Genomic DNA, 72,089 nt, shown 5'->3' on the forward strand with positions numbered 1-72,089 from the left:
GCAGAGAAAGTGAACAGATGCTTATGGTGAAAAGATAATTGCTCAGGTGTTTAAAGTTTTTTTAGAGAGGATTTTCTCCACTTACAACTTGTGACTATTAGTCTTTTTCCAAATTCACCGAATGTTTCACCATCACTTTAAAAAGCTTCAGTACAGCTGGCACTAAATCTCTGCAGTGTCATTGAATTTCTCACTGGTGAAGTTTGCAAGCATTTTCAAATTAGGAGTAGAGTATCATACCAATAACAGTCACAGCAGCAGCTATTAGTGGTAGTAATAAATACACCAGTACTATTTTACTGCAGCTATATGAGGAACTGAAACAGTGATATAGGAGGTTAAAAGTTTTTGTTTTCATTTTTACACAAATCACAATGATCTTTTGACCTCTGCAATTAGAATTCTTCATGTTGCTTTTTAAACACCAACTACTTTTGTTAGTTATGACATGAGTTTTTTAGTTATGACAAGCTGAATAACCTTCAAATGTATACAGAAGAGACGAAGTTGTTTTTATTTGGATGGGGGGTTTACGATATGGTTAGTGGTGTTCCTTGGCAAAAGGATATAGAAATTATATAATTGATACAGTTTTGTGTGCCTTGATATGAATGCCTGTTTTTTTTTTTCTGTATTTTTTTTTCCAGAAGCTATTCTCAAATGGAAAGATTTATCATAAGCACAGTTCCTGTTTCTATAGGTAGAATCCCATGAATGTGTTTGATTAGATGACTGTGGAAAGAACTTAAATATCTAGAGGGTGATTCAGACATCTAAACATAGACATTAATAAGACATTAGACGCCTTTCAGTATTCCACTTAGATCCCAGGTACAAATTTAGGATACACATATCTCACAAGACACCTACTGTCTGTGTGCAGATGCCTGCAAAAGCCTAGAATATTTTCTACTGTACTAATTGCTCAGATAACTACATGAGCTGTTTCTTAGCATTTGACAAAATATGAAGTGGTTTATAGATGAAGTAGTGACATGAAATACATATACTAAACACTTTGCTGAGCCAGTGAACAAGTATTATTTCACAAGTCACTGATGACTTGTTTTCAAATAGTCAACCTAAAAGTAAAGGCAACAACCAAAAAAGCAAATCTCTCAGAATAGCTTCTTGACTTGTCTGCAAGTCAATTAAGAGAAGTCTGTAGAAACTTTAAAATGGCTTTTTCTGAGGGGTAGGTAACGTATTTTTCTAATTACTTCAGACACAAAATGAAATTCAGTTCTTAGCCACAGAAGGGTTAATAGGCCAATAAAAGAGATGAGTCTAAAAATAGATTTTTGCATTTCAAACTCAAGTAACTATTTTTGAATTTGTGGATTTCTGGTTGATTAATAATCAATGCCTGCATAGATGTTATGAGGTAATAATAGAGAAATCTGAGATAAAAAAACAAATTGAGTTAAATAGGTGGAAGTAGTCATAAATAAAAAAATATACATAAATAAATAAGATCACTAATCCTATTTATGTAAGACGTAATTCTGAATATTTATAAAAAGAGCATTAAATAAATATTTTCCATGCTGACTGTTAAGATCGTAGGACATAGCTTTGCTGAGCAGACACATTCTGCTTTTAAAAAACACCTAAACCTGACACATGGACAATCCATGTGACTTTACATTTGTTCAGAAAAAAGAACTACACATGGCAGCTGGTTTCCCAGGCAACTCTGAATCTCTGGGAAAATATCCTAAAGAATGATTATTCTCAAAGTCTGTGTCAGAAGCAAACTATTGTTATGTAATGGTAAATTACAGAATACATTTCCATTTGAGCTGTTAGATAATTTCTGCAGTCTCTTCCCAAATGCTTCCCAGGCACCCCCAAACAAATGAGGTGTGAATGAATTCCTTATGTGTTTCACAGATTCTTCTGCCTTTTCCAAAAATTTTTACTAGGTTTTAAAATCAACTTGTCTATTTTTTTTTAGGATAGGATTGTCCCCTCCCATCCTTTTTCACCTTTGTATTTATGATTGGAAAAGACAGTTTTCTAGTTTTTTTCCTTCCTCATAAAACACATCTTGCAGAAAGTCTCTGATGGTGGTCACACTGAGTTAGTCATACTTCTGTTAGAGTCTGGTTTAGAACATCCTCTGAGAATATTTGTCTTACAGCTCCAAAAAGGAAAAATGAGAATAAACACTGATAAATATATATATATATTTTAAAAATCACTGAGAAATAGTCATCTCTGGTTAAGAACAGGGAGAAAGGTTCTCTGACAGATGAAAAAATGTCCTTTTTGAGTTTGCTTTTCTTTGTAAAAGTTTATTTGAAGGCTCTCCTCTTGCTGACAAACAGCAATGGCTAATTAAGCCAATTATTGTTGAAAACTTAAGGCAAGGGTAGAGATGTACATACACATGCACACATCCACACCCCCCCCACACACACTACACTTACTATGTAATTCATGTACAGTGAATCTGACTTGTCCCCAGAAGACCTGATCAGCAATCTCCCAATCTTCTCTGATCTGTCTGGTATATCTGGGAACCCTCCTTCTAGAGAAGAATTTAAGTGGAAATAGAGTCTGAGTTATTCATTCATTTAGAAGAAAAAGTGTCTGATCAAAACACTGTATAAATTGTTGCTGAATAGAAAGCATGTTTAAGTGGGGGAAAAAAAAAAAAAAAAAAAAAAGCATGTATCTCACTGCCAGGATGTCTGTACATATAGAGTAAGGAGAACTATTCTCCATCTTAGCAGTTCATAAACTGAATTTTTTTGTTCACAGGTGCATGTCCATTACTGAAAATTGTTCTTAATTTTGATATTGCTCCAATCAAAGGCACAGCAGTAAATAAAATAGTTAAAAATAATAACTTTGAATAGTTACAATTAACGCTGGAAAGCTAACAATGAGACAATAATTTCTCTCATGAGCCATTTGTAGAAACATTTATAAGAATTCACACATTTGAAAATTGAATCCAGACTGATTACTCCATAAAGATCATGTTTGCAAAGATTGAGTCATGGCTACTTGCACTCCCATATATCTGACCTGATAATACACTGAATCAATGTTTTCCTTTATATGGAAGAGTTTAAAATTTGCTATGTCAACAAAGATGTATCTGAATAGTAGGTACCTACATTTTTTCTTCAATAAAATGTATTTTTGAAGTACCTCTATAAATTATATATATATATATTTTGCCTTTTTTTTTTTTTTCCCCCATAAAATGTTCAGTTGTCATTAAAATGGCAATTCTTCCATCTAGGTTACTATCTGTTGTGAGCATAAAACTGTTTAAAGGCCCAGAAATTAAATATGGCAGAAGTAAATGGACCTAGATCTTCCCTGGCACTCATCTAACTGTGCAGAAGAATTATAATATAAAGGTAAAGTGGATTATTGTGTTACAGTCCCATATATTTCTCACCAGTTTTCTTCTGATGGTCGTAGCTGAGACTGAGATGAGACTCACATGGTTGATCCGTGTCAAGTCTAGTTCGCTCAGCTTAATCTAGATTTTCTATGAAGATTGTTTTGGATAAACTGGTTTAGTTTGCACTGTAGAAAATGTGAATTACTCTCATAATGCACAGTGTAGGTTTATTTCTTGGGAATAGTACCTCCAAAAGAGGGACTGAAGCAAAGAGGTGAATGATGCTTAATATCTCAGACTGACACTGATCTTTATACTGCAGTTGTCTGATGATGCTATTTCATTCCTCTTACTCATGACCAGTGAGTTCAAGACGCAGAGATTATGTCTCGATCCACACCAAAGAAACAAGGTTGCAGTATTCACTGAGGAGATGTGTCAAGACTAAATTACATCCCTTGGAAGGTCAGGGGAAAACGTTGCCCCATTGAGTTCCTGCAAGCTGCGAAAGACAAAGGGGTCATCCTTGAAATCCCTTCCCTTCCCTTCCCTTCCCTTCCCTTCCCTTCCCTTCCCTTCCCTTCCCTTCCCTTCCCTTCCCTTCCCTTCCCTTCCCTTCCCTTCCCTTCCCTTCCCTTCCCTTCCCTTCCCTTCCCTTCCCTTCCCTTCCCTTCCCTTCCCTTCCCTTCCCTTCCCTTCCCTTCCCTTCCCTTCCCTTCCCTTCCCTTCCCTTCCCTTCCCTTCCCTTCCCTTCCCTTCCCTTCCCTTCCCTTCCCTTCCCTTCCCTTCCCTTCCCTTCCCTTCCCTTCCCTTCCCTTCCCTTCCCTTCCCTTCCCTTCCCTTCCCTTCCCCCTTCCCTTCCCTTCCCTTCCCTTCCCTTCCCTTCCCTTCCCTTCCCTTCCCTTCCCTTCCCTTCCCTTCCCTTCCCTTCCCTTCCCTTCCCTCCCCCCTACTATCTTTAAAGTTTTTACTTTTAATGGAAAAAAAAAAGAAAAGAAAAAAAAAAGAGTGAGAGAATAAAGCACAAATGTTCTCAGGAATAAGAAGAAATTATTCAGTTTTTTTTAAAGAAAAAAAAAAAAAGAAAGAAAAAGTATTATGCAGCATCCCATTTCCTAATAGATCTTCCTTACATTTCCCAAGGAGAACTGGATTTGTATTTTGTATTTGATCTCTTATGGAGAATAGCAGTAAATTTATTTTCATTTATAAAGAGATTTTTTCAAGTCCTTATTCATATTCATTGATCTAATTTTCAAGACAGTTGACTTTTTTTTTTTTTTCATTTACCATGAAGTAAAATTTGTCTTTAATTTACCATTAACATTTTTGTTCAAGTCCTTTCACTTCTCTTCATTTTTACAAGGAGACACAGATGCAGGCTGGGAAGAGGCACACTGGTGATTACAAACAGCCTTGCCATGTTATCTCAGCTGTAAAATACATCAGTTCTGTTTTAATAACTAGTGAGGTTCTCCTTTGATCAGAGGAATATTTGAAAATCTTTCAACTTTAATCTTTACCTATTTCCTTTTAATTTCGAGTATAAAATAATCTATAGACAGAATAAGCTCAGAATAATAGGAAGATGAAGAAGGTCACTTGTTTCTTAAATATAATGACTAGATTGCAGAGTCAAACATCAAACAAATCATTGTATGGTTGTATGACATGTTTGGTTGCAGCATTTATCATCATCTGTTGTCACAAGTCTTCTCTGCTCAGGCAATGAATGTTGCTAATGCTGATCTATTGAAACCATCTAACTAGAAAGTTTTAAAACACTATGATTTATTTATTTATTTAATAGATTTTGATATCCCTGTTTCCCTCCTTTGAGGAAGACAAAGAAGCAGGTCATCATACAGATGACTCATTTGTTGAAATAACTAGGAAATAGATAAGAATAAGCTCCTTCCTAACTTTTTCAAGAAAGGGTAATCCAGTACGTTTCTCCATGCTCGGAGATAATTCCAGTCTTTTAGACAACCCTCATGATGGTAGAAGTTGAAAAGGTTGATAAAGATGCTGATATAACAGAGCTCAGTTAAACAAACATACTATAGTACAATATCAGTTTTATGAAAGGTACCATGCTGTGTCCCTTTAAATCTAAGGTAGATTTAAAACTACCTTATGCTTTTCTCCTCACCAAAATATCTGTGTGCATATCAATGATTTCTGAACAGATCAGCAGATCAGTCTGTCTGCTTAAATCAGGTGTGGATTTTCAATAGACTCCCAATCATGTAGAAGTTCTCCAAACCAAACCAAAATACAAACAGATGTAGCATGAAAAAAATGAATATTCTCCCACTAGGAGATTGGTGAGACATTCAATTTTGTTTTCATAAAAAATAATATATTTAAAAAATTACTATTTTTTTCCATATGGAAAGAATCTGGCTCAACATGTCAATATAGTTGTCACTGGACAAGTTAGTTGAATACTTTTGTTTGTTTGTTTTTGAAAGAAAAATATTCTCAATCAATTTTAAAATTTAAACATGAATACTGCAATAAGTAGTCAAACCATCTGCATGTATCGGAAGCTCATTTCAAAATCTTCTGATAAAAATGTCATTCCATATTCAGACTTTGATATTGCTGATTTTTCTGACTATACATCTTTGCAGTTGAGGATACTTCTTCCAAAACCAAAACATCACCAAAGGAATTTTTTGTCTTTTGCTGTTTAATTACATTGAAATTAATACAGAGAAACTGGATATTGCATGAATGATAATAGCAATCAGAGTAGGATGCTATTAGGAAGTTTCTCAGTGCTATTTATCCTGCTTCAAGCCATCTGGAGGCATCTGAATGTGCCATTGGAATAATTAAGAAATATCAAGAACAAAATGGCTTTAAATGAATTTTAATGACAAAACTAATTAGGGGACCTTTCCCATAACACACAATAGTCACTGTATGTTACTAATGTGTCACAAGTGAGATCACTTTTGAAGGCTAAATGGTGTATTTTGAAAATTCATCTCTCAGCAGTGTCTTTCTGGATTTTTTAAAATTATTTTTGATTCTAAAAAGTATTGCCTGTGATTAGTGTGCCTGAAATGAATGTTATATTTGTTTTGACAGTAGCTGTTCAATATTTTTAAAACAAAAAAGTTAAACCTCATTCTCTTCCAGTGGTGGCGGTGAGGGTATAGTCTAAGTATTTCCTTTATTTAATTTTGGAATTTAGTAAGGTTGTGAAGTCATACATCTTTTAAATTGAACCATTTCAGCATTTCTATCATGCATTCCTTTACATGCAGCCAATGACACCAGTGTTATGGATAGTTTTAAACCAGTCCTGGTTCCAGTTAACAGAGGAAAATATTTTCAAAAGATGCAGTATTCTTACACTAGTGCAAGCAGTAAACAAGAATGTTGATATTTTCTCCAGAAGGACGTTGATATGCATAAAGAAAGCTGAGTGGTTGACTTTCATTGCTTGAGATCATATATATAAGTCTATGATGTGACTTTCATTTTTTTTTTGAGCTTAACCTCAAACCTTTTTGAGCTTAACCATGCTTAGATAAAATAATAATAATATTAATAAATTATGTATGTTTCTTTCTTCTTATGCTTATTCTTTACATGAAGAAAAAAAACACTATTGCAGAGGTAGCATGCAGTTAGTTTTCCTAACTGTATTAGTTAGCTTTAGTTAGTTTTGCTTTATAATTTCATAGTTAAATTAACAATCATTTTATCTTTCTTGGATACAGGCTCAAAGATAGCAGCTCTTTCTGCAGAGCTTTATGCCAACTGTCTGATTGCTACAGCCTTAATTCTGATTTACTTGTTACATGACCATAGTCCAGAGGATGACTCTCTCAGACTATATGAAATTTTATTTTTAGGGATTATTAAAGGACTCTACTCTTGATAGGAAGTTTGTTGTGTGACTAGAGAAGCTGGCATAGCCAGAGCAACAACAGAGTTATGGCTGCACTAATTGACTTTGCCTCAGCTTAAACGATGTCACTGGAAACAGAACTAAAAACTTAATAAAAGGCAGAGGTATCATGCTTAATGAAGACTATCTGACACATTTGTGTTTATTATGTTTATAATTATTTTTATTTACATATTGAAAGAAGAAACCAAGCAGGACCTAGACCTATTGCCACCTTGTATATCTGTTTCTATATGAAAAGCTGATAACATTGCAACATCACTGTAAAGCAGCAGAGAACTGAAGAGATACAAACTACTTAAGCAAAAAAATTTAAAATACTATGCTTTTAGGTAGTTACCTCAGAACATGGTTGTTTTGTTTTGTTTTGTTTTGTTTTGTTTCCTAATAATCATATACATGCCCTATTTACTAAGAATATATGTAACCTGAGTTCATCAATATCAATCTGATATTGCATTCAGGTGATTTACATAACTAAAATGGAAATAGAATGATGTACATCAGCAGTTTACTGAACACTTGAAAAGCTATCTTATGAAGTTGTTCATAACTAATAACTTTTTATAACCAGTGTTACAAGGATTTTACACAGAATACATATACTCATTAACATTACTATAACTTGAAATTTTGCTGTGGTTTGAAAGCCATGTTTAAGATCCATATTTAAGATCAACTTAGAGGTCTTTTCAAATCTAATAATGAACTGCTTATTAAAATAGTTTTGGACAATTTCTTACACATTAGTAATATATTTAGAAATACATGATGGATGTGAAATCACTTTACAATTATTCATTTACTGTCAAATTCAGTTTGTGTTAAAGTTCATTGATAATTTGCATTTCATGAAAACATATTTGTTCATTAGTAAATTTATGTTTGCTTTATACACGATTAAACCTTATAACGATTTATTTATTTTAATGTGATCCTTCATTTTTTCATCTCAGATCCATCTACTAAACATTGCTTCTCCTTTTAAGTAGCTAGACAAATATAGTATATATATCTATAGAAAGCACAGTATATATCTAATGTCTATCCCCAAGGACAGCCGAAATACGAAAAATGTCTGCCAAGAAGGTTTTTATAGTCCTGAAAGAAAGAATGAGAACCATTTTATTTACAATGGAAACTGAAAATGATATATTTTTTTTTTTATTTTCATATATCAGACTAGTGGGGCATATAATTTGTAATACAGTTCTGTAATCTATTGCATTTAACATTTTGAAGTTTGTCTTCTTGTGTGCTCCTCTGAGAATGCCAAAATAAAACAAATAAATAAAACACCACCAACCCACCATAATTTTTTATTCAAATGTCATTGTAATCTCTCTAATATTATCTACCACAGTTGTGTAGTAAATTAAACATTCAAAGTTAAGCTATTTTATACAACCACCTCCTCTTCTTAGAGTACAATATTAAGAAGAACAGAAAAATGTTACCGTAACAAGTCCTTAAATGAAATACAGTGCCCTCTGCTATCACTGAAATTCAGAAAAGGTGAATCCAAATTTGATTAGATTCTGACTATGGCAGTGATATGACAAATGGAAAAAACTATTCTGCAAGAAGAATTTAAAGTTACCAGTGTGGTGGCAATAAATGTACTGCTGAATTTTCCAAGTTGGTTGAAATTCCAGGGGTCAGCCCATAGAGAATGTCTTAACATTTACCAGTTTATGCTCAAATCCAGGTTTGTCTAATAGGGCTGCACTAAAGCACGGAATTATTAACTCTGATATAGTGCTGTGCAGACAGAGAGACACAGCCTCCAGAACTGATCTGGCTGGTGTCCATGTGGCTCTCTGGAGATGTTGCTACCCACATATTCAGTTTCAGGCTTTATTATAAACGCAGCACACACTGGTGTACATATGCCCTGAAATAAAAGTTGGATTTATTTTGGGTAACACAATTAAAGCTGTCATTTATTCTAAAAAGATCGGGAAGGCAAATGCTACAATGACACCATTTAAGATGAAAGAGAACTTCTATAACAAAAAATGGGTATTAAACTGTCTATAGATTATTTTATACTCGAAATTAAAAGGAAATAGGTAAAGATTAAAGTTGAAAGATTTTCAAATATTCCTCTGATCAAAGGAGAACCTCACTAGTTATTAAAACAGAACTGATGTATTTTACACCTGAGATGACATGGCAAGGCTGTTTGTAATCACCAGTGTGCCTCTTCCCAGCCTGCATCTGTGTCTCCTTGTAAAAATGAAGAGAAGTGAAAGGACTTGAACAAAAATGTTAATGGTAAATTAAAGACAAATTTTACTTCATGGTAAATGAAAAAAAAAAAAAGTCAACTGTCTTGAAAATTAGATCAATGAATATGAATAAGGAATTGAAAAAATCTCTTTATAAATGAAAATAAATTTACTGCTATTCTCCATAAGAGATCAAATACAAAATACAAATCCAGTTCTCCTTGGGAAATGTAAGAAAGATCTATTAGGAAATGGGATGCTGCATAATACTTTTTCTTTCTTTTTTTTTTTTCTTTAAAAAAAAACGAATAATTTCTTCTTATTCCTGAGAACATTTGTGCTTTATTCTCTCACTCTTTTTTTTTTCCTTTTCTTTTTTTTTCCATTAAAAGTAAAAACTTTAAAGATAGTAGGGGGGAGGGAAGGGAAGGGAAGGGAAGGGAAGGGAAGGGAAGGGAAGGGAAGGGAAGGGAAGGGAAGGGAAGGGAAGGGAAGGGAAGGGAAGGGAAGGGAAGGGAAGGGAAGGGAAGGGAAGGGAAGGGAAGGGAAGGGAAGGGAAGGGAAGGGAAGGGAAGGGAAGGGAAGGGAAGGGAAGGGAAGGGGGAAGGGAAGGGAAGGGAAGGGAAGGGAAGGGAAGGGAAGGGAAGGGAAGGGAAGGGAAGGGAAGGGAAGGGAAGGGAAGGGAAGGGGGAAGGGAAGGGAAGGGAAGGGAAGGGAAGGGAAGGGAAGGGAAGGGAAGGGAAGGGAAGGGAAGGGAAGGGAAGGGGGAAGGGAAGGGGAAGGGAAGGGAAGGGAAGGGAAGGGAAGGGAAGGGAAGGGAAGGGAAGGGAAGGGAAGGGAAGGGAAGGGAAGGGAAGGGAAGGGAAGGGAAGGGAAGGGAAGAAGGGAAGGGAAGGGAAGGGAAGGGGAAAATTATGGTTCTGAATTGTTCTCTTTTTTATGAAACTGCAATTTGTTTGCAGTCTATGAGGCCAGAGACGCGTTTTCAGAATTTCAAATTTATAGTAACATCTGTTTCAGCTTAGAGAAAAGAAGAGAAAAATTAATCAATAGTGGAAGACACAGAATATAGTGCATATACTGTTAAGACCTATCTCATTGCCTACATATTAGAGGTCAATCCGACTCTCTAAAACCAAAGCAGAATCATGCTGTGTTCTTCTGCAGTGGGTCAGGAAACCCCAGAGGAATCTGCAGGCAAAGAGCTTTCTTTTCTCTATTCTCTGCTTCAGAAAATTCAGCAATTCATCTGAGACCTGCCAGATAGATAGGGAGAGAGGGATTAAGTCAAAGCATGAACCAGTGGTAGGCCATATTCCCCTAAGTTTTAGATAGTGACTTTTCATAGATAGCTTTAGAATAAAATGACTGGATACTTCAAAGTGTTTTTTGTTTTTATTAGTTGACCTACAGGCTTCAGGATGCGATGTCTTTGCTACTGTACAAAGCATGGAATTTATACAGAATCCTAAATCTCTAATACACGTTTACTTATTCCACTAACTGAACTGGATAATTTTTTATTTAACAAAGAATATTGAAATTCTTATTTTCAGCAAGAGCTACTGAGACACAAACATTTCCTCAGGATTAATGGTGAGTTAGAAGAAGGACATGAATTCTGGAGCACTTTATGTCTTACAAGATATTGATGTCAGCAAAGCAACACTGACAAATTTGTTCCGTTTAAGTATAATTTAACTTTCTGCTAGCCTTTCTGCTGCCATATATAGTCACAATAAACAGAAGATTTACTGGGACAGTGGGGGGATAAAAAATGGCCCTTCACCTCTCTGAAACAGAACATTACACCTGGGATAGAAGGTCAGCAGGGTAACAGGCACTTAAACCAAACACACTGCAACCCATTCAACCTTTTCAAAACTTAGCATCTTTTCTCAGAGAGCCACTGTCAGCCTCCTGACTTCCAAATATATCAAGTCTGTTGCAAAGCAGAAGAGGTAGAATGAGCTGAAAAGTCTGGAAATTTGTAAAAGGGTTAGATTACAATTTCTTAGAATAAATGAAAAAGTGCATAGAAAAATATAAAACATTTGGGCTTTTTTTTTTCTTCTTCTTCTTTTTATTCTCTTCTTTTTAACTAAAAATGTTGCCTGAATCTAATTTTTTTCATGAAGGATTCTGGTTTAGGTGATAAGGCAACCTACTAAAAGAGAATTAATGAGGCTTAGTTAACCAACGAAACCACGCCAATCATTCTCCAGTTTCTAAAATATTCAGTGTAAACAAGAACTATGTAAAAGGACACCTAATTGCCAAAGACAATTCTGACAGTCAGTTGCTAATGTAACTATGCAGCTCAAGGTCTGTTAACCAGTTTGTCCAATGAAAATATATCATGCCAGTAAAGGAAAACAGAAAGGACAGGGACCTTTGTTTTTTTATGTCCCAGGAGTTATTTTAAACTTGTAAATACTAAGGATTTCAAAAGCTCCACTTACACAGTCTTGGTATGGAGAGGATCACAAACAAAACAACAGTAAGCTCAGGGTTATTTTTAAGGCAGCTTTTGGAAACCATTACTTTGTGTTTGCAGCTCTGACATGTGTTTCCATGGAAGCGGGACTAGACATGGACACAGCCACTAGCAGATGAGGCAATTTCAGCTGCCAGTTTCTGGTTCTCGGCTGTTTCCATGACAACTAGTGCTGGAGCTCTGCAAAGGAGGCGAGGTATTTAAAACACTACAGTACTCTTAATAAATATCTGCTTGCTATGCATACATACTGTGCTGACCCCCATCTCCAATCACAAAAAAAAAAAAAAAAAAAAAAAAAAGCTGCTGAAAGTAACAGTGAAAATCCATCTTGGTATCAGCTGCTACTAACTCCCAGGGCAGGTTTCAAGGAGCAAGAATGAATTGTTTCTAAAAGCTGGTTTCATGCAAACATCTGAGAGGGGGAGGGAGGCTTGCACTCTTCCTCCAAAATTAAGATGGGGATAGACAAAAATACTGTGCTAAATTTATGTTATTGTTTCTCAGGGAAAACATAATATTTTATCTATATTTGGTGTCATTTTTTATTTAAAAATGTTCCAAAATCTACTTGAAAGTATGTCAGCATAGCATACAAGTCTGTCACTGATGGCAGACAGGATACTGAATGCCTAAAGAAGACAACACTCTGGACTCACAGAAATATTGGGACAGCCTCTGCCATTTTCCTGGGGTAAATCTCTCCTACTTTTTGACAATCTGTATATATATTTGGGGCTGTGAATAGATAGGGGTAAGTAAGGCCCATCTTCCTCCATCTTCAGGCTTTGGAAGAAGGGTACAGAGGCACCACTTCCCACAGCAGCAGGTACATGGAAGCTATAGACCAGTAATCAGCTCATTCTGATCCAGCCTGCATTATGAGTCTGTTCCCCTTCCTTATACAAAGCACTCGAGCTAGACAAAATCCAAAAAGGAGGGGGGGAAAGACAAATGTGTTTATCTCATTAAGAGGGGAAGCTTTAATAGGACACCCTCTGGGAATAAGGGGAGGTGGATTTGTGTGCTATATGAAAGCATTAATACATGCTGTGCAGAGGTTGAGCTGTCCTGTCTCAGAAAACTGAAACCCCGAAGGATATATACCATGGTGCGACTTGCTGGAAAGGGAAAAAGAAGGACTGACATGTAGAATAATTGTCACCAAGCATACAATAGTGTAGAAACAACCTGATCTCTGATATATACTGCATAGAGAAAATACTAGAGGTTGGTATTTCCTCCCAAAGAGGAAGCAGAGAATAAGTACACAACTAGAATAAAAAGTCTAAAACAAATATTAAAATCAGATAATCAAAAACAGCATAAAAGTTATTACTAGAGTTCAAAGCAAAACAGTTTTTATGCTTCTCTGCCTTCCAGAAGTATCCAATTATCATAATGCTAGGATGGCACAGGCTAATGGAATTAAAAGGAGTTTGTCTGTGGTCCCTCACATTGAGAAAATTCATTTTCAAACTTCTATTATATCAATCAAACAGAAAAAGAAAAACTGAAATTAGGAATGGACTCCCTTTATTTCCCTTTGAAAATTACTGTAGATGCAGTTGTAACTGTCCTGCCTGAATTGCCAAGGATGAAATTGGCAAGCTCACAAAGAGGCAATTGTTGCACTTACCACAGAAGATCAAGACTTCAGTAGTGGTAAGAAAACCCACCAAGAATTCACACCAATTCAGAAACTTCAAAGCATTGAAAACATTATCAGTGTTAGGAATGCATTACTTGATTTGACCATGAAATAACAATTCACTGATCCTGTTTGCACAGATATATATAAATGAGCATCCTGTCCCTCGCCTGTCTCAGCCACATCTTTTAGTACCCATCATTCAGTTTGCATCCCCATGGAGAGTAAGTGACATAGTTTGAAATATTCCAACATTAACTGAATGAGGATACAGAAAATATATATATATATACTTTTTTGTGATATTTTTAATTTAAGAGAAATAATTTTTAAGATCATGATATCAAGCTGCAACAGCTTTACATTATAGGGAGATAATTTTATTGATATTTTAAAAAGAATGATGCAAGGTGGAAAATTCATATCAAAGCACTACTTTTTTAGAGAATGAAAAGAATCACAGGGTAAGACCCAGACACTAAAGTACAAGACTGCAGAGAAGCCAGAATTACATTGCACCCTATCAGAAAGAGGCTTAGAAAGTGCACTAATGCAAAAGGATCTTTCCATTTGCCTGCAGAACATATGCAGAAGGGCAACAAGTCCACATAGTAAAGTGCCCACAGTCTTGGGACAGCACTCCTGAGCTCTCCTTCAGGCAAAAGCAGACTGAAAACAAGCATTGGAACACACTGTGAAAAAGCCATTGCTGAGTACACCAAGCAATGCCAGCGCATGTTATTGAGAAAGAGGTGGTATGGGTTGAAGATAAGATTACTAAGGAATGTCGTTAGTGGTTAGAAGTGTAAAGCATCCCTTCACTATAGCACAGATGGATCTGTGGAACAGGAGGTGCAGTCTATCATCATGAACAGCCTTACATCTTTGATGGAAGGCTCCAGGAAATTCAACCAGAAGTAAAACAGTTCTTGTTCCGGTGTTCTCCAGATCTCAAAACATCACTTTCAAGAAAATGTTTCCCATATACTATACCAGAGATAAACTGTGCATGCAGATTAGCTAAATTTTTTTAATGGGGTCAGACCACTCTCTGAGAAGTCTTAAGTGCTGGCATGTGTCACATCTGCCGATAGAGGCATGACTGTGAAGAGTGCATGGGGAAAAGTGAAGCTTGCAGGTACTGTAATAATCAGTATGTGCATTGAGCCAGACAGAGGGGAGACTACCCAAATTTGAAAGTTCCATACTTGACTCATGGACAATGTTAGAGGAGAAAATCTACTTTTCCAAGTAAATCAAGTCCTACTCACAGTAGGTTATTTATCCAACTTATGAAAGATACACTATGGGAGACAGATTAAAAACAGGCAAAGGAATTTCAGCAAGAATTTCTCTCTGCAAAAACTGGAGAGAAAGGTGGTAATAGGAATTATGAACAGCAATGGCACAGACAAATGAAACATGAAGGTGTTCTTCTAGCCATGTTGGATCCCATTAGTATATTCTTTTATGTGCTACATAGCAAGAAACACTTGTGCTGATGGGCAGGAAAACTATTCCTCTTTTCACCGTAACTCCTTTTCAGCCAATCAGAGAAATAGTATAGAAGCAATTCAGAGCAATCAGGCTGGCAATACTACAATAGATCTGTGGCTAATTAATAAAATAACTAAATGAGAAAATTTCAAAAGAAAACATCTGGCCATAGGTCATATGAGATAACTACAGGTGACTGTGAGTGGCAAAAATGGGTAGAAATTCTGGACAGATACAATATTACTTGCATGTGAAGTTTACATGCATGCAAATTTTTTTTTCATCAATATATGATTAAGAAAGGTAGAAGACAGATCAAAAAAACAGCCAATTCTTTAAATAAATGAATAAATAAATAAAATGAGTGAAGTGTAAAGAAGAGGGATGAAAACCATGTGAAATATACAGCCACACTTGGAAATATCAGTTATTCACTGTTTAGAGATAAATCAAAATCATTTCAGTTTCCTTCTGAGTGCAAGGTCAATACAGCTTGGACAATTAAAAAGCAGCATCAGTAATAAATATGGTCCATTTTCCACTGTTTTTTATTGCTGTGAATAAGCAGAATGTGGTCCTTTTGACTCATACGTTGTAAGCAAGCAGTGTTTTGGGCATCAAAGAATAACATTTTTTAACAAAACTACTATCTGCCAGAGCACTGCGTAAATTTGAATATTTTGTCTATTAATCTTTTAAATACTAGTTTAAATTTTTTTTTTTTGGGGGGTGGGGGTGGTTCTTCACTGACTCATAAGAGGAACAGTGTGTTAAAAACATAGTCTTCTTCAAGAAAAATGAGAGAAGGACTTTTTAGAGTTTTCTCCTTGCTGTCCTGATATGAACGAAAATTAGTATGTTTTCCTCATAAAATAAATAAATAAATAAATAAAATAAATAATAATAATAATAAATCTTCTTATCAAGTTGGATTTGTGGAATTTCACAATTCCGCTGTGAAAATCAACAAATCAATGTAGTGAAAGAAACTCTCTCATTTCTGTGGTTCTTTTTCTGGACCCAGCAACCAAGTTGCCAGAAAAGATACATTTGCTTCATCTTTATTTCTAAGTAAAGTCTTGTATGAGATTTTCAGTTTGTCAGTTGTGGTGGTAGTATCATGCTGAAAGAATTACCGAATGTTAGTTATCCAGAAAGCTTTAGGCCACCAGCCTACATTGTGATAGCTATAGAAATAAGAGCTGACTCATGTAGCCATGTCTTCTTGCAAGATCACAAAGTCCTGACACTTATTCTGTTTGTCTGTAAGCACTAGGCAATAGAAATAGGTTCCTTTGTCCTCTCCAGGAGAAACAGTGCATTTGAAAATTAGTCTTTTTATTTATTTATTTATTTTTATTTTTTTATTTATTTTATTTATTTACTTATTTATTTATTTTTCTTAAACAAAAGAAATACCATAAACTGATAATCCTGAACAAGAAAGTAAGACATATTCCCCCAAAAAAGTTTCTATACTATGGAAGAGATGTGTATGTTTCCCCACACCAAATTGTTCTTCTATTTACGGTAGTTTCAAGTTTTAAGCAGATTGAGGACCCTTAATTATGCCCGGCTGATTTCTTCAGTAAGTTTAGACTTTTGAATGCAAATGATTTCCATGATTTCCAAGACAATTATTTTTTATAAATTATTTTCAATTATAGGATTATCTAGAAATCCAGAAATGAAAGTAAAGATGAAAGTAATTAGATTTGCAATATTTAGTTATAGAAACTCACAGCAAAATTCTTCATTTATTATTGCCAAGCTATGCAACATTCATTGATATCATTTTATTTTATGGAAATGTGTAACCTATTTTGAATAACTGTTTCAAATATATAGAATGGATATACTTTGTATATGGAATGTTATATTAAGTCAATAAAATTAGGACACAAACCTAATCACACAAAAAAGCAACATCCATAGTGGGATCGAGTGCACCCTCAGCAAGTTTGTGGATGACACCAAACTGAGTGGTGCAGTCGATGCACAGGAGGGAAGGGATGCCATCCAGAAGGACATTGAAAGGATTGAGATGTAGGCCCATGTGAACCTCATGGAATTCAACAAGGCCAAGTGCAAGGTCCTGCATCTGGGTCAGGACAATCCCAAGCACAAATTTGGCTGGGTGATGAGTGGGTAGAGAGCAGCCCTGTGGAGGAGGACTTAGGGGTACTGGTGCATGAAAACCTTGATATGAGATGGCAATGTGCACTTGCAACCCAGAAAGCAAACTGTATCCTGGGCTGCCTCAAAAGAAATGTGGCCAACAGGTTGAGGGAGGTGATTCTCTGCACCCACTCTGCTCTCATGAGACCCCACCTGGAGTGCTATGTTCAGCTCTGGGGCCTCCAACACAGGAAGGATGTGGACTTGTTAGTGCAGGTCCAGAGGTGGGCCACAAAGATGATTAGAGGGCTGGAGCACCTCTCCTACAAAGACAGGCTGAGAGAGTTGGGGTTGTTCAGCCTGGAGAAGAGAAGGCTCTGGGGAGACTTTCCAGTACTTAAAGGGGGAGCCTACAAGAAATATGGGAAGAGAACCTTTATCAGAGAAAGTAGTAACAGGACAAGCGTTAAAAATTTAAACTAAAAGCAGGTATATTTAGATTAGATATAAGGAAGAAATTATTTACTATGAAGATGGTGAGGCATTGGAACAGGTTGCCCACAGAAGCTGTGGATGCCTCTCCCTGGAGGAGTTCAAGGCCAGGATGGATGGGGCTTTGGGCAACCTGATTTAGTGAAAAGTGTCTCTGCTCATGGCAGGGGGGTTGGAACTAGATGTCTTTAAGGTCCTTATGACCATTTCTTTATGATCATTTCTGGGGAACTAAGTTTCACAAAAATAAAACTTTTACTTTTATTTTTATTTTTATTTTTTTTTTCCATCTTCCCCTCTTTCCTGATGTCGTTTCTTCCTGTTGGCTTCCAGTGCATCCTTCCTGGGCATACCATGTTCTAGAGAGCTCAGGAAAAGCTGCAACATTAAACTCCAGCCACACAGATGGAGAAAATTAAAATCCCTTCCACATCCAGACTAGCAGCTTGGTCAGCACCAGCAACGAAAAACAACAGCAGTATCATGAAAGCTGGCAATGGTGGGTAAATGCTGTTTTTGAATTTCTCTGAGAATTTTTGAGTCCAGTCAGCCAATCTGAGACCTTACTTGGATAGCACAAGCAAAAGGAGGATTAGTCATGGATGCTTCATTGCAAATCAAAGTTCACAGAATTCATTTTGCACTGTGAATTTTAATGTCAGTATTTTACCTGCAGAGTAATTCTGAGAGGCACTGCAGCCTTAGAATCATAGAAAATCCTGGGTTGGAAAGGACCTGCAAGGATCATCAAGTTCAACTCCTGGCTCCACACAGGACGACACATAATTCAGACCATATTTCTGAGAGCATTGTCCAAAGGCTTTTTGAAGTCTATCAGGCTCTGTGCTGTGACCACCACCATGGGGAGCCTGTTCCAGTGCCCGACCACCCTCTAGTTGAAGAACCTTTTCTTAACATCCAACTTGAACCTCCTCTGTCACAGCTCCATATCATTCCCTTGGGTCTTGTCACTGTTACCAGCAAGAAGAGATCAGCGCCTGCCCCTCTGCTGGCCCCCGTGATAAGGAGGTATCATGCCATGAGGTCTCCCCTCAGTGTGCTCCTCTCTACACTGAACAAAACCCAGCAATCTCAGCTACTCCTCATATGTCTTGCCCTCTAGGTTCTTCACCATGTTTGCTGCCCTCCTTTGGACACTTTCTAGTACTTTTATGTCCTTTTTATACTGCAACACCCCAAACTGAACATAGTGCTCAAGGTGAGTCCTCACCAACACAAGAGCAGAACAGGACAATCCTGTGCTTGATGCGCCAGGGTACAGTTGGTCTTCCTAGCTGCCTGAGCATACTGATGGCTCATATTTTATTAGCCTTCTAAAATTTTGAGCAAGAAATAAACTATCCCATATGTGAATATTCTGAAATACAAGCTTTGTGAAATGGTACAGATACCACCTACTTACAACCTATCAAGTTTCTTAGTAATGAAAGAAGAGCCCACCCACCAAACTCAAAGAAATTCTTCCATTTGATTTCACTTTGCATCAAGCCTGTAGTAAGTCTGTGGTACCATTCAATATAATAATCAAAACAAAGGTAATAAAAAAGATATTTCTGGCATCATATTTATTGTAGCTTTGTGGAGAGGTCAACTTGTGATAGTACCAAAAAAAAAAAAAAAACCACAAAAAAAAACACTTATCTTTACAGTGAATTTATTCCCCCTCCCTGTGGACATAAGCAGGGAATGTTTTAGAAATTTCTTGGTCTTGGAGAGGGACTCAGACAGATCACAGCTTCCAGTTCCTGTCATTATAAGTATCTACAGATTATAATATGCTTTATGAAGATGTAGGTTTCATCTAAAAATGAGTTGGTGATTTTATTCCACCAAATCATACTTAATTAACCTTCCCCGCTTTGATGACCTCCTTCTGATTTCCAACCTATACATATTAAGGGAATTTACATCCATTTCATCCTATACTATTATTTTTATCTAAAAAATATTCTCTCTCCGTGGTGCCTATCTTCCTGCTGTAGCCAGTAAACACTTGAAAGAGAATCAGTGTATTTTAGCATAGTCAATTTAATCTCCATAAAAATGAATATCATATATAATCAGACAAAATATTAGGAAGTCTTGAGTGATTTTAAATCACTCTATCCTGGAAAGCTCTAAGTACTGGTAACTATTATGGAAAGTATCAGAATAAAAGCAAGTCTATACCCCTGCACAATCAAACTCTCTGAGAGTACAAAACATCAAACTGAACTACAATGTGACATCCAGGAGAGAGCCACACAGTAATGCTTCCAAGTCCATAAATTGTTTGCAGATGATATTCTCGGTAACGCTATATTCTCATTTGTATAAATAATAGATTACACCTCCACAGAGAACACATATTTTCTTGAAAAATGCTTTTTAAGTTAAGTCAGAGATTATGTGTTTTTGCTGGACATTTCCAGATCACCACAGAACATTTTTCCAAATAAAAAGGTGGTTTTTTTTTTTTGTTTTTTTGTTTTTGTTTTTTAAAGCTTCATTTTATGCATTCAGGCCTAGATTCATAGATGTTTCTTTATCACATAAGTTGTTAAAGACAAGTTATGCACAGTATCTCAGGAAATACTGCTGTAGTCTCATGATTGCATACTCATGGTTGCCAGCTCATACCTCGTATAGGAACTGCATTGCACATGCTGTAACTCTCATCCAGGAAGTGCTGGTACCTAGTGTTTATTACTTACCCACATCCTTTCAGTTTTGGCTACACTCAATTATTCTCTGTGATGATGGATGTTACTGGCCTGTTGCAGTATTTCTCCTTTACTATTTTTTTTCCATGCAGTGTAAGTAGCTAAGGAATTATCATTAAAATGCAGAGTACTACCTTCATTAAAAGTCCCTGGGTAAAAATCATTATAGGAAATTTCTACTGAAAATTATTCTTATGAGAATCCAAAGATACCTCCCTATTTTCCTTTTTAAGTTTATAAACTGAAGAAGTACTGATCCTCTGTTTTGAATTCTGTTTTGTTTTCCAGGGAGATTTTTCTAAGGAATTGTTTTGTCTTTCCTCATAAATTGATTACCATTATATATATTAAAAAAAAAAAATCATTCTGCAGTGTGGAGCATACACAGCACTGAGTTAGAATACATCACGTTTCTTCATGTACGCTCAAAATACACAGCAGAGAAACTCAGATAAGAGGGTTCACTTGTTTTAGAAATGCTATGTGCCTTTTACTATGCATGCTCGATGTTTCAGAAACCTTATAAATTTCTGAACTTAAAGAAGCATACAAGCAGAAGACTTGCAGATGTCATGTCAAAAAGGAGCAAAAGGTGTCTGCTCAGATGTTCTGCACAGATGATAAATCCTTTTGTGGGATATATGCCAGCTCACAAAAGGCTTTAATTTTAAAAATAGCTGGTCCACCATAATGTGTTCTGGGGGAGTTTCAAGGAAATCTCTGATTGAATGCCTCTCACTCACACACTACCCAATCTAAGACATTCACTTACACACCAGGAGATTTAACTGGGAGACTAACCCCCTTGCAGAAAGAGTAAGGCAGGACTGAGTGACTGCATGTTTTTCAGCTGCTACTTTGAAGGATCTTTTTTGGAGTGTCAGTAAAGGCTTTATCCATGGTTTGCATCATGCACTTCACTTTCTATTTAGGAAAAATAAACAAATAAAAAAACAAAGCTCTGTTGTATTTCCCAAGCTTTGAAGAACACTATAAAACAAACCATAACAAGCAGCAGCTAAGCTATATCATCTCAGAAGTCAGAAGACAATACGTAAACTAAAGCTTAGGCAAGTCAATACTTTTTTGAGATCTTTCTGATAGGGAACATAAAGAGGAAGTGGATGCAGAACACTTAAGAAATATTCATAAGTATTACAAATGGAATATTGGTTGTGTGTAGCCAGTGCTAGGATATTACATAACCATGTCATTTTAGTGTCAAAAAATAATTATATGATATACTTTATTCAGTATATTCTGAAAATTTCAGATTTCATAATACATTTCGTCAGAAAACACATGGCTGCGCAGACTTCAGGTCCATTATGTTTCCCTGTGATCATCTGGTCTCACCTTATATGTAGATAGCCTCTCCGATTTTCTCATAGTAGCTGTTCTAATCTTCAATAACTTTACATTAATTACTTCCAAGTCTGAATTTGTCTAACTCCAGTATTCATTTACTGCATCTTATTATTCCTTTCCTGAAAGGTTGAAAATCTCTCTCAGATCTTTCTCCTAACTGCACATATAACAAACAGTCCAGTCATGTCTCAGTTTTGTCTTTAATAAATCATGTAGATAGAACTCATTAAATTGTAAGCCTTCTCTTCTAGTCCTTGGTTTATTTTTGTGGCCCTTCAAGACTGTTGATACAGATTTTAAATAGGATCAAATCAAGGAATAACCGCTAGAAATGACTACCACTAAAGAACGTCTAGCCATTAACTATTACTTTATGGATCTGTCAGAGCAATTTTCTGTTTGATGTGTACTTACTTCATTCCATACAATATTAGCTTTCAAATCAAAATATCATGTGATACAAAATTGAAGTATAAACTAGCAGCCTAGCAGCCTTTATTAAGTGGACCTATAATTTTGTTTAAAACAGTAACATATTTGTTTGAAAAGACCTCATTTCCATGAAACCATGGTGACTGGCATTAGCGATATTTTTAGCAACAAAGTCTTTGATAAGCTAAGGTGCATGAAAAATAGAAGCTTAATAGAACTGAACATACAATTACTTCAACGTCCTCCTCCTTTTACAAAAATAAATGTTCTATAATGTTTCAACCACCATATAATTCACAGTGTTTCACAGGTCAGTTTTGCCATTGTTGAAAATATTCTACTCCATTAGAGATAGAAAGCTTGTAATAGAAAGAGGGGAAGCCTGCAATGATGGAGGTTAAAGACTGTCTTGCCAGGAAAATTCTTAAAGATACAGTCTTTGAACCTGTAATGAAATTTTCAGAAATTCCATGGGACCATAACCCAGATCTGGGAATCTATCACCTTTTTAAAATCTTCTTTGAAATTACTGCCTGCCCACACACCGCATTGAAGTATTTAGCTAATGTGTAGAATGATTGATCCTGCTCCCTGGAGGAAGTTATTTTACCTTAAAAGTCTGCACATTCAGTCGTCCTTACAGTTCATCTAGGAATTTCAATAAAATAGCTACCTTGGAAAGAAAAGTTCAAGACATGTTGTCCTGCTCTTTTCACACTGCCTGGTACCTGGAACAAAACTGAAATTAAGAAATTTTACCCTTTGTCTTAAATGCATTGTATTACTCTATCATGTCAGCTTTGTGGAGAGCTTGCTACTAAGTCTGTTTAAAAAAGTTGCAGATGAAGAAGCAGGAAAAGCTCAGAAAATATGCTCTCTAATTTGAGTACTTTGCTAATTACAAACTCAAACAGAAGTGTTAAAGTTAGAAGAGTAGTCAATCTACAATTATGATTAATCAGTCTTTTTAATTAACTAGAAAGCTTAAAAAAAGACTGGTTTTAAGAAGTACACTCATTCAAAATAACTTACTTAAGGGTTTTTGTTGTTGTTTTGTACTTATTTTTTTTTAAGGCTTCGGAAGGTGAACACTTTCCAATGCATCAGGACTGGCTTTAGTGAATCATGTTATATAGTCTCACAATGGTCAAAATATTTCCACAAGTAGCAGCAAGAATGAATTGGGAGTAATGCTTGGTTTAGGAATCCCATTTCTGTTCATACAACTGCAACAGACTTTGGCCCCTCTGTTATTATTGTTTATTACTCTGTGATGCCAATAGCTAAAAATTACCAATACATCTCCTCATGATCAAGACAGCAAAAGATGAAGATCATTCATTCATCCAAGACATCCTTAAGCACAGTAGATCTCTTTCAAGTTTTCTACGACACAACTGTGAAAGTTTCTAACAAATAACATATATATCATTAAAGGTTTAATAAAAAGATTCATTTCAACAGCCCTAATTATGGATATATAGTAGTCTGTTATTCTTCTGCCACGTCCAGGGCCCTAAACGAAAGGAGCTAGAACAGTAGCACCAAGAATACAGACTGTAACAATGAAAATTCAGAACAGCTGAAAGAAGAAAATTGTTCTTATCAATTAAAACATATTAAAAATATTCAGACCAAATATTTCATATTGTTTATAAAGCTTAAAAGCAAGTTCTTTCTCTTTAATTCTCAAATTGTCTGAAATATCCCACCTAACAATTCACCACAGGTCACTTTTCTAGGTGAATCAACACAAAGATTTAAAGTTTAAAAAACCTTTAAGAACGCAGTTTAAAGAACCTTTTTTTTTTTCAATTAACTTTGTTCATTAAGCTGCATTTCTCACCCAGCTTTCTTCTATTAATAAATACTACTATCAGCAAGTTTAGGAATGTAATGTATGACATCCATCTACCTAGCCAACTAAAGTCAAAAAAACTAACAAAGCAGAGAAAGGGATAATTTAGTGAGTCAATTACTGATTTACTTTGGGAGACTAATACACAACAGCAAGAGAGAGACAGAGACAGAGACAAAAGCATACATAAGATTTGAATGGAAAACTATACTAGGAATAATGGAGAAAAAAATTAAATGTAGTACCAAGGATGAGTGATAAAATCTAAGATTATTTTCTTGAATCAATTTTCACATTGCTTAAGTCATAACTTGCTGTGAGCCATTACAGTATAGATTAGATTATCATTTTAAAAAAACTTATAAATCTTATAAATCTTATAAATCTTATAAATCTTAAAAACTTATCATTTTAATAAAACTGATTATCACACAAGGCCTCTTATAATGTTACATGTAACTTAAATAAATTCAGTACAATTAATAAAATTAAATAACTTAAGTAAACTTCAATAAATAAAGAAGCAAAGAAATTACAACCTATAAAACAATGAGAATAATGTCAGTACCACGTTTGGAAATTTGTATCAACCACTGTTCTTGACTATTCATATAGTCTGTAACTATTAAATAAATCTATGATACCATTCCACAACAAATCTTTTACATTAAAAAAGATAAAAACTTCTCCTGTAATGATCAGGATTACAGAAAAATAATACTCACGTAACCAGACTCCTGAACAGATCTGAATTTTGACTCAGTCACAATGTCACAATCCACAAGGCGTTTTATATGGTCTTTGGGACTGCCTCAAATAGTGTAATATTCAAATAGTGTAATATGCCATGCAGCATTCCCATAAGTTTTTTGTTTTGTTTTGTTTTTTGTTTTGACATTCAGGACATATGTGCATGTGTGTCCTATCAATCTCTCTCCATAATCCCCCCTCCCCCCATTTTTTTTTTCACCTTACACAACATATTTAACTAAAATAAACTCTAGTTTTATCTATTCAAAACTACTTTTAAGAATCCATTTACATTTACTTTTTTATTTTTTACTTTTTATTTTCTGTTTTAGTTAGTATATCATCTTGTACAAGAAGAAGAAATAGTTTATTTCAAAACATTTTTACTACTACCACCTCTGTTTTAATGCTACAACAGATTTCCAGATCTATTGAAATGCCAAGTAAATATTTTAAAGAGGAGATTAATGAATGTCCTTGCTGCATAGGCAAGGCTTCACAACAGGGTATTAATTTGTTTTCCACAATTGCACATACTGCAAGTAACATAGAAAGCTATTAATACAGTCCTTTTAAACTACTGGAAGTCAATTTTAGATTGGATCACATTGAGCATTAGTGTCACAATGATCACTATATTAGTGCGGATTAATATATACATATATATTCTGTCTTTAAGACTCCCCATTCTACTCCTATTTGTCTAAAAAAAAAAATAATACATAATTATGCTTACACTCTCTGAAGTCCTATATTTAGGCATATTGAAAGACACTGAAGAACTAACTGTGATTATTTTAGTCTCAGATTTACAAGGACTGTGCTCACAGCAAGTAGTGAATCAAGCAGCACCCGAGAGCATACCTGACTGTTCACACTTGCTTGTCAGTACTGTGAAATTTATACCACAGTCCTGCCCTTGGTGTTGGCCTATGTCAGATATTGTTGCAGATAACTTCTTGGTGGGGGCTGAGGGTTAGCATGGGCCAGCGACTAAAGAGATACATTTTGCAATATGGAACTTTAAAGCAGTTCCCTTATGTTGAATGGTGAGAGAGTTTAACATTGGTGAATATCATTAGTGTTGGAAAACAGTGCTAGTAATAGTAATAAAGTGTGCATAACTGGAAAGACATAAAGCCTTTCACTTTGGTTTAATTTAAGTATGAAAGAAATCCCCATAACTGGCAGGTGCTGAACAACCATACATGCCTACAGCCCAAGCTTAGCTACCTGTCTGCCATACTAGAAAATAGCTTCCTTTTCACAGTAGCTTCATGTTGATTTGATATCCTGCCAAGAATACAGAGGACATATACACTAGGTATCCCTCAACATAAAAATTCACTCATTGTTTCTTAGAAGATTGCCATAGCCACTGATACTTCAAGAGCTTAGCAGGAGTCCCCCCAGTACTGATCAGCATGCTATCCTTGGAGACAGGGAAATATACGTTTGAGTTCCCTTTTGGTGAGGAGAGAATTTAACATACCTGTGAGAGCAAAAAGAAGAACTACATCCAGCTCCCTGTTCAGCCTAGCAATAGCAAAGGAAGGCAGCTGGGACTGAAATCTCAGATTCATACAGTCATTAATTACAGGTCCAAGAGACAAAGAAGGGATGTTAAGCGCTCTTGGCTGGCCTAGGTGGCCACACACAAACTGCTCGATCCTAGCAGATGAGTCTCTATAGATGCTGATTTTTTCCTCGCGTTGTTTAGGAAATGAAGACAATTAATTCAGGTTTGTGAATTCCCTTCCTGGACCTAGGTGCTGTGGCAATCAAAGTGACAAAGCCTAAGTACCCTGTAAATATGGGTCTAAATTCTAATTGGGAATCCTGTGGTTTGGAATCCTTAGGTTAGCTTATATTAGGCATGAAGAAGGCTTGATGAAGTGAGGAAAAAATAATGGAAACTGTACTAACACCCCATAGATGAGCATTGTATCCTGTGTCTCTCAGGTGGTGCACATACAACCTAGCTATAGAATAATTCTTACTTTGTATTTGATCAAGTCAACACTGTAGCACATTACAACAAATTCAACTGCTTTAGCTGGAGGAAGACCTATTGCAGATACCCAGCATTGAAGACATTTACCAAAGGGATAAGACATAGAAGTCTGTTTCATAAATCATAGAGAAGATCCAAGAGCTTCTGTCCCCCAGTAGTGCTCTAAAAAAAGTTTTAAAAAAAGGTTTTAAAAAAGAGGGAGGGTGAACTTTAAGTATACCAATGATTTATGTATCCCAAGACAGCAGCATTCAGGTTTAGAATGTGAGCATCAGGGCAAATTGTTCTTAAAAGTAGGCTTGAATGTATCCTTATATGAAATTGTATGTCCTGAAACAGTTGAAGTTCTTAGGCAACTACAAGGCAGGTGAACTGGGAATTACAAACATCGTTGGCATTGAATACAGAATGTATAATAAATAAATGAACTTCACTGATCTAAAAATTTCCTAACGGATATATTATGTGTGGTTAAATCATTATTGCCTCCATGTGTGTCTGCACAAAAGAATTTTTATATCAGAGAACAAATAACTCATAGACTGTTAATAATAAAAAAAAAAAAAAGATACAGGTTTTAGTGCAGAAATGCAATTTTCCAGAGTTTTTCCTTCTAGCTTGGTCAAATCATGAGCCTACAATGTGACAGATGAATGCAAAATGATTATCATCCCACAATACCACAGAGGAGCAAAACAAAAGATAGCACGAAGCCGATGTGACTGAATAGTTTTCTAAACCAAAGCACAGTTGCTTTAACCACACTTTTCACTAACATTATTTTTTTGAAGTTTTCAATTGAATCAGTCATGTTGTGTTATGCTACCTGACTCCTAACATGATGTGACGGAGGAAAAAAATGACACAAAGCATTTGCAATAGATCAGTCAGAAAATCAAAGACAAGAGACTTTCAGAAAAGCATCAATAGCAAAGGAATTCATAAATAGTCTATTGTACAGCTTGTGGCTTGGGTAAAACACATTCTTATTCTGCATTTTTGATTATATTTTGCAGACAGTAATCTAAAACAAGAATAACTTTTTGTACCATACCCTCTATATGAAAAATCACTTTACTATTTCATGGATGTTATAATACGCAATTTATGCACATTTTAACTCTAGTTTTAGAAAGCACCTATATACAAGCTACATACTGGCCTATATAAAGCAGTTTTGAGGTATACTTCTGTACATGTTTAAATCTCTTTGCAGATGTGTTTTGGCATAAAACTGTATAATGTATGTGTGGGATTGCATATCCTCTTCAAATATTTAAAATTAATTTTTAGTATTTGCAACAGGTTGAAAATAGGAACTCAAAAAATAGAAATACTTTATTTTTAGCTTGTATTTTAAAAAAGTTAATTAGACTTTACAGAAATTTTATAACAGAAATTAATTAGAGTTGAAAATTAGGCTAGAAAATTCAAGAAAATTTTGGCCCTTATAGGAAGAACTGATTAGATGCCTGATTAGAAAGGTAATAAAGGAAGAAGACAACAATGCCCATTTTGGTTCAGTGTCTGAGTGAAAACATCTGTTGTGAATGAAAGATCAATACATTACTACAAAAAAAAAAAAAAAGTAATTAACATAACTTGGATTGTGAATGTGATGAAATGCAAGAAAAAAAAAAAGTTGATCATCAGGGGTAAGGACACAAAAATTAGTAACAAACAGAAAACCCTAGAACCACTATAGACGTTATTCAACAAAGATGGGAAAAACTGAGAACCAATCTGTAACAAGCAGTAGTGATGCATAAATATTTCTTTTCTGTATTTGAAAAAGGAGGGTGGCATGTGTGTGTCATAAGAAAAGTTTTTCTGGGTCTACACAAGAGAAATTTAGATAATAATTAAAATCAGATAGATATTCCAGAAAGCTAAAGTTCTATTGATATTGCTCCAAGATTGAAAGTATGTATTTATATTTTACCACAAATTCAGTGTAGGCAGCTGATTCCAATATTTGTTGCCTTTGTTGGTCTAACTTCAGGCACTGGACTTTATCACTGAGTCATCACTGAGTGATGACTCTTACAAAGAACCCAGAACAACTATCTCAAAGTATTTATCATATTTTGTCTTATGTTTTTCTTCATAATATGTCACCGTGCTGTGTTCTTATGAATTACTTGATCATTATTACTAAAGATAACTGTAAATTTTCCAAATGAGTTCTTTTGAAAGTAACTATCTACAAGGTTTTGGGTTTTCTGCTTTGATGCTTTGACCATGATCCATTCAACATAAACTATATCACAGCAGATTCAGACTACATGCTCTCCAGAAGTATCTAGGCACCTAAAGATATTGAACGGTCTTCTAATACTTACCTCAAAAGCTCCTCAACTATTTACAATGTAAAATCACCTGTATGTTCAGTGGTGCCTCTCCTATGGAGATAAGGACCTACTTCAATGTTCCTTCACGGTCTTTCTTTCTTACATGTAAGTACAGAGGAGATGAACATTACAAAACCACAGTGATGTTGGGTGGTAATTACCTTCTTTTTCCATAGTGGTTTCCCAGTTGACTAAAAACTAGAAGATTAGTTTTTTTCCAACTTCTTGGTTCAAGGGAATTGGATGCCCTGTCAGGCAGATTACAGCTGATCCAGGTGACATCACTTTCCATGCCACCACCTTTCTTCTGTCTCAAGGGTAATGGGCCAGGAAGAAAGCAAGCAGTCTGGAATGAACAGGTGTGATGACAACTGAACTCCTGAATACTTGCATGCCTGTGCATGTTGCACAGATTAGAATTATCTGATTATTTTAAAGCTATTTTGTGTTCTGGGACAGAGTCTCCCTGTTCTGTTCTATAGCCACTATGCCAGATTCAGTCTCTCGTACTTGATGCCTCTCTGAATATTTGATATTTGAGTCTTGTATTCCTGTTGATTGGTTAGCCTGATTGACTACACAGGTATTTAGGTTACCTAACAGCCTTTTCTGAGGTAGAAGAATTATGGGTTCAATCTGTTTTCACCTCATTTCCCTGTCTTCTTGTGTGAGCTCTCCAAAAATTGACCCGCTGGACATAAGCTGAGTAACTTTAAAGAGAGGTGAACTGGAACTTAATGTAATGTAGGCATCTATTATATCCTCTTAATTCTATAGACATTCAGTGGTAGATAAGATTCATTATCTTTATCTTCTAAAGTTAATGAAGCAGGAGCGCAGTACTTCTAGATAGTGATCCATCTCATTTATGATCCTGTCTCACCTTCCAGAAATACTTATTACACATATATTATACAATAAACTAGTAGATACATAGAGAAATGAATACTGTATGCCTAGTCTGGGACAACTAAAGTGAACAGAGATTAATATGTATCCTGCCTGAAGCAGACTGAAACACCCTGGGGTTATCCTAATAACCTACCAGTTCAGTGGAGAAAGAAGTATCCAGATTAGGAGATTATGACCTCCTCCTACAAAAACTGACAGAGAGCTTCAGCAGTTATTTTAGATTGAGTGGATCACCCATTTTGTTCATCTTCACCTTGCCGTACTTGTTCTTCCTCTCCCCCAAACTGAGACTGGGGCTAGTACCTAAGTGGATTAAGGATGTCCTAAATTTGTACAAAGGAAAGAAATTTGCAGTTTTTCTACTGCAATGAGCAAATAATAACATATTTTGTTTGTTTGTCTGTTTGCTTGTTTTAGCAAAACTAACTAAAAGCAATTGTATTTTGTAAAGGCGGCAAAGTACTGTTAAGGGGATGGTGGGGGAGCAGGGGTTGCCTCTCTAAGAAAAGGCCACGTGGTGTCCCATGCCATACACAGGCATACAGCAGAGCAACTGGGCCCAGCAGCCAAGATGGTGGCACCTCTGGGCAAACATGTTTAAGAGAGGGCAGAAAATGCTGGACAAATAGAAGAGGAGGGAAAACTAACAACCAAACAAAACCCACAAGCAAGCAAGGAAACAAAACAAAACAAAACAAAACAGTCTTATGAGAAACAGCAAAGAGAACTCCAAGATCAGAGAACAAGAAAGAAGAAGAGGTGGTCCAGGCTACAGAGCAGAACCTTTGGCCCATGGAGAGTCCACACGGGAGCAGAGGAAAAGTGTAAGAAAGAGAAAGGTAGTGTGGGAAGGAACTGTTACAGACTGACTCTAACTTCATGAGCTTTTCCATCCTATTTTCCCTTCTACCCTGTTGACGGGGAGTGAGTGAGCATCTCCCAGGTGGATGTTTGGCTCACAGTCAGGGTAAACCCACAATAGCAATAAAGACATTCTTCGACGTTACTTATGTGCCAAATAAATTTGAAAGTCACTAAAAATGCCACACCTTAGTTTCTAGAGTTGGTCAAAGGAATTTTTCTGAAATCCTTCCATTAATTTAAACCATTAACATCTTGAGTTTCCAAGAGGATGCAATAGGTACAAGGGTGGGGATAAAAAGGGAAATCTATAAAAAGTCTGCTAAAAAAAGCCTAAGACAAACCAAATTATCTGCAGTGTCTTGTTCTTGAAATAAAATTCCATCAGTCTAAGTTAATAGCTCTTATTAAATGTGGTTAACAGCTAAAAATGGAGTAAAATGTTCATTTCTTCAACATTATAAGCAGTCATTGCACACTAATAAAAATAGAAAGAATGACTTCAGGATTTTTTTCCCTTTGAATTGAGTTGTCACCCATTAACTTAAAGTTTAAAGCACAGTTCATTAATACACTGTCATTGATGTGACTCCATTATCAAAGCTCTTCAAGAAGCAAATTTTCCATTGTAAGCTGCCGATCTTTCTAAATACTGGGAAATATACTGTGTCCACAGTGTTCAACTTTATAATGCTGTCACATTAGGTGTATTTAGTTTTATCTGTGTCTACCATTTATCTTTCTGTTTGCCAAAAGTGTGTACTGATGCCCCCAGACAATCTGTATTTGACTTATAAAAGAGAAAAACAGCATCAGCCAGGAGTCAGACTATATAAACTTGGTATTTTCTTATCTGAGTTACCTCTTGCAACTCATGTCACATTTCATCTGTTGAACTGAAAAGAGAGCAGAGAGCAAGAGGGGAATACAGACCATAAAATATAGAGGGATAATACTGAATACATCTGACAATCATTCAAACTAGCATCTTCCATGCATTGCCATCATCTATAATTGAACAACTCAAATGGCAAGAGCTGTAAGGCATAAGTGGTTATCCTGTTACAACAAAGATATTTTTTCCTCATGCTCAACTGGAATAATTCTGCCATTAGGTATGGCTGCATCACAGACCGCAGTACATCAGAAGGAGCTGTATGGTAATTTAAAATAAGGTAGTTCTGGTATCTACAGTAGCCTGAAGCTGCTCATAAGCTAAATTTCTCTCTCAGGAAGGTAAATTAGTCAATGAATTACATAGTATTACCATATCTAGACTATTTCTAGTATTTGCATTAGCTTAGACCTTTGAATGATGCAGTGTAACATGAGTGTAGACTTCTGAGAAGCACAAAAATTCTGATGTAGGTTCTGGAAAGGAAGGTGTGCCTTTAAAACATCCCTGAAGGTCACAAAGCTTCAGGAAACAATCACTCAGTAAACAGTTTAATGCTAACAGTTGTCATTCTATTTTGGTTCACTGAAGTGTGGTAAAGATGGGAGCTAAGTCATCTGTTAACTTTTAAAAAGTTGAAATTTCTAATTGTTTGTGGATGGAATACTATATAATTATTTATATAATTAGTAGAAATGTTCTTTAGATAATCCCTTTTTTTAATTAAAGCAATTACACATTAGTTAATTTGTTAAGGTTTTTTTTTTGTTAATTTGTTAAGTTGTACTCCAGCTGCTAGTCACACAGATTTGTGCTACATTAAATTTTGTGCTACGTTCATATGTCAAAAATCTACTATTATTAAGTAACAGCACCATAGTTTTGTTATTCATAGCCCCACTTACAAGAACAAGATTTACCATTTTTTTTCTTTTTCTCTTTATCAGCTTTTTTTCATTGCCTGCTTACACATAAGATCTGCTACATACACCCAGAACAGAAATCTCATGAAATATTTTACATATGACAAAGGTAGAGTCACGGAGAAAAAGTATGGAAGAGAAGTAGTCAGTATCACAGGGATAAATATCTAGCCACCCAGAACAGCAATGATGCCCTGTATCATGACACTAAAGGGACCATTACTGCCACAGGCCAGATATTAAGAGAACTAAGTACTGGCCAGGACTCAAATGCATGGTCAGCATATTCCTTTGTATCAGTATTATATATTACATATTATAGTAATTAATCAGTGATGACAAACCAGAAAACAGTTCAAAAAGCCACATAGGGTTCCTAAGTGTTTTCCTTTGGACAGAAGTTTGTTTCCCTATAAAAGATCTTGTAATTTTGAAAATAAGTTAAGGTTCAACTTCAAATAACATGAAGGTCCAACTACTTATTAATGCCACTCAAATGTTTAAGGGACTTCAAGATAGGTGAAAAATTTTATCTACTTGAGATTTAAAGTTTAGAGGATAAGTAGGACAAGTAAAAAAAAATCCGTGCAAGAGTTTTTCATCCAACACACTGTTTCATTGAAGCAGAAAGCTTTTGGGAAGAAATTTATCGTTTTCAAGGAAAACGAGATGAGGGAGGTTACTTGAATTTAGGGTGGAGATGCTACTTAAAGTGACAATATTTGTATTTATTTATTTATTTATTTATTTTAAGGAAAAGAAAAATAAATCATTCAAAAATAGTCAGAAGAATGAAATACTCAGCTAGCTTATGGGAAACAGGAAGACCTGATGGGTCTCCCACTACAGATTTTCATTTGTGTGCATTGGGGGTGTGTGTCTCTTTGTTAATAATAATAATAATAAACAATTAAATTAATAAAATATTTCACTATAGATAACCAAAGAAGCCCCTGACCAAGATTAGCTCCAAAAGAAAGTCTTTACACACATGACAATTATCAGTAGCCATGAATGAGATTTATCTGTCCTGAACACTTTAATCTACAATGTAGTAACTCCCTTCAAAATCTATGAAATTTTTTCTAGTAACTTTGGGAAGCGCTGGGTCACCCTGTTTGACAAATATTTATTTGCAGAAAAAAGTATCTTCTTTCTGAATGAAAGATGCAGTTTTAAGATGCCAGACAGATCTTCTCTTTTCCTGCATCTTCATACTTTGCCTTTGAATTTAACCTAATACTCACAGTGGATTTCCCTGTGTACAAGTAGGTATTTTCCCCTTTGGCCACTTGGATATACAGGCGAAAGCAAGTTTATCTGAAATCTTTGAATACATTTCCTGAACCATAGTTGTTAATGATAAACAATACTGTATTGTTGAATGGTTTAAAAATATGCTTCTGCCTCTTTCTAAAAAGTATTTGCTGCATTTATTGGTAGTGCATAACATTTTTGAGAGACATATGCTTACTTGCATGAGAGTAAACCACAGGCAGCCATTACCAGGCAGAATGCAATTCTTACAGAGAGATTCAGGGTAGGAATACTTTTGGATTGTCACCTTAACAACTAAAATCCATAACTGTTACTGATGACAAAAAAGTTAGGTAACAATAAGTTCCTAGATCCTGTTTGAGAAGTGGAACTAGTAACACCTATTGATAAAGAGCCATCAAAGGGTTCCAGTGATATTACATGCATATGTGGGAATCTCAACACAGAAGTACCAGCTTTCAGTCTGCATCACCATCTCTGAGTGTAGTAGCTTCAGGATAAAGAACTGAGACTTCATAGGTTAAATTTGGAGTAGACTCACAGAATCATAGAATGGTTTGGATTAGAAGGGACCTTAAAGACCATTTAATTCCACCCCCCCCGCCATGGGCAGGAACACCCCCCAGCAGACCAGGTTGCTCAAAGCCCCATCCAACCTGGACTTAAATACTTCCAGGAACTGGGCATCCACAGCTTCCGTGAGCATCATGTTCCAGTGTCTCACCACCCTCTGAGTAAGGAATTTCTTGGTAACATCTAATCTAAGTCTACCCTTTTTTAGTTTAAAACCATTAGTCCCTGCACTATCACTACACCCCCTGATAAAGAGTTTAGAGAAAACAGGACTGTTTGAAAACAGGTTTCTTTGTGCACAGATGAAACCCCGGAAATATGAATCAGATTGAAATAAAAACCATTTAGAAGTATATTTTATCCCATCACAGTGTGTGCAAAATACTTCAAATTCTCTTCTCATCTGCTGTTTACTTTGTGGCCTTTTCTGTGTCTGAATATTGTTTCTCGTTGCTCTTACATGTCTTACTTTCATGAATGAGCAGCACAGATTTAAGGGGGCTAAACAAGCAAGCCTGTTCAGATTAAAATGAAAAATTGACATACTTTTTTTTTTTTTTTTCTTCTTCATATTATTGCCTAAACTGGGTTCTCCCATTTTACTTTACTTGTTTTTTTTTGTTTGTTTTGTTTGTTTTTTGCCAAAAAACATACTATTATGGGAACTCCAACTATTAAGGCTGTATACAGACAAGATACTTATTACTTTGAGAAGAATGTGGATATGAATTGCTTACTTCAAATGATATTTAAACTTGTCCTACTTTGCAGTTTTTATTTAATGGTTCCTTGAGGTTGATCAACTACATGCTTTAGAGGGGATTATTTGGGGAATGCAGATTTAGTGCAAATAACATTATTCTCTATGTCATTTGAATGGAAATGTCACTATATTCTGATTGATTAGATCAATTCACTGCACACATGGAGTATATCCTGGTTGAATTTTTAACCAATTCCTTAACTCATCTGTCCTGGTTTTGATTTTTTTAACCAACTTATTAACTCAGCTGTCCCTGTATATTCAGGGCATTTCAAGATATGAAAGGATTTCTGAGGAACAGAGGTAGACCAATCAAGTAGAAGTTACCCCTCAATTCTAGGTGATACAAGGATATCCCTAAAAAAAGTCGTACAGTGATTTACAGACTTATTTCGAGATGAGTTAAAGCTAGATTCAGTTTTCAGTTTTGTTACAGACATCCTATATGACCTTGGACACTGCGCCAGGGGCACCTAGCCAATTGGAAACACAAGACTTTGAGATTTAACTGGAATTTAGATTGTCTGAATTTGGGCTTTAGCCTCTCTGTGCCTCAGGTCCCTGTCTGTGAAAAGAAGATAAATTGACTTCTCTGCTTCACAGTGATATTGGAGAGACAAATTCATCTCAGACTGTAAGGTACTACTGTGAGGTTTGTGTAAGTATCTTCATAAAAATGTATTTTTACTTTTTGCTTCTATCTCCAGTATACAGTGGAAAACACAAGAACTGGAGTGAGTTACAACATTATTCTGTCACTGGATATAGCAAAAACTACCACCCACAAAATCCTTGTTTCTTCTTCCTTGTATTCTTCTTGGCCAACATCCAACAGGTATTAAATACATTTGCCCAACGTACACCAGATATACATGGGTATTTTATACTACAGGGCATATGTTTTAATTTCTGCTGAGTTATATGTACACCCTGTTTATGCAAAACCTTTTGTGACATTTGCTAAATAAAATTTATTTGAAAGTTCTGCTAACCTGCTTGCAGTCTATACACTATGCTCAAGTTCACAAATGAGTTTATAAACACCTTTACATAGTAGAGCCTGAATGTACTGGGTGCATTCCTTCTGGCTGGTCTTTGTAGCTTTACTGAGACACCCATGACAATAATTGGCATCAGTTTATTGTAAATCAAGTCTACCAATCCTTGGATACAAGACAAAGTATTCTCTTACATATTTTCTTATTTAGTAGAGAAAATTCTTTAATTTCAAAAATTAAGTCATTTTTCCTGGCAAGGAACCTACTGTGTTTTCTTCAAACTTTGATATGTAAAATTACAGAAGTGTGCTTTTCAGCTTGTCACCTACTCTCTACACAGCAAGTAGGTAATTTAAAGTAAAAAGGCAGAAACAACAGCCATTCAAAATTATAGGAATATCAAACCACATCAAAATATGAGTCATAGATTAAGTTCCATATAAGTATTACCATAACCCCAAACCATTTTGGTTACTGGTAGATGTAGCTACATATGTAAATATATATTTCTGTTCATAATTATCCATGTACATGTATTTTGCAGATATAATTTACATGTCAATTTTTGAAAATTTGCTTCTGGATATCACTTGTGTACATTTTATTGCTATATGTTTTAGTTAAGTTAGCCCTAACTGTGTTTACTGCAAAATAAACCCTGGAGTAGTTTAAAAGTAACTAAAGTAGCCTTGAGTAAAGTAGCCTCGAAAAACTGCTTATTATAATCAGACTTTTGTCATTATTATTAAACACTGTCAGTTTAAGATAATACTTTTCAGTTTATTGTTGGTGGTGTGGTTGTTTTACCCTGCTGGGCAGCTGAACTCCACACAACCACTCTCTCACTCCACCTTGTCAAAGGAAAAGGGGGAGAAAATAGGATGGAAAGGGCTCAAGTCGAGGTAAGGACAGGGAGACCACTCACCAAATATCATCACAGAAAAAACAGACTCAGCATAGGGAGATTAATATAATTTATTGTCTATCACTAGCAGACTAGCACAGTGAGAAAATAAAAGCAAACTGGGAACACCTTCCCCAGCATCTATCCTCTTCTATGTCCTGCCCGGGGCCTGCTCCTGCGGGGGCTCTCCATGGGCCGCAGCCTCCTCCAGGCCACATCCACCCGCTCCACCGGGGGCTCCTCCATGGGCTGCAGCGTGGAGATCTGCTCCGTGTGGGACCCATGGGCTGCAGGGGGACAGCCTGCTCCACCAGGGGCCTCTCCACAGGCCGCAGGGGAACTTTTGCTCCAGTGCCTGGAGCAACTCCTGTCCACCTTCTGCACTGACCTGCAGGGCTGTGTCTCCCACATTTTCTTACTCACTCCCAGCTGCTGTTGCACAGGAGGTTTTTGTTGTTGTTGTTGTTATTTTTCTTCCCTTTTCTTCAATCAGCTCCCCCAGAGGCCCACCCAGTGTCACTCACCGGCTTGGCCATGGGCAGCCGTGGGTCCTTTTGGAGCCAGCTGGAGTTGGCTCTGATCTGACATGGGGCAGCTGCTGGGCTCTGCTTGCAGAGGCCACCACTGCAGCCCTCACTACCAAGCCTTTGCCATGTAACCCTAGTACAGTTTGTTGCTTTTTGTTTTGGTTGGTTGTTTTTTTCTATGTGTTCACCAGGGAAAAATAGAACTATTTCCTCATTTTTTTTTAATTATTTTTGTTTTGTTACATTTTGTTTATTGTTCTGAGCTATTTAACCAGCTACCATCTTAACTACGGGCATTTCAGAATGATTTTAAACATTTGTTCTCATTCACACACAGCTCTAAGAGAACAAATTTTGTACTGGGTGCAATTTTCCATCCAAAGTTATCGGTATGTGCTCTCAATGTTAAGATCCAATTACCTTTCTTCCTGGAAATCATGTCAGCACAGGTTTAAATATATTGTTGTCTAAAATTGTTTATTGTTGTCTACATGTGGTCTAAAACAGACAGCCAAAAAAAAAAAGAAAAAAGAAGACGACTTTACAACAACTGATAAATGAATGGCAGGCCCTCATGGTGCAGAATCTGTAATAAAGGAATATATCACTAAGCACTAAATTCTAAACAGAGTTTCAAATTACTTATTATTTATTAACATGAACTTTAAAGCACTGGTCTTTTTCAGAGTGCTGAAACTAGATGATAACTCCCTTCTGTACAACTTCTATACCAAAAAATAAAAAATTGAGAACATCAGAATTCAAATCATTCTGACAAGTTACAGTTCAGAATATAACAAGGTGAGACAACACATTTCTCTAAGTAATGAAAGCCATAATAATTTCTAACTATAAAGACAACACTAATTCTTAATTAACTTTTTGTTCAGATGGTGAAATTCTAGATACCAGTTTTTATTCTGACTGCTAAGTTTGCTGGGTAGCTCTCAGGTTTAATTATACTCCCTGAACTGTTTCCTATAATTTCTAAGTTTGTTTCAAACTTCTTTAGTTTCATAATTATAGTTAGTATTACCTCAAAACATAAGACACTAAAGATGTGAAAACAGAAAAACAGCCATTACATATTTAAAGATGGGGGCAGAAGGATCAAATGTGGTGTTCTTTCATCATGGATTCCTCCATTTTTAGGTGCACCTCTTCTTGTTCAAGGCATAATTTAAATGCTTTTGTAAATTATATAATTTAGTCTTAACTGGCACCATCCTATTTTCCCACCATGCCAGAGAGGGACCTCGGTATAATAAGAATGAGGTTCATAATTTTTTTTTTCCCCGATTCCTACAGAGCACATGCAGGGAAGATTCTCCCTGAAGCCACCATTTGCTTTTTCATCAAAAAGGCTTTGATTCTGGAAAACAATTAATACCATGCTTAATTCCAGGGTTTTTTAGAATTATTAGCCTAGTGAGGATTAAAGACAAAAAAAAAAAAAGGTCTTTGGAATTTAAAGGTAAGCATACATGCAAGTAAGTACATTCTAGAAAAACAAGAAAGCCCTTGAATATTTTCAAATTAGGGACTCATTTCCTAAGCTTGGACATAAACCGCATGCCGAATATACCATGTTAAATAAGTAAAGTAATGATTAATCTGAAACTATGTACAATCTGATTTTTTTTTTTTTTTTGTCTGGAACTGAAATAGGAAAGTAATACAGCTTCAGAAAGGAGATCTCAGAATTAAAACAAACCACATAGAATTTCTCCCTACTGATTACTAGATTACCAATTTGAAAGCAATTAACATTTCAGTATCTCTCATTTAAAATTAATCTCTTAAACAGAATTTTTATCACTTTGCACAATAGGATTATGGTTTTCTACAACTGCTACAAAAAATAATGGTGTATAAAACTAAACCTACTGTCTATACTTAAGTGGCAAGTACACTTCTTTCTGTGTACTTTATTTGGTTTTGGAGCCTCAGGATATCCAGCATAATATCATTCTATGTCAAGCTGCAGTTCATACTCTCAGATTACATTTTGTACCTAGATAAAAAAAGGGTGGATGTCAGAGAGGTAGTCTTTTAATTTGCTGAACCAGATAGCTGAAAGCAATTGCTATGTGTACTTTAAATTTGTGCTGCTGATAAAGAGATAATTGCAACTTTCATTGTGTTCAAATGAAAAAAAAAAAGAAAAAAAAAGGCTTTTGATTTCACACCAGTACAAAAAATTAATTTTGGCACTACACTTAGATTTAGGAACACTATGCAAAGCCAAGAATTTAAAATATATTCATGCCTTTATTTTTACTGCTTTGGAAAAAAAAAAAAGAAAAGGCTGTATGGTTACCAAAAATACTTTTTTTTATTGATACTAAGACTTTGTGCTGCAAGCTCTTTAATGTCTTCTTTCTAAATCTACACACACATACATTTATTAATAACACAGTGACAGAAAGGGATGGATGAAATGAGGTTTCCTGAACCTAAGGTGACTATTCACATTTTCAAAGTTAAATATTTATGTCTTTGTAGAGTTGAGATCTAAACCAAATTTTGGCCCATCACACAGAATTAAAAAACACGTTGAATTTGACATGAAAACTTTTTATTTTGTAAATTTGGTGTGTTTTTTTGTTTTTGTTTGGTGCAGAAAAACAATAACTCTCAATTAATTTTTCACATCCCTAAAAGAACAAACACAGAATCTTGTCTGTGCCTGATGCTTTGATAAGCAAAGGAAGTGATCCCAGATACTTATGCTCAGTTAGAAGACAGTATCATTTCTTTTTTCAATTAATCTAAAATTTTAGTTTATTATTATTATTATCAAAATGATAAATGTGGAGTCCTTTTATACCGGAAGGTTTTTATGGAACAGAACAGACAACTTGGATACCATATTATTAAAGAGACAAATGGGTTTACAACTCAGTTGTATATTCAGTTTCTGTTATCACTTCTTTAGAAGTCAACTTCTGAATTCTAGACAATAATGTATGGACCAAACTGTTTAAATATCTGTGAATATCCTTCCATTATGTTCAGCAATATTTCTGCAAATATTTTATACAAGTTTATTTCTAACAAAGTCTCCAGATAAATCAGGAGGGAACTATTTAAAAGGGTAAGAGAAAGAGCCCACACAACAGAATAAATAAACAAATAAATAAAATGCATACATCCCACAAACTCTCAAATACAGCAGCCAGGTTCTTAGATGTAAAGAGTAGCTTTCTCAAACCCAGTCAATACAAAGTCATTCCAAAGGTCTGCCATGCAGAAAAATAGAGGTAAAATATTGACTGCTGCAGATTTAGCCTGGGTTTACTGCAAATAGCCAATACTTTGGTCCCCAAAAAACCACGGACATCAACACAAAGCCATACGTAAATCATGATTGACTTACATATGGGGGGAAAGGCAAGTCTAAGACATATGATATACAGCTAGTTTTTCATTATTTTCCCAGAACCTCATGTATTTTATTTGAAATGACCTCAAAAAGGATCAAATTTCATGGGCAGGAGCCAATTTAGTGGTACTATGTATTATTATTATTCATGGCTCCTACAAGGGAACCCATTAGCAACACAGCTAATTGAGTTTCTTAGCCTAAATTGGCAGAGACAGCCATGAAGACAGCTTTGGATCACACACTGTCATGTCAATCGGAAGAAAAAGCATGGGCTTGCCACTCAAAATGCAAAGTACTTAGGAAACTGTGAAAATGCCTTGTAGGCAGTACCACCTTTTAAACAAAGGGAAGAATATAAATATTTTCATATACAATTCTAAGGTAGGTGTTCTTAAAATCCAGGTTTTCTGTTTAGGTGGAAGCTCTATGCACTCCTGTCAGTGCTGGAAAACCTCGTTCCTAATAAGTACTAATTTTGTGCCTGAACAGTCAAGTACTTATGTTGGATGCCTTAAACAAAGAATCCCCAGAATAAAAACTGTCTTGTCTGTGTTCCACCTCACATGGAATTGTGTCATTTTTTTATTACCCCATGTCCAAAGTTGGGTTCAACCAAAAATAAGCATATAGGCACAGAGCAGAAATAATAGAATCATTTACCTGAGAACTCTGAATCTACACTACCTCAAAATAATATTCTGTAGTCTTAAAATAAATTAATTTAAACTTAAAATAACAGAATAAAAATGATATGGTTAATCACACTGACACAAAAATTGGAGTCTTTAAAAACAACTACAACAAATACTACAAAGAAACAACAACAACAAAACCAAAACACCCTTTTCCATGAGTTCAGATGGCATCAAGATGTCATGGCAAAAGGCTGCAACATTCAAAAAGAAATAGACATTGTAGAAGAGACTAGGGTAAGTTTCAGCAAATGATGAAAATCATTTCTGAATTTGTTCCAGCATGCACAGACAGGCAGAACAGAGATATGTCATACCTGAATTAGAGCAAAGCTAATTTAAATGTGAAGCTAACGTCAGGAAAATTAATTCCTGACATTTTCTTGAGTGTAAGTAACCATTAATAAAGATGATTCAAAACAAGTAATCTTAAAAATAAAATAAAATAAATAAATAAAATAAAATAAAATAAAATAAAATAAAATAAAATATCTTGCAACTGATGAACATTTTTATTTTATAACTTAAATTGCTCCAAAAGTGAACTGAAGCTGTATCACTGAGTTGTGATAATCTTCCCACATGTTCCACAATCCAATATCACATACTAAAGATAATTTAAATTTTAATACAGTTTTCCTCAAAAGACAATAAAGCCCTTCCCAACAGTAAAGAAGATGAAAAACAAAAAGAAAAAGTTACTCTTTGAGGAGATCTAAGTAGATACCAAAAATACTATTTTAATTAAAGGTAGAAGGAATCACAAGTACAAGGTGAAAATGCTGTATGAACTGGATATGTGAAAAGTTATATTTCTTTGGTGACTGCCATCTGAAACACCTACATCTGAAAAGTGCTAGCTTTATGATGAGAAAATTTAATATCTGAAACTGATAAAAGATATGTTGAGTAGATCAGTAGATATGTACGAGCAGATCAGTTTTTATCTTCATGGAATATCAGTGTTTCAAGAGGTATTGTGCCAGCCCTATTTCTAAATCATGCAAAGCTACAGAAAACCATTAAGAATTAAAAAAGAAATTTGGGATCAAGGACTGTTGACTTCCACTGTGTACCTGTGTGCCCATCATCCAGGTCAAACAGATCTTTCTGCCTTAGTTAATACAAAACAACAACAAACAAAAATAAAAATGCGCCACAAAACTTTGAAATAAACCAAAATAAACTAAATAAACCATATAAACTTTCTCAAAAAGTCTACTGCCAGCTGTTTATCTTCATACAAATAAATCTTTTTTCTCTCTCTACATGGCAGTTCAATGAAGACTATTAAAACAAAAGTAAGAATATCAGAATATGCTTTAAAGCCACCCTCCTCTTTTTGAGAGAAAGCACAACCGACGTACAATATCAACTAAATACCAACTAAAGACATCATTTCATTTACGTTGTCTAATACCTCTTGTATTTGATCTCAATTTAAGTTGCCCAGCTTCTAAGCAACCTAAATTGAATATTCTTCTTAAATTTCGGTCCTACACAGAATATAACATTAATGTGATTTTCATGGATTTTCTGCATTTTTTTTTCTGCAAAGGAAAATCATTTAAATTTGTCTTGCTGCAATTTGAGTTTTGTTGTACCTGAAGTGAATACATCTAGAAAGCAACTCATGGACAATGGCAAAGGACAGTTCATCTTGTTTCCCCGCAAAATCTCTCTGAATGCTGCAGCAGCACTTATCTGCAGAGTTACTGGTATCTACAAGATGTGCAATAACTGTGCAATTTGATTAACATCTGATGCAAAGACAGGTTCTGGGAAAACAGTCTTCAGTTACAAGAAAAAAATAGATCAAAAAAAAAAACAACACAAAAACAGCTTATAAATGTATTTTTTAAGGGTGAAAAAACTTTAGTAATACTGGTAACCTTAATTGTCCCTCCATTCTTTTTCTCATAGAGACTTCATGTTACTTAAAGAAATGAGACCACTGAAATAATTGCTGTTAGTTGAGCGTGCTGTTAAATAACAGACATTAAAGGTTCCATTCAAACATTGTCTAACAGAAGCAGTGACTGTGGTCTGTGGGTGCCTGGGTTTTTGTTCTGAAAAGGTTTATAGACCCTGAAGACTTGTTTCCAGTCAGTTCTGACTGTTTTGGGGAACTGCTAACTAACACACTGACTTAATTGCCAACAGGGTAGCTGCAATGCCCTGGTGACTAATAGCTACTTAGAAAACAAATTTGAAAGACCGAACTCTACATAACCAAGCAAAAAGGATCTTATAATTGCAAATAAATAAATAAAAGTTGTAAGTCCTCATTGCTTCCCATATGAAACCTGGAATGTTTAGCTGGATATAAGATATTTTCCACATTCACCCCCCTGATTCAGGATGTGGCTGTGTGCCTCAGAAGAGAACTACCTCTGCTGAGTTTCACAAACCCAGTCCACTTTCTGTGGTCAGTCACCATGTCCTCAATTCATGCTTCTTAGTCCCAGTTCCCTTTAAGCATTCCTGTGGATTTCAAAGGAGTTGATTCTGCTTTCAGTGTGCAGACTGGTAGCCGTAGCATATTCACCCACTTCAAATGTTTAACTGATGTGAAGAAAACCCATATTCCAGCGGACTTTCTCTACCCTGTTTGGAACCCGAATGAACACAAGGGAGAAGAGGTTGCCGTTTCATGATTCTCTTGTTCACCTCGCCTGTACTAAGCTTCTTCACAGGAAATGTTGTACAAATGGTGTGTTTGTACCCCTGAAAGGTGATACGGAGTCATCTGTTACTGTAGTGCTGAAGTGACAACAGAAGAACACTAAAAATTTATCCAGAGCCTCAGCCATTTTGTGATGAATTGGGCTATTGCCTATGACATGGCTCAAGTATTGTCTCTGGTGTTGAAGCTGCTATTCCTTGCAAAGATTAGTCTGGAGAATGGACACGTGCAAATTTAGCTCATCAGCTTTTGAATAGAACATTCCACGTAGAGGAAAGATGACCTGAATGTCTTTATTCTACTAATATTTCAGAGCATCAGGTTTGTGGCAGTGAGATTGCCCTTACAGGTGAGAACCTAACCAAGCAGCTCATTCAGTATAATACAGTCAAGAGCACTGCCTTTTTTTTAATTTATTTTTTTTTTTTATTTTTTTTTTACACAAGGGTAACAAAAAATGCAAGACACATTGTACTTATTGTTTGGTAAATGCTGAAAGTAAAAAGGACATGCAGGCATTCCAGAAATGCAAGTGATCATAAATAATAGAGAAGACTAAGTGATACAGAATCACATAAAGAGCAGATATGATTAAATCAACATTTAAACTGAAATTTATATATGAATCACTAATCGTTTATGAGAATATTTTATATTCATTTGTCCACCTTTCTCCTACTGTCTCTTCATTTTCAGGGCAAGTCCGCCTTTCTCTACACTGATTTATTCCAGGAGGAAACAAGGAGAAACGACACTTTGGCTTAGTCACTTAGTTGCTTCAGTGCAACAATGAAAGATGCTAAGACAAGTTCTCATAGAATTTCTTATACATCTGCAATGTAATTTCTTTGACGTGCTTCAGATCCTTTACCGTCCCTTGTACATTGTTAGGAAAAAGTCAAGGAAGAGGAACCTACCCCAAAGTGTGTCGAGCAAAAGATCTAAAACTTAATGTACTCAAGTATAAGACAGACCTGAAAATACTAGAAAAAGGTACAAATCATATGATCTGGTGATGTGTACAGTTGTTATGAAAAGAGCTTCCCTGCAATGATTTAAGAATCCCTCCTTGGAAATAAAGTCATCAGGACAGTTAGGGGCACAGACTCTGCAAAAAAATTGTAGCTAATAGCTCATCCATGTGACTGTATGTTGTAGAACCTCTCACGGTACAGAACAGAAGTGCTTCAGTGAGCTCAGAGCCTACTGGGATGTGACACAGGACTAGCGTTTCAGGCACTTACCATCTCCCCTCTCTCAGCTGAGTTCATTATATTTATAACCATTTCCCAAAATAGTTTTCAACCACTTTTTTCATGTGCTTCTATCTACTAATTAATTTTAGTTTTCTCATTACAGATTCATAAATTCTGTGGCCAGAAGCATCACTGCAATAATCTGTGAACCAGGGCCAGAAGACAGCTTTTTTTATCTCCCCTAAACATAGACCTTATTGAACAAAGGCTTAAGAATACCTGCACATGAGAAACCATACCACACCATTAAGGGGGGAGAGACAAAGGGGGACGGGGGCCAGGGGAGATTTGAAATATACAAAAAGTTCTTATGTAGTCCAAACAATCCATGGAGAAATTAACAGCAGCCAAAAGCACAGGGAGATCAATGGATTTAGAGGACAAGAACCAGATTAGAGGTTGGTTTTAAGGCTCCTTGGCTTGTCTGTGTAAAATTTGTTTTCTCATTAAGACTGCAGCATCAACTCATGACATAGACCACATCATATGAGACAGGAAGATTTAGTCAAGTTAAATAGAAGCTGAATGATTTTCTATGTTTGTACAATATTTCAGATACCAGGCATGAAAAAAAAACGCATCCACGGTATTTCCAGGGAATGATAAGGGTAACAAAAATAATTCTGACCACTAATTACTGCACTAGGAAAGGTAACCAGTTATCCAAATGTAGGATATTCACCCCACGGAGTCTCACATGGGTGAAAAATACTGGAGAATCACTGCTAAATAATTTGGGAGTTTTTGTTAAAAAAAGACCTCCCAGGTCTTACAGTCATGCAACCCATTTGCATCCATGCAGTTTAATTATTAATGATGTAGCCAATTCCAGCCTCTGTTGCCATGCCATACACCAGTGCAAAACACCTTAGGTCTCCTCATATGGGCTGTGTTCTTGTTCTAGAGATAGGTTACTCAGTCTGGTAGTGAAAACCATGTTCTGATGATAATATTCTGGTAGGCTGACCCCAGCCAGCAGCTAAGCACTCATTCACAGCTGCTTGCTCACAAAAAGTAAGAAAACTTATGGGTCAAGATAAAAACAGCTCAATAAGAGAAGGAAGCAAGAAAAGAAACAAGTGATGTATAGAAAGTCCATCTCCCACAATCAGACCAATGCACAGCCAGTCTCTGAGCAAGAGACACCTTGGAAGACAAGATCCCATTCATTTTCTGTTGCTGGGTGTGATGTTATATGATATGGCCAGCTTGGGTCAGCTGCAACAGAGGTCCTCTCCCAGGGTGCTACCCACACATGCACCTACCTGCTGAGGGAGCAGTGGGATGAAGGAGAAAGCCTTAATGCTGTGCAAATGCTTTTAAGACTAAACATTGGTGTGCTATTAACACTGTTTTCATCACAAATCCAAAATACAATATCATATGGGGTGCTATAAAGAAAGTTAACTGTGTCCCAGCCAGACCCAATACAGCAATCAACATGCATATCTATTTTATGATCTTGATATATGGGCTTGATTCAGTTCAGTCTCACATTGCTGTGGCAGACAGTTTTAGACTTAAACATGTATCTGCTAGGCAAAATGAAGTTTCCCTGCACAATAAAAGATGGGAAAACTCTGAAATTTGGTCTTTGCTTCTTCTTTGTTCTCCATAGCGTCCGCAAGGACATACAATGCTGTATCTCAGTCATTCCCCCAAAACAATTATGCAATTGTCAAAACTAAAACTGTCAAGTTAGACCTTCTGCTGAACCGTAACCTACACAGCTTTATTTAAAAGGCATGGAATGGAGGAGAAGTATTCATTTAAATGATACTTTATATTTGTTTGCAACCCATTTTTATTTATGAATACAACCGAAACTTGCACTCACGCTTCTAGACATGAAAATTATGATGCCAAAGTTAGCATCTGTATTTGAATAACAATACACTTCACAGTGATTGCAATGTGGTTAATAATACATGATTCTGAACTATAAAAAACTTAACGGCGTAGAATCAACACTGATCATATAAACCAAATACCTTTCAGACACAATTAATTAGACCAACTTTTTTTTTTTTTTGATATTAGAACACAATTCCATTTACTTAATTTAGTCACACAAAAGCTCTGATCATAATTAAAATTTAGACCTTTTTAAAATTAATTTATAACCAAATGTGCAGAAGGGAATAATCAAGAAATAAAACCAACTACAGAATACCAACAAAACAATGCAAAGATGTAGACTTTTTTTTCATTTATTTTCTTCTTTTTATAATAACATGATCAAAATTGGACCCTATAATACTGACTCTAAAAACATTTTTCTGAAGTTTGATTTTTACAGTGACTCTGTAACTTAAAAAATCAAATTAATTTTTTTCTTTTTATTTATCCCCTCTAAAATCTCCTTTTTCCTTTAAATAATTCAATCATAAATTCATTCATGCCAGTGTAGATAAATACTTAGCACACTTTGTTTTGAGCATATGCATTAATGTAGCCTAGGCAACTTAGGTTTGCTTTTAAAAGTTTAAAAGTCAGCCTCAGTATTTCCTTCCAATGTACTTTCACAAGCAAAAGAAATACCTGCCGAGCCATATGTTCACTTTCTCTGTGTGATGCCTTACCAACACAGTCTCGAAAGAGAAGGTGAACGCTCTTTGAATTTGTACATATGCATGAGGGACCTGAAATGAAAATGAACATTCATAGTAAGGTGTCCACAGCAGAGAATTTTTAGACTATGGAGGTTAAACTGGGGATGGGTTTAACAAGGCATCTGGGAGATTTTTGGTGCCTATGCTATTATACAGGGCCAGCTTTCAGTCACCAGCTCCTCAGACCCCATCTGTTAGGCAGAGATAAAGGTTCCCTTGTGGAAACTGAGGCAGTAAATACTGTCATTCAGCTATTTGTGAGGAGCCAGGGACCTAAGACAGACAGCACTCAAAGGAGAGAGCTATCACACAAAGCTGTGAATAAATATTTAGAGGCCAACAAATAACAAACATAAGCAGAACTTAACTTTAGATGGGATGGGGTGACAGAAGGGTCAGAACATGTTCAGAACTGTAGGCACTGTGCTGCTAACAAATTTTACTATCCAAGTACATTAATTATTAGTTTAAGAAAATGAACAGCAACCAACTACAGTGAGAATTTTTAAAAAATAATATATATATATATGTTCTTAAATTACAGACCTACCAGCACACAGATTTTAATTATTCAATTAATAAAGAATTTAATGCAGATAGAGTGAATCCTGTAGGCAGAGTGCTGTCACAATAATAAGACAACAGGTAGCAAGAGAGATGAGGTGTAGCAAATGTAGTTAAGGAATCCAGGTCCCAATTTTTAAAGATATTTCAGTAATCTTCTATGGGAAGGGTGGAAAAAGAGGAAGGTTCTGGCAGTTCTATCAAGATTTCTAAGGTAAAATGTAGAGCTATCCAAATCAATGGATTTATATTTGTTGTTTTGTTTTATCTATAGAGTCAAAAGGTGGTTCAGATTCTCTGAGGTCTTTTGGGAACATGAAAATCTCACCAAACTCAGATCATCAGGTAATTTCTAGATACTCAATGGACATTTGTATAGCATCCTGGTAGGCAGAGCACTATCTGAAGAAGACCTGCATTTTCTACCTTCTTAAATCTGAAAGGACATGACCCACAACATCAACCTCCAAAGCAAGGTCTCTAATGACTCTGTTTAAACTATAGTTTGAATAGAAGCATTCTTCCATTGGAAACAATACAATAAGAACAAACAATACAGACACAAAACTCAGAGCATCCAAAAATGGCAAGTAAAAAGGAAGTACAACAGCTGGACAGATGCAAGCTTGAAGGTCTGACTTCAGTAAATAGAGTCTGTAGATCATGCTGGTGGATTGCATCTCAGAAACCTACGTTGAGTTTAAGGAACATGGGCCTGATGTATCTATGTTTAACTTTCTATGCAGAGATCATCTCATCAGTATTAGAAAATATATACCATTTTCTTCTCCATCGCCAAGTAACTGGTTTAACTGGTAAAACTTAGGAGTTCAGAGGGTTCAGGAATCTGATGTATGTCTCTGTGTACTGTATCAAAAATAATAATGACCCATATTCTCTGTTTTTTTTTTTGTTTGTTTGTTTGTTTCCAATATTCTCTCTTGTACCATGTCTGTAATGGCTCATAATATGCTTTTTTTTTTTTTTTTTGGTCTCTCTGAAGCTTCTGTATTCTGTGTTTCATCTCCAGACTCCGCAGTAGTGGGTCCCACTGGCTTGTGCTTCTGTTTATCTGTACTGCCCTCAAGGGTTTCATCCTTTAATATCTGCTACCACTTCATTCTGGCTATCCTTAGCATTTGCAGGCAACTATTACAACAGATTGCAGACCACCACCCCCAAACACCTCCCCCGCCACACACACACACAACACACTTTGGTTTTGACATAAGCAACAGCAAGGGGAGAAGAAGAAAAGAAGAAAAAAAAAGTCCCTCTGTTACCCTGAGAGCTACATCTTAGAAATGGTGATCTGTATTCTGAATGCACTATAGAAACCAACAAAAAGGTATTACATTTCAAGTCTGCCACAGGGAACTGGGTTTTGGTTCTCTCTGCCCACCCTCACAACTCCTTCCTTTTTATTTTATTTTTTTTTTCCAATAGCATGCAGAACCAAAATCAAGAAAGGTTAATTCCTACAAAAAAGTTAAGTGCTATGCATCTATTTTTTGGCTAGAAAACTGTTGTAACAGTTGATACACTGTGGCAACTTTCTTGGCAGAAATAATGAGAATAACTGGCGCTTACTAAATGTTAAGAATAGGTCAATATCCTTCTTGAAATGAAAAGCACTGAACCCAAAAACATTGCAAGTACCTTGGAGCTAATGGACAGACTGGAAACATTTACAGTCTTGTTATTTCATCTCCCTTTTTAAGGATAAGTAGATACAGTGCATTACATCCATATACTTTATATAGGATTTAGATCACAAGGTTTTGTATGTGGTTGGGGCTGCAAATTGCCTCTGGAGTGTATGGTAGTACTCTTGACTACTCACTCTGGCTGACTCCTGCTCACTTATTAAGCATTACAAGTGCTTATCTTGTGAAAATGATAACTAATATTTTTAATGGTAGCAGATATAAAAAAGGTATGTTTAAAGGCATTTACAGCAGGTTCACACCAACTACCCATGTTGTCAGTAAGAGCTCATTTTAGTAGCACAAAAGAGAATTTAAAAAAAATAAGGAACAGAAAGATTTATTAAATGAAAATGTGGTCTAGATTTTTTTTCCAATCCCATTTTCAAATAAAGGTTAATATTAAGCATTACATATCTATACCTTTTCTGAAAGGGCAGGTTGTTTTTCTACTGAAGTCAGTTTAAATTTTTCTATTAATTTGAATTGCATCAGAAACAGAACAACCTCCCAAGCCTTGCCACTCATCCTGCAAGAAACTTTCTACCTGGTACATGGGATTCAGCATATATACCTCTGAATTCTTGAAAAAAAATAATAATAATAAAATAAAATAAAAATAAAATAAAAATAAAATAAAAATAAAATAAAATAAAATAAAATAAAATAAAATAAAATAAAATAAAATAAAATAAAATAAAATAAAATAAAATAAAATAAAAAATAATCACGTGCTGTCAGGTCAAGTAGGAATCTGCAAAAACAAATACTGGGTAGTGAGCATCCACTCCTATCTAATGACTAAATACTTAAATAAATAAATAAAATTGATTTGTCTGTGGTCTAAAATGGTGATCATATAAACAATTTAGAACTACATTTATTCCCATTAAAATTTCATATCAAACATCTACTTGAGCATACCTCAGCAGAGCTATCAGGAAAAAAAAATGCAAAGAAAGACCTGTTGTTTTTAGTGCTTTTTTTTTTTTTTCATGGATTTCTCCATGTCTCAGTTTCTTCTGCCTAAGAAATTCCTATTGCCTTTGTTGAAAACTGATCAGAATAGCCTTTTTCAAATTGGATTTTCCACGAGGACAGGAAGACATGTTTTACCTGTACTACCAGTGCTAACTTTTCATATCATTCACACTTCCCTAGTTAATAAAGCCTATTTATGCTTGACCATTAGTCACTGTGCCATACTGTTCTTGCCAGCGTTACTAAATACTGAAAAATATAAATTACTCACATTCCCTTACTGTCTTAGTCCCCAAGGTCTACTAAAAACACTTTAGCAATCTCCTTTCTTTGTCCCAGTGCTCTTCTGTAGGCCTCAGCGCAGTCTGAGTTGATGTGTGTAATGGGTCCAGACCCCACCTCATGTAAGAGCGGTTACCATTAACAGAGGTCACCTCCCTCCTCCACTTCTTCCTGAAGCCTTCTTAGATTCTTTTTTTTCTTTCCTACTGCAATGCTTTTGTTTATCAGGAAGATTTTTATCGCCTCTGTGGAACAATATTCAGGACCTTACATGCACACAGAAACATAAAATACATCAGACTCCCAGGGACATGAGTCCCATCTGTCATTTTAAAATCTCCACTTACATGTCTGAATCACCCTACTGACTTCTTGCCTGATTATTTGCCTTTCCTGGGGTTGGAACAACATGTGGAATTTATCTTAAGCATTACTTTCTATGCTTTTTGGTCGGTTGTTTCTGATTTCAGTTATTACCTCAGGCATTCTCAATGATTTTTACAGCTTCGCATTTCAGATTTATAGCACTTCAGCATTCTGTAGCCTGTTTCTGTAGTCTTGGCCCAAGAGGAAACAATGCATTTATAAGAGTACCTCAGTACTGACTGATTAGTCAGTACCTGGCTGACAGGTGTGAAGCTCTGCACTAATGCAGCAGTCTATTCATTTGGTTACACGCTGTAGGAGTAGGACAAGAAACTTCTGATCACAATTCAAGGTTTATTGTTACTAATTGTACTGCTATAATTGATGTGTCAGCTCATGTATGCTGACAGTTCCTGGTCCATAATCAAGCAACAAAGCAAAAACACATGTATCTTAGTACTATTCGTGAAGTAAGGTATAATTACAAATACAGTGTTTCTAATGAAAAGGGGAAAAAAGTGAGGAGGAAGTTAAAAAAAAAAAAAAGTGAGGAGAGGAAAAAGACAGCTTTTACATGAACAGTGTGCTGGTTAAAAGAAAAAATATGTAGAAAAGTAACATCAACTTTACATGTCACCATGGGCTCTGAAGTCACCCTTCAAGAGGAATCTTGAAACTGTGACAGCAGCATGGAAATAGCTTTGTACATGGTGGCCATCACAAAGCAAGTGAAATGTTGGGAATTAGGGGGAGATTGAAAAAAAAATAAAAAAATTTTGAAGGCAGAGCCACTGAGAGCTGCTAACCACACAAAACACCTTTACATATTTCCCTGTTCTTTTATACTGTTTTCTGCTAGGAAATTTACAAAAGCGACCTCAGTAAAAAAGATGTTAAATATACAACATTATTAGCCAAGTATTTCACTGTAATTTAAAATATCCCCATTCAGTGGACACTATCTTCCCTCTGACAAGCAGTAAGTAAAACTGTATTTTTGTTGGAAAAGTCTCTTGCAAAGAAAATCTGTGACGGAAGTTAATTTGTTATATATTGTGTACCTTAAAATAAATAAATAAATAAATAAATAAGCACTTTTCCTCAATTTATACATTTCAACCAATTTCGAAAAATGAGTCAAACAGCATATAGGAAAGTCCATTCCCTTTTTTCCACTAAGGTCATTAAAATACTAGCACCTGAGTATTTCCAAGAAATTCTTGCATCAGAATTAATTTTAATCAAAGACACAGGCCAACTGTGGTTGGATGTCAACAGAGTCCAAAACTAACAACAACACTTATCTTCCTAAAATACAAATATATGCTTGCACCATTAGAAAATGAACCTAAAAGGTCATCTGTCTTGCAACACCAGCCATGCAATTTCTTTTGCACAACTTTTAAATTATTGCCAGTGTGCTGCAAAGAAGCAGAGGTAATGGTGGAAGACCCACAGAATAGCAGTTTATTTGCTTTTACAAGAATGGTCAAAAAGTTGTGACCATTTCTGAGATCTCAGAAACTAAAACAGTTAAGAAAGACTTCTACATTCTTGTATCTTTTGTGTTCTCTTGGTGGGATTTTCTACTACAGTCCTGTTAAAAAGTAGTCCTCTAAAAAGTAGATTCCAACTCTAAGTCTTAAAGAGATCTTTCAGCAATTCTGTTTCATTGATTAAAACAATCAAGAAAACATGGAAATGCCAGTGTGCAAAACACTTGTATCCTAAGCTACGTGATAAATTCTAGTATGAACAAACACACCATTCATACCACCTCCTACATTATTTAGCTAGTTTAACAAATGTAAATTAAGTACTTGAAGTCAGCAAAATTAACTATAATAGATGAGGCTTACAAATAAGTAATTCTGTACAGCTGCCATTTGCTCAATATTATAAAAACGCTCTTAATTTGATTTAACACATCTGTGAAGTGACTTCATTCTATAGATTTATTATTTGCATTTGCATTTTTTTTCTGCTTACGGTAGGAAAAAAAAAAAGAGAGAACCAATTTCACTTGGAAATTTTCATTTATTAGGCTGTTAAATAAATCTTTTCTATAGTGCTTTGTGATGCAAGTATCCACAACATCAGTGAACAGGGCTCTATGGTAATTAGGGATAAATAGTCTGAGTGGCAAGCCATTCAGTTTTTTGTTTTGCTTTGCTTTTTTCCCCTCCATAATATACTCTTGGTTACTCTTCTACAGCTGAATTTGAAAACCTAGTTGGGTACACATTCTTGTGTGATTTCTTAATCAGATTAGAGATAGGCACTCAAGCAGTGCTACCTTATTTCAGTGATTTAGCATTTTTCTGTTAGTTTGGATATAAGCACTCCATCCATTTAACAAATTATGCAGCCATCCATGATTATATTTCCTGGTGCAATAGGTCGGTTTCTTACCTGGTAAAAGTAGAAGTAATTTCACTAGCTTCAATGAGGTTAATTCAGAGCATTCTTAGCTCTGTCACTGTATGGCCAACATTATTCTGGCCACAGAGAAGCTTGTCATTCTTTTATATAGATCTTATTTTCGTTCTATCTAAAGAAATTGTTGAAAAAAGTAATAAATAAGGGTAAAGTTACATTTTTTATCATATCTATGAAATTGTGAGATTAATGTCATGAGGGACAAAGGGTCTGTAAGCATATCGTCAATATGTAACTGACAGATTGCGATCAGTCACAAGGTTTTTCATAAACCTGAGGTATGTGTACTACATATCTGAGGAATAAAACATGTCAAACTATAGTCACAGAGAAATTATCCAGTTCGCCTGTGGGAAGATACTTTTAAAGAAGAAATATTCCTGAATAAACTGGAGAACTATTTTGCTCAACTTATCTTACACTGATTGAATGTTCAAAAAAAGCAGTTATATTTATTTGATTTTTATTCCTTAAATGTCATTCTGTGTTTAATAATTATGTTAATCACATAAGGACAGACTCAGAAAGAGTTCAACATCTACGTGTCACCTAACGTTTAGCACTTCAGCAAGGCAGTTGAAGCTTAATGCTGGAGGCATCTAGTAGATATCTACATGGACGGCAAATCAATTACCAAATTACAAAACATTCTGAGTAGGGCTCATGATAGCCTTTCCAATAAGCTGTTTGTCATCCAATGGAATAATTCAATTGACCATATGGCAAATACCAGGAGGAGAAAGCATGACAGTATAACAAGTTGCTATTTCACTCATTTTAGCAAGGGACTACTTAGGTCTGAGTCCTATCTTGGTTGCTATTTAATCTAAAGTTAAAATATATAAATATTAACTGACAAAGCAATTGAAGCTTTTATTGTTATTGTTAAACTGGAATCTGGTCTTTTCCAAGTACTGTTTCCTGCCTGTCAGACTTATTGACTACAGTTCCTCAAGTCGTTAAGGCAATTTTATCCTGTTTGCCTACCTCCTTTGTACAACTGAGAGGAAAATGCTCTTTAACACTATGAGAAACTTGAGACACTTGCACTATGTGATAAAATGTTTTGTTCCACCACCACACTTTTGCTGTAGCAACAGAACTAATTTGGAAGTTAATCTCAATAAAACCTGTGGGTGCTAAGAACGCAACCACATTTTATATGGTGGTTACATAACTTTTAATTCCAAACGTTAGTTTCAACAATTAGAGAAAATATGTCTTAAAGGCTAAGACTAATATGCTTCGAATAAAAACAGGGAAAAGAAAAAAGAAAAAAAAAGAAAAAAAAAAGAAAAAAGATGAATCTATAAAGCCTAACTAAAGCAAAGGCAAGTCTAAACAGGTAAAAGTCTTTTTTGTTCTATGAAAATCTGCTGCCCATGTTTGAATGTACGGACATTTCTGTCACAGTCAGTGAAACATGGACATATATTTCATATGGAAAAACATTTACCAAAATACTCTTAAAACTTCTATAAGACTTTTCTGCCTTTTGCTTATACTACTTTCTTCACTGAGAGAAAAAGAAATGTATACATATACATATGTACACATTTTACTTAAACTCCTCTGGATTTTTCCAAAGTCTAGGATAAGGCCACAATGCTAACTATAACTCTAGAACGTTATTGTCATTTAAGAAGTGGTTTTATGGCACATAAATATGCAAAGTCATGTTTCTGAACAAATGCAGTAGTATGTTGGTAAAAGCCAGGTCTAGCACCAACCTCTCCACTGAAAAAATGGACCAAATATTATATAATTTTTCATTTTGTTCTGCAGTCTGTGTATATTTCACAGACCGGTTTTGATCTATAGTCTTCTTTACTGCCTTACTGAAAAATACAAGACAAGGTCTTATTTGTTACCATTAATTACAGAAATTTATATACAGAAATAAAGGGAAAAAAAAAAAAACATTTGTGTTTGGATGCAAGGCTCTGCCATACAGACCATCACCTTCACTCATAGTCAAAAAAAATGTTTCACAAAAGAGCTACTGAAGTGGGAAGATTTATGGTTGCTTCTTTAATTTTTCTATCCAGTCAGTTTCAGTATAATAAGTAAGAATGAAGTATCTTAATGTTGCTTGAATATTTTTACACATGATGAATAAGACCCTTTTATAGTCTGGAAACAGTGATAATTGTATTTTGTACACTCTGTACCGAATCTATAATTCTTATTAGACATACAAGTTCTTCCACAGTATTTTAGGTAATGAAGAATAACCAGAGCCATGCTGCATTAAGAGGCTCATTTTTCCATGAAGCAATAAACCATACAACATTTATATTAGTGACTCTCTGAAACTATACACAGTAAACATAATAGCAGTAAAAAACATCAATCTTGTGAATGACAGTGATGGGTGTTGCCCAGAGCTCTAAGTAACATGAACATCAAAAAGCACTCAGTCTCTTAAAAAGTGGTCAGAAATCATGCAATGGGACATATATTTGATCCTGAAATAATCCATCATTCACATGTATTTCAGCATGCATTTCTTTTACATGCTGAAGTTATTGAGAGAGCATAAGTTATGTTTGCTTAAGGCAAACTATTTGACATAGCTGTCAAAAAGCTATTTGACATAGCTCAATACAAAATAAAAAGCACCGGAACAGGTCTAGCAACACCAAGCCAACTTTAGAATTTTTGCAGAAGCTAAAAACTCATTAGAAATAGGAGTATCATCACTTATACCACTGGAATTAGTATATCATTGTGAATGTTATGAACTGTGGGAAAGCTCTGAAGAACTAGGAGAAAATCATATGACTTTGTATCTTCTTTAGAATATTTTCTTTTTACAACTGAGACAGGGATCCAGGTTTGTTTAAATTCTTAATGGGATGATAAAGTATTCTTCTTTTTCTACCCCCTACCACATATGTTTTACTAAATTAAATTGTTTTGGGGATTAGATTCCTTGCACCTATATCTGCTTACTGATGTGCTATTGAAATTACTGTGTAAGCTCAGTGTCCTGCAAAACCTTACAGAGTAAAGATATGGTAGAAGAAGTTATGCTCTCAGCATCCGAAAAGAATAAAATAAGCAGCCTGTACCATATTTTTATATTTTCTAAGCAAGACTTCTGTTCCTGATATGTAATTTCGATTCTCTTCCAACTTAAAGGGCATAAATATGTTTTACAGCATATCCAATTGTCCAGAAGTATTCAGACAACCTTTTTCTGTTTATGCCATTAGAGCTGTGTATGTGTAAGTTGGTTTAGTCTATGCCTGAGCCTTCCTGTTCTATGCAGTGTATTGAAATTCATTTTTAATGAAGATAAACTGCCCAGGGTTATTGTCTTCTACTAGCAAGTATTTAGCAAGGGAACATAATTTCAGAAATAAAGCAAGAACCTCAGGATTATAATGTACAATATCTACCCAAACTCATTATTACATATAAATATACATATTTCTTCTTTCAAGTAAGGAAACCCACTTTTCTCATAAGGAATTTTTTTCTCATAAGGAAACACTGGCAATGTTTTTTTCCCCTCAGAATTTCAGCCCAATATTAAAGGCTGGTATTTGTGCTATTACTAGTTCCCATTTAGTATTTTGTAAGCCTGATAGAGCTTTTGAGTGCAGATCAAAACTAAGGCAACTTTACAACATTCTGGCAATGATAAGAAGCCTGAAAATGAATATAAATGTGATGTGTCCACTTTATGCTGTCAGAGTGATATAAAGTGGTCTCAGCATAAATGAGGAACCCTACAGAGTTTGAGTATTTCAGTAGATAGTAACTCAGAGGCCAGTAGTTAAGTGTTTCCCTGCATATCAAAGCACTTATAAAACAAGTATCATTATAATACAAAAATTCCATAGTGTTTGAGCGAAAGCTTATGACAAATAGTGCTTTAACAACCCATAGTGAGCTTGAAGGATGGATACTATTTTTTTCTATTAGTGACTCTTAAAAAAAGACAGAACAGTTAAATGTTTTGAGCTTGATTTTGTCTCTCCAAACAACCAAAACAATTAATAAGACTGCTAGACAAAATGCTGAATCCTTCATGGTATAAACAACAAGCCATATGTTAAAAAGTTTTTATTATGAAAATATATTAGTTTCTTACAAACAAGCACTCAAGTATAATAATACATGCAACAAATCTGTCTTAGCAATAACAAAATTATTCAGAAATATCATTCATGGAATGACTCCTCCAACTGTCCCACTATGCTGTTTATAATCATCTCAATTACTAATTCATTATAATCTTTTTGAAAAATCTCATTTTATTTGCATTTTATTTTATTGAGATACTGTACTCTTATTACAAAAGTAAACCCACACATACTGTCATAGAAGTTGTTTTGACATAATATTGTCAAATATCAACTTTTCAGGTTTCCCAAGTTATTTACTCTTTCAGCTCACAATATTTCATAAAACACATATGTGCCATATTAACAAATATCCTGCAATATTACATCTATTACATTAACAAAAATTATATATCCTTTTCTATGTTAGTCAAAATGGAATTATTTTTATTTAAGTATTTAATTTGTTATTCTAAACACTCTTAAATCTGTCATAGATTTAATCCATAGGAGTTGGGCTCGAGGATCCTTGTGGGTTCCTTCCAGCTCAGGATATTCTATGATTCTATAAACACTATGAAAGTTAACCCAGCTTCAAGACATTCATCTGTTTCTAAACCTCCTTTTCTTTACAGCTCTAGAATGAAGAAAAAATATCTCAAGATAATCAGGAGTCTGTGTGCAAGGCTTAGATACCACAAAATTAGGAAACATTGAGTTAGATTATTGTTAAATCAAAGTGGTTCCCCAAGACTGCTGTTATATCATAGATGAAGGCTTAACATTTTTCTGCCCTCATCTTTGCGTAAATTACAGGTGTCTCCATGCTTAGTAGGAGATTAATGATACTGATGTCTCTCAGGTCTCTGTGCCATATATGCAGTGGCAGTTGGCAGGTTTACTAACTCATTCAGACAAGAGGAAACCTATTTAGCAAACATGTCAGATTTTCACAGCTTTCACCCTTAGGATGTTCCAGCACAGCTTTGCCAAATATCTCTGCTGTTTCTGTAGTTTTCCTTGCTTCAGTAGAGCACAAAAAGTTATTCTCCAACATGCACTGCTGGATAGCAGCCCAAAGTGAGGACATCCTTAAGAGACTGCAAATACACACAAAGGCTGGTAAAAGCTCACAGAGATTGGCTGGAAACTCCTCTACAATCCATTGACCTTAGGGGCAACATTCTCAGTTTACTGCCATGTATTCTCTGTAGTCTGCTAAGAATCATTCCCAAGTCTTAGCAACCACTACCTCATCCTTCATTTTCATCTGGTTCTGGCTTGTGACTTCCAGATTTAGTGTTTTAAGTTTAGTGATTTCCAGAGGGTCATACCATCATGGAATACCTGAGGTGGAAGAGACCCAAAAGGATCATCAAGTCCAACACCTGGCTCCACACAGGACCACCCAAAAATAAAAGCATATGTTTGAGAGCACTGTCCAAAGGCTTCTTGAACTCCAGCAGGCTCAGTGCTGTGACCACGTCCCTGAGGAGCCTATTCCAATGCCTGACTACCCTCTCAGTGAAGAACCTTTTCTTAACAGCCATCCTGGACCTCCACTGTTGCAGCTCCATTTTGTTCCCTCAGGTCCTGTTGCTGTCACCAGAGAGAAGAGATCAGGGCCTGCCCCTCTGTTCCCCTCGTGAGTGCAGTGGGTTAACCCAGCTGGGCAACTGAACTCCACACAACTGCTCTCTCACTCCCCTTCATCAAAGGGAAAGGGGGAGAAAATACAATGAAAAGGGCTCAAAGGTTGAGATAAGGACAGGGAGATCACTCACCAAATATCATCACAGGCAAAACAGACTCACCATAGGGAGATGAATATATTTTGTTACCTCTAACTAACAAGCTAGAGTACTGAGAAGCTAAAAGCAAACTAAAAACACCTTCCCCTCCGATCCACTCTCTTCTATGTCCTCGCACTGAGCAGTGCAGGGGAACTTGCAGGGAAAATGGGTGTTGTGGTCAGTCCCTAATGCATCGTCTCTGAAACTCCTTCACAGTCACTCTCTGTCCCTGCTCTAACATGGGGTCCCTCCCATGGGATGCCATCCTTCCCGAACTGTGTGGGCTTCCCACAGGCAATAGATCTTCAAGAACTACTCCAACATGGGTCCATACCATGGGGTCCATCCATCAGGAGCAAACTGCTCCAGCACCGGTCCCCCACAGGCAGCAGCACCCCCTCAGGCCTCCTGCTCCTGCGTGGACTCCTCTCCACGGGCTGCAGCTCCAGCCCGGGGCCTGCTCCTGCAGGTGCTCTCCATGGGCCGCAGCCTCCTCCAGGCCACATCCACCTGCTCCACCGTGGTCTCCTCCATGGGCTGCAGCGTGGAGATCTGCTCTGCTGTGGGACCCATGCGCTAAAGGGAAACAGCCTGCTCCACCAGGGGCCTCTCCACAGGCCGCAGGGGAACTTGTGCTGCATGCCTGGAGCACCTCCTGCTGCCCTCCTTCTGCATTGACCTTGAGGTCTGCAGGGCTGTTTCTCACTCCTGACTCTCCCAGCCATTGTTGTACAGCAGTTTTTTTCCCCTTAAATCTGCTCTCTCAGAGGCCCAACCAACATCGCTCCCTGGCTCGGCTCTGGCCAGGAGCAGGTCCCTTTTAGAGCTGGCTGGAGCTGGATCTGACCTGAAGTAGGGCAGCTTCTGGACTCATCTCACAGAGTCCACTTCTGCAGCCCCCTGCTACCAAAACATCACCACATAGCCCAGGACAGTGGGGAAGCTGAAGGCTGCCATGACACCTCCCCTCAGTCTCTTCTTCTCTAGGCTGAACAAAGTGACCTCAGCCACTCCTCATACGTCTTGTCCTCTAGACCCTTCACCTTCTTTGTAGCTCTCTAATAGTTTTATGTCCTTCTTACGCTGTGGTGCCCTATACTGCACACAGTACTTGAGAAGAGGCCACACCGGCACAGAGCAGACTTGGACAAATACTTCCCTTGACTGGCTAGCAGTGCTGTGCCTGATGCACCCCAGGATATGTTTGTCCCTTTTGTCTGTCAGGGTACACTGTTGACTCATATTCAACTTTTCCTTGACCAGAATGCCCAGCGTTGCAACAAAATATGCTTGTTGGTGATTTGTTACCAGCCCCCGCTCCTTGCATTACTTCAGGTCACTCTGTGGGAGGTTTCCTGCTGAATCTGTTGTAAACAGTGAACAACAAACAAAGTAAACTGGCATAGTATTTTTGGACTGGTGTGATATGACAGCACTGTTTGTAATGAGAGAATTGTGTGACCTAAACTATTTTTCAGAGTTACCGTGAAAGGAAATAAAAGAATTGAACATGCTAGACAGAGACAGGATGTTATCAAATCTTGCATGAGAGATCTTCTCTGCACAAAAGATTGTCTGATTGACAATTCTGTCATAGTCATAATTTTAAAGGTATAAAAATTACTTAAGAGAAATACATTATGTAAGTAACCATGAAGGAATTTTTGCCAATTCAACTGTGATTTTAATAAAGTGTGGGGCTGGAGGAGAGGGTGGTTAAGGTTAAGGTTATAGATCTGTATGAAAATGACAGGTCTTGAAAATGTTGAAAGACTACCACAAATCAAAGTAACTTATTTTACTTCAAACTACAAAACTATGATTTTAGCCTTTCTCTATGAAAGTTTAAAAAAAAGTAAAAAAAAAAAAAAAAAAAAAGCCTCTACAATATTGTCTCCAGATTGAGACTCCTGTTGAACAGATGGCTGCCAATTATGTCAAAGTGCTAAACTACACGAGGTGGTATTTTTCCAGAGGATGGGTATTAATGTCCATTGAAAATAAAGCTGTAAACATTATCCATTCCCAGTGAAGAAATCAGTGAAAACTTGAACTCTCATAATAGGAGTTACCCCACTAGTTGTACAGAATCAGTGGTGATAGAAGAAAGGATGAACGACTTCTGAAAGTTCATCTACTATACGACTCCTTGAATCCTGCATTATTTACTGTTGCTTCAGTTAATATGAAATAGATTGTCTACTCAACTCCCACACCAATGAAGACTTCATTACATGGAAATAATCATAAGAGAAAAAAATACCTTGACGGATTAAGAGGCTGACAGTCTCTTAATAATTCCTGCACTGTTCATTCTTTTTAGCTTTAATACATAGTGAAGCTCCATAATAAAGTTTACTCTAACAAACACTGCAGAATTTCTGCTCTCTTCCAACTGCACGTTTTTACATAAACTATATGTGTATTCTGTTTTTTTTCCTCTTATAATTAAAATATTATTTCCCTTCTTTAAGTAATCATTGGAAGCAAGAGTTCGTGATCTTTTCTTAGGGACATTCATAACATTTTCCTAGCTCAGCCAGTATTTCATTTGACTTTATCAATAGAATAAAATAAAATCTAGCATTTTCAATGAATTTACCTTACAGATAATCATGCTTCTTCCTGTGCTATTGCTTTTCCTATTTCTTGAGTTCAAGGTCTTCCTATTTGTTGAGACCAGGGCCATGATTTATTTATTTATTTATTTATTTATTTTGTGTGTATGTGTATATATACTCCCATCAGTATAAAAGACATAAGAAAAGTGGATACAGGTCCGCTGTCTAATAGATGTAGTTAATTGTACTCAGTAACACTATAATAGGATTATATTTTACTCATAAAAAGTAAAACTAGCTGTAGCCAAACTGTGCAGAAAGTAAACCATCTATCCATACCTTAATTTATTGGATGCCATGGTGAAACCAATGCTTCTTAGACTTAGAAATAAGATGGAATAAATAGTGAAAATATAACATAGAAATGCTGGTTAGTATGTGAAGGGTTGCAAGACATGGACTCCTGATGGCTCTTGAACAGGAGACGTTTATTGCCCTTTTTCACTACTACATATACTTTCCCTGTAGCCCCATGCGCTGTCCACGTGCCCGAATCTGTCTTACAATTGGTTAGAGACCCTCAGACATGCGCCTTGAGCCGGCCAGCAGTTGGCCACTGCCCAAAGTCATCTTTAACAATGTAGCCAATTTACTTTATCTCGACCTTGCTCAAGATTTTGGTTCTACCGCTGTTTTCGTCATTATCTCTAACTCAGGGACGTGTGAAACAGCACAAAGCTCCCTGCAAATTTCTTTCCCACAAGTATGATCTACAGAACAAAGTATTATTCATTAGAGAAACTGGTTCATTACACCGATTTTCCTCAATCCTGCAATTCAGTGTATGGAAAGAAAAGGTTTATGACTAAACACTCACTACTACATGACTGATTTCCACTGTAAACTCTTTCCCCCAATATCTGTTCCACATCCTGTGGATATTCATTCCCCATTTTTAAAAACAACACATTAACTATTCTCAAGGAAAGTAGCCCTATCTTATCCTCCACCTAAATTTGTAGCTATTATCCCCACCATTGTATTTGTCACCTCTATTCATGGACTATTCATCCTCATGCAGGTACTGACACCATCCCACCCAGAGGCAACATTTGAAAGACCCCTTTGCTAGAAGCTGCTACCTCAGACAGAGGTTTGAGACAGTAGCTCTAAACCATTTCTCATAAAATCTTCCACAAAGAGTGATATATCTGGTCATATATTTTCCTCAAATTTTGCAGACACTGTAGCTCACCAAAACTTGGGAGGGGATTTATGGTGCTCATGTCACTTTTATTGCCTGTAAACTAAGATTTTTTATTCATTTTACTGATCTTTAGAGAACCATCTCAAAAATAAATATATTTGATCACCTGGCTTAATCAAAGTCCATTGCTATCCATAAATATATTAATTTCCATTCCTTGAATTAGGAGTACTTAAAACCAAGCTAAAAGAATCAAGAGAGATTCTGGCCTGTTCTATTTGCTTTAATTCCAATCGAAACTTGACTTATTTCTCAAGCAAAATAAATTAATAAATGCAATGTATTGGCAGAAAATAAACACTCATTGCTTTTCTGGAAATTTCTGAGATACAGTAATCGGTATAAAGAGCTTTGCAGACTCAACTATATTTTCTAAGTCATTCTGTTTATTATTATTTTTAATTTCTCCCAACCTTCTGTCTCAGGCATGACAGCTGCCCTTGAGCACTCATACCTCTATTGCTTCCTTCAAACCATTCTTCACTGCATAAGAGAGCCATATGGAAATTTTAAAAAATAAATTAATTAAGTTACCAATCCCCCTTTCTCCTCCCTGTAAACATTGCTCAAAACTGGGCAGTGATGATAAAAAATTAAGTAAAAAAAAATTAAGTAAGGTGTCAGGTGATCTTAGCTAGACAGAAGAATAGTTCTTCAGTTATAAATTGTCAAATAATTTTAAAGGAGCAATTAAGATGCACCCTAAAATTACGTGGAATAAACTTTCCTGCTTGACAATACAGAAAATATACTATTGGCTGTTGGAAACGGGTAGAGTATATATTATATTATATATATTATATTATTATATTATGTATTATTAAAATGAAAGTGACATTAATAAATATAGATCACAGTCCTGAGAATTGGCAATAGAGGAGCTTCAATTTGGAGACTGGACTAAGACTTACATAAACTATTTTTATCTTCCTGGGATTGTGTCTGGCTTTTGAATTCACACTAGTTTCTACCTTTAAATTCTGTGTTACTCAGACATGCAGCTTTAACAGAGTTCCTGCTCAGAAAGGACACAAACAATGTATGAGTTGCAATTAAGATTTATTCTCCAGTGTCACCAGTGCTTCCACAAGTCAAAGAGAATGATCATCCCAACAACTTCCCATAGACTTCCTCTTATGGCTCAGATATCACTCCACACCCTCTCTGTGTGCATTGGAATAGCCCCACACTTGCTCTTCAGCCAGCTCATGGAAACATGAGGTTACATGCTCAGTACAAAGTCTCTGAGGGAAATCTCAGCAAAATTGCTGCAGTCAAGCTAGACAACCAACACACTTCCTTCTGACTTCACAGTGTATTCACTTACAGTCTTCATAACAGAAAGGGGAATTTCCAGGTCTCTTTACCACTGTTATCTTTTAAAACAGCCATTACAACTAAAAAGACATAAATATAACACAGTATATTTAGATTAGAAAACCAAGTTAAAATAAAACAAAATAAAAATCAGTAGGAGACTTTTATTGGCTGAACCATAAGTAGGGATAAGAAGAACACCATATACTGAACACAAAAAATGAGCAAGAAATGTTTTAAGCTATCAAATTTTTAATGCAGATACACTGTGTTTACTGTGTATCTTTCACAGAAAAAGAGCAGTGGAAAAGAGACAGTTCAGAAAATGATAAAGATTTTTCTGAAAATGGGCGAGGAATACCTTTATTTAAAATAATTCTTCCTTTTTTTTTTCCAGTTGTCTTGTACAGATGTTTCCTGATGCTTTGAGAAATTATTAATCTTACCTCTCAACTGCAAAATCTGAATTTGATTCCCCTATTGAAAATGCACCACTTGAAAGGATGCATCATTAGTGGTGGGAAAAAATAAATAAACAAATCTAATGTTACGGTGTGACTGCCATCACTACAAAATAAATATTTTCAGCATTTGTTGAACATATTCTTACCTCCATAGTAGATTTTTACAAGATCAAAGAAACAACAGCAACATCAAACATAGTTATTTACAAAATGGTGCAGGCACAAGACAGACATGGCATATATTAGTGCTTCAGAAGCCTGTTATGAGTTAGCTAGTTCTTTATTATATTGCATGGGATAGGTTTTTCATATTGTTAAAACTGGAAACATCTACTGGAACTCCAAAGTCTATGTCTCTGTGCATGTAACAGACTTTAGAGATTTGATTTTCGTGTTCCCAGTCATTTTTTGTATTAAATTTTTAGCAATATTTTAGCCAGACATATTTTTAAGGGCCCATAGAATTCAATGAATAACATCCAATCAAATCAAAAAAGTTCCATGTTGAGAATAAAAGATCTAATTAAAACAATAGCCTTCATCTTCAAGGGTCATAGACCCTCTTCATTTATCAGCTCTTGTTAGGAAAGGATCTGATCATGTATGCTTCAATTAGCAGCTAAGTATTTTCCTAGGACAGGGTGACATAGATCACTGAAGTGGGAAGACAAAGAAAGTATACTGGTTACTGCAGTGGGGTTGGTGGAAAACAAAATCAAAGTGTGTAGATACACACAAAAGGAAAGAACCTTTATTGCTAAAGAAAAAGCCCTGAAAGATTTTGGCGTGGTATTATCCCTTCCTGGGTTTGGGAAGCAGGATGGTAGCATAAACAAATAAGCTATTGAAAAACAAACAAACAAACAAACAAACAAACAAACAAAACAATAGCACACCTCCATAGAGGACCCAAAGTATAGCAACAACAAAGAGGGATATTTAATGACTGAAGCAGAAGATTCTGTTATTCTAGCAGGAGAAGAGGAGTAAGATTCAAAAGCCAGTATCAGAGAGTGCTGAAGAGAACATGATAGACAGAGGCATTGCTTATCCCAGGAAGTTTAGCAGACAGCATAACAGTTTGGTAGTTATTATCATAATGCAATAAAAGCTATGAAACAACTTTGTCAACCTTGTCATTTCAATTTTTGTGCATCAGCTTTCTTTTTTCTGGATATGCCAGTGAATTCTTCTCTCCATAACATATTGCCATAGGGTAAAAGTACATAAAATAGTTCTGCCACAGAAGTGTCACATACAATAACATTATACCATAAATAACACTGGTTGTAGTTACTTCTGGAGGTCTAGATTTTACAGGTATTGAAGCATCCGAAGTACTTTACCTCAGCTCCAGCTGGGTGTACATGGATGGTGTTCCCACCTTTGGTCCTTCAGTGATAAGCAGTCTGTAGGAAATGTTCTCATGAGGTCTGGCTAACAGATGCAAATGGAAACTGGATCAAAAGTGGAGGGAAAGAAAAAAACAAACAAGCAAAAAAACCTGCTGGCCATCCCTGTCCACTCAAGGATTTGGTCTTGGCCTCTGTGTTGTACAGGGGCCACTGCTCCTTGACAAATACAGGTAGACAAATGTTAAGACCAACATTGCATTTGGGAAGAATATAGGCACCTAAGCGAGGTCCAAAAATATCTTAGGGGAGCATTCAGGGCATCCATGAGTTTGGATAGCGTTGCCTGAACCCTGGTGCACCCAGCTGCTTTTTTCAATATTTCTTTGCAATTACCTTTCTTTGGGCTCATTACACGCACGATCATTTTACCTCCTTCTCCTCCAGCACCTTTTTCATCCCTTCAATTTATCTCACATTAAATAAACTTGCCAAAATAAACTATTTGCTGAAGAACCATGCTCTTTCTGCTTTTGTATTAGATACCCCTCTTCATTTTAAAAAAAAAAAATCTATTTTTTAAAAAATTTTTTTAAAAAAAAAAAAAAATCTATTTAGTTTTAACTGCTAGGAGCTAGCTAATACTGCATATTTCTATGATCTCACATTAAAAAAAAAAAAAAAGCATACAAGGAGAGTTTGCTTGAATGAACTTCAGCATGTCATACATATACAGGAGCCTTACTTGAAGAGTGAAAAAAATAGTTTCAATTTTAGTAAAGCTTCAGTTTAAAGAACTTAAATAAGGAAAGGAGGAAGCCAGTATAACAACCAAAAGTAAAACAAGATTTTCTCAAAATAACTTTAGAAGCTTCACAAAAGCTGTCAAAGACAGACAAAAAAAAAATAAAATAAAAAATAAAATAGGAAAACAGAGGGAGGAGGTGCAAGGGGGAAAGGAAAAAAATTAGAATGATAAGAAAAGAAATCAACTGTTCACAACATCAGTGGAAAGAGGAAGTTCCAGTTCATTGGAACTTCATGTTCTTCATGCTTCAAGGGCTTCTGGAATAACAAAAAAAATTGTGCATGTATTCTTTGCCAAAGAGACTTGAAAAGACAGATGTTATCCTAACTTACAACCAGGATTCTGGCTGCCCATTTCAGTAGCATATTCTGGCCAATTAAAAACTGACATCTGTAGAAGTGAGTAGCAATAATGCAACCATGAGCCCAATGCTTCTACTGACTGCAGATTATTTTCTGTCTGAAAACATACACAATTTTAATAACAAAGGAATGCTTCATTGGTGATGCTTTAAAGGTTTTATTTTGAATAAAGTCACATTGTCAAGATAGACTGGTATTGCTTAGCCCAAAGAGCAGAAGGATAGATTTGATTCCCATTGAAATTAATGCAAAGACCCTTACCAAGGGAATTATGTCAGGGACAGTGTTAGCTCTGGTTTTTTTATTTTCTTTGTAATAGACAACCAAATCTAACAGTTTTCCTTAACACAGTCCAACAGAGCGATCATATGGGTGGATTTTACCTTTATAAATACTTGACCTTTATATTAAATGTTAAATAGTCCTTATCATTTTAGCCTACTAGTTCAGAGTGATTTTGAAAGTGTCTTCTTAGTTAAATTACACCTCCTGGAAAAGCTACCCAGTAAAAGCTATACACTTTAACTTTCCTCTGCTGGTGAGACAGAGAAAGATACCCCACTTTTTCCTCCCACTGGAGCACTACTTTGTAGCTAACGTTCAAACTTTGTCTGACACTCTGGGGTTTAAAAGGGAGCTTCCTTGAGAATGCTGTTAATGGAAATCTTTCTAGTAAAGAAAATGGGTTCTCAACCCTAGAGAAAGCCTATACCAAAGTTGCTTCTGGGCCAACAGTTCAGCATTCATACATGAAACTACTTTTAAACTAGCCTGTTTGAATATCATTAAGGATGTCTCCCAAGAAGCTGGATTAGACTGCCACTAAGCACTGTTGTCTGAAGTGTTTCACCCCAAGGTAGCTCCATGGTGCCCACATGAACTGCAGTTTCATCTGTTGACAGAGTGCAGAGGAGCTCCTGTGTGACTTGCAGATGTGAAGATTTATCTTCTGTACTTTTGCTTCAGAACTTGATAAAGGTTCTTCTGCCTCCACCACTTCCCCCCACCCCAGTTGTTACTTGTCACAGACTGTACAGGTTAACAAGGTTCTCATTGTTGTTGACATTTAAATCATTCTTTTCATCTCCTTCCTCCCATTTAATGATCTTCTCTTTTTTTTTTTTTTTTGATACTATCTGACATTTTTCTGACTTCTCCTTCCTACCCCTTACAGAGATGCCTCCAGAACGAAAGTAAATAAAACAAAATTAATGATGACATGAATGTGACAGCTTCCAAAACTTGCAATCATTGTTTTCCATTTCCTCCTACTACTCTAATAACAGGCAACAGTTTGATATGGACATGGAAACAATGTGATTCAGACACAGCAGCAGGCTTAAATAGGGAGTCAGCAAATTTATTTAATCTATTAGACAGCAATGGTAACTATTTCAAAGAAGTGAGACATTGTCTGAACCTGAAAATGAATTAAAGGTTGTACATTTAGGCCTTCCCAATGATCTATAAGTCAGCCACAACCCACTTGTCTTCTAGCTAAAAGTGGAAGTGAACAGCAATACGATTAGAGGATACAAACTGCTACCTCACTGCCTGCCAGGACAAATGCCCAGAAAACTGTAGCACAGAGATTTTATTTTAATTCATCTTCTACCCTGACTATGCTGATGAATCTGTATTTCAGTCATTTGTGCTTTCATTACAGTCATTTGAACTGCAAAACCAGACATTCTGAAAGTGGAAGAAAACAAACCAAACAAAAAAAACAAACAACCAAACGAAATAAAATAAAATAAAATAAAATAATAATAATAATAATAATAATAATAATAATAATAAAACACTACACAAAGCAAAGGTCTTATTATGGAAAAACCCTTCTGAAGCCCATACTATTAGTCACGTGTTTTCATATCAGCAGAGACTGAGCATGGTAACCTGACAAGCAGGATGTATCAGTCTAGAATAACCAGAGCAGTTAAGAAATAAATCAAGAGAACAACTTCCCAGAGCAACGAAATGACAAAAGGTGGGTAGGGACAAATTGTGGGTAGTCATAGATGTTTCTGCTAGTTCTTGTTAGCATCTATTTGATCTGTAGGCCTATAAATAACTCTGAAAAGTGAACTCTCAAGAACATGCTAAGAATCATGACTGTAGTGTTTTTGAGAAAAAGACTGAAGAGATGCAAACAGTGTGCTCCTCCACTGCTCAGAGTAATTTTTCCTCCTGACTTCCAACCACCATTTTTGTATTGTACAAATTTATTTTCAGCCACTTTGCCCTCATCCAATTCTAACTTGAGTTCTGACAGTGATTTAACAGCTGTACATACCATTTTGACCAAAGTAATGCTATTGTTGCCTTGTGCTATCAACTGCTTAGTATTTCTCACAGTGTTTTTTGAAGGGTTTTTCAATATCAAAGGCCAACATTCTCTGATCAATCAATAAAACTTACTCAGTGATCCTATTAAAGACAGAGTAATCTGTAAAATCTTTAGACTGTTGGAGGTGAGGTCTCAGCTGCATGCAATAGATACTCAACTCATTTTGTAATCCCTTCACTAGTAGCCTTATGGGTCTTATGCTACACACACACACAAAAAAAAAATGTTATGGTAGAAAGAGAGCAATTTTTAAATTGTTCACATGAATTGTTTAAATCTGAAATAAGATTTGGCTGTGGCACTGAGGATGACAGCTCAATACTTGCTGAAGCCAAAAATAAACCAAAGGTACAAACAAAGATATTTAATTAGAGTTCTACAACCAAAGTAAGTAAAAAAGCTAAGATTGAAAGATATTCCAGGCCTCTGAACCACAGGAGGCAACTGGGGGCCGGGGGGGCCCCCAGTGTCTCACAGACAGGGCCCCCCCATGTGTCTCACAGACACATGTGAGATGCTTCAGATTACAAGAGACTCTGCTCATTAAAGTAGGTGGTCAGCTACCTGCTGACTTGTGGGAGGCTATTTAGGGATGCTGGTCTGCATCTTTATTATCAGAAAATTTTCAGCTGATGCATGGGTGTTACCAATATACTGTCTGCATCGGGCAACATGAAGTTGCAAGTCAATTCCTTTCATTATAGCACACAACTAAAATCTTTAATTAATTTCAGAGCTTTCTTGACTGTCATCTGCTGTGTCTCACTGTGGCTATTAACTCAGCACCTTGCTGAGTAACCTTTACTAAAAACAAACTGATGCTAAATGTTATGTGGGATTTTCAGAAATTGTTTTTACAGTT

This window comes from Anser cygnoides, chromosome 4, assembly GCF_040182565.1.
Source record: "Anser cygnoides isolate HZ-2024a breed goose chromosome 4, Taihu_goose_T2T_genome, whole genome shotgun sequence".
NCBI classification, from domain to species: domain Eukaryota; kingdom Metazoa; phylum Chordata; class Aves; order Anseriformes; family Anatidae; genus Anser; species Anser cygnoides.